The following is a 72,089-nucleotide window of genomic DNA, read 5'->3' as shown; positions in this document are numbered from 1 at the left end:
TAGGACTGGACGAGGCCTTAGTGACTTAATAACAATGATAGACTATGTTTAACTTGTTTGTTAGATTTCAAGACGATGTAAACGTTTAATGTTTAATAAAACAAAACTTCAATATTCCGTGTGTTTTGAAACAATGATTCTGTTACAACACTCCCCGACGTTTCCGCCACGGTTTGTTGTTTTAACGTGGTCGGGGTGTGACATAAAAACTACCTAAGAATAGAAAACTTTATGAACAAATTTACTTAAACACAAACAACCATGCTCAATCGGTATACCGGATCATTTTCAGAAAATCAACAAGCACTTTGAATTTTGAGCTGCTGACAGGTTTGGTAAACAAATCGGCAGCATTTGCATCTGTGTCGATTTGCTCGAGTTTAATAAGACCTCTGTTAAAGCAGTCTCTAATGAAATGAACTTTGATGTCTATGTGCTTGGTTTTGGAGTGAAAAACAAGATTTTTAACAATTTGTATTGCAGCATCATTATCGCAGTAAATAGTAGTATTGAGATAAGTCAAACCATAGTCCTGCAATTGATGTTGCATCCACACCACTTGAGAGCAAGATGCAGAGGCGGCAACGTACTCAGTTTCAGCTATAGAAATCGCCGCCGTTTGTTGTTTCTTGCATTGCCAAGAAATGAGCCTGTCACCCAGAAATTGGCATCCAGCTGATGTAGATTTCCTGTCACTATCAGTACCTCCAAAGTTGCTATCAGAAAACGCAAACAAGTCAAAATTGGAATCCCTCGGATACCACAGACCAAACCGAGGTCGGCCTTTAAGGTACCGAAAGATTCGTTTAACAGCAGTAAGATGAGAAGTTTTAGGATTAGCCTGATATCCGGACGGCTAGCTATCAGATACACCAACGAACCGATCATAGACCTATACTGACGTTGTTCAACAGAAGATCCTTCTTCATCTCCAGTCAATAACGGTCTCTCTGCCATTGGTGTTTCAGCTGATTTTGCGTCTGAAAGCTTGAATTTTGCTAGCACAGCATCCACATACTTCCCTTGATGAATAAGAATGCCTTGAGAATTCTGTTTGACTTGTAGACCCAAAAAACAGTGTCATTTCTCCGAGAGCACTCATCTCAAACTTCTTTTTCATAACTCTCTCAAACTCCTTGCAAAGCTCCTCACTTGTAGATCCGAAGATAATATCATCGACATAAATTTGAACCAAGATCTGATCCTTGCCCACTTTCTTGATAAACAGAGTCTGGTCTATCGTGCCACGTGTGTACCCATGATCCAAAAGATGTTCAGTTAGTGTAGCATACCAAGCTCGTGGTGCTTGGTGTAATCCATACAATGCCTTTTCTAGCTTGTAGGCATATTCTGGATGATCTGGATGCACAAAACCTGGTGGCTGCTCAATAAAGATTTCTTCCTTCACATTTCCATATAGAAACGTAGTCTTGACATCCATCTGATACACAATGAACCCCATATATGACGCGTAGGCTAAGAAATTCCGGATGGCTTCAAGTCGGGCAACCGGAGCATATACTTCATCATAATCCAGACCCTCTATTTGTCGAAAACCCTGAACCACCAGCCTTGCTTTATTTCGAACAATAACCCCTGCAGAGTCTTGCTTGTTTCTGAACACCCATCTAGTTCCAAGTTTACGCTTTCCCTTTGGTAACTCGACAAGTTTCCATACTCCAAGCTTCTCAAACTGGTTCAGCTCTTCATGCATAGCATCTACCCAGCCTGGTTCCTGCAAAGCTATATCAATAGTTTTAGGTTCTATTTGTGAGATGTAGCAAGAATATAAACATGTATTGATGGTTCCTGATTAGCTCCTGGTTAAAACTCCCGCATTTACAGGACCAATCACATTCTCGATAGGGTGATTTCGTTGGACACTTGTAGGTATTGCCATGTCAGGTACGGTCTCGTCTTCAGTAGAAGCATTTTGATTATCAGCAGTAGTGTTGCTAGACTCCCCCTCATTAGATGCTGCAGTACGATGAACTGGTGGAGTTTTAACGATGCAATCTTCAGGAATGGATTCAGGAAATAGTGCAGATCCTGAACCACTAGGTACAGCACCACTTGATGAAGCACCTTTAGGGGATTGATGGGACGTTTGCTGAGGCGTAGGATGCCGAGTGAAAACCATTCCCGGTGGGTCAATGGTATGATTTCTTGATCTTCCTTCAGCTTGTTCTTCTTCTTCAGTGTCACCAAATGACAGCGGTTGTTTTGGAGTAGACACACCTGCAATTGTAGGGACACTTGACAACATGTTAAATGATTTAAATAATGTAGCATAATCATATAACCAATCTGGTCCAACTCTAGCGTCCGTAGCATTTTCCTCTAGCCATTCAATGTTGCACGACTCAACGACCTTTTTAGTTACCTTGTTGTATACTCTATAGGCTGAGCCTTTAGCGTATCCAACAAAGTAACACTCGTCCCCTTTGACTTCAAACTTTCCATTGGCGTCCATAAGTAGTAACACACATGGGAACCAAAGATATGAAAGTGTGAAACCGAAGGTTTACGTCCTTCCAGAATCTCATAAGGAGTTTTCATATGACGTTTGTTTACTAAAGCATGATTCTGGACGTAACGGGCCGTGCTAACAGCTTCGGCCCAGAAGAAACTAGGAAGCTTTGAATCGGCCAGCATAGTACGTGCAGCCTCTATAAGAGTACGATTCTGTCTTTCAGCCACTTCATTTTGTTGTGGAGTTCATGGTGCACTGTACTGCTGATCAATTCCTTTTTCTGCACAGAATGTATCCATGGTAACATTTTTGAATTCCTTCCCATTGTCTGATCGAATAGCCTTCACTTTCGTACTGGCTTGATTTTCCACCAAAGTAATAAATTGTTTGATCAAACCCGCAGCCTCACTCTTGTGACTTAGAAAGTACACCCAGGTGTAGCCTGAATAGTCATCGACTATCACGAGACAATAAGCCTTTTTGCCAATACTTAACACATTCACTGGACCGAACAGATCCATATGAAGTAATTCAAGCACAGCCTTGGTTGAGGGTGTAGGCTTGGAATTATGAGGCTTCCGATGAGCTTTTCCCTTAGCACAAGCAACACACTTTTCTACCAACATAAAATCTTTGATTGGTAGATCACGGACCAGTTGACCTTTGGCAAGACGATTCAAGTTCTTCATATTCATATGTCCAAGCTGACGATGCCACAACAGACCATCATGTTCTGAAATCTTTGAAAATAGACAAGTAATTTCTTCACACGGCTTTTTGTTCATATCAATGACATAAGCATTTCCCCGTCTCTCAACAGTCATAAAAAACCAATCTTCAGGAATGACAATCCCTGGTTTCAATACGTAGCATCCTTTCTTTGTAAAATGAACTGAATTTCCTCGGTCACACATTTGTGAAATGCTCAGCAGATTGTGTTTCAGTTCTGGGACATAATTCACATTTTCGAAGCTTAAAACGCCATTTTCACTGTTCCCTTCAACGTGATTCTTCCAGATTCTCATCCCGCAAAAGAGACATATCCACCGTCAAATTCTTTTACATTGACCAGTAGAGACAAGTCTCCTGTCATATGCCTGGAACAACCACTATCCATGTACCAGAGGCGCACGGTAGTCCGCCAGAGCTGTTCCTGCACGATTAGCGAAATCAGTTAGATTTAGGAACCCAACCCATAGTTGATCTGGGTTTCCCTGCATCAAAGTAAGTCACTCTCTGCCACATCAAATTATCTTTATTTAAAAATTTCGAAGGATTTTTAATGGCAGAATTTTGATGAGATGTATGAGACGAATTGGATTGCGTGGCTTTAGCTTTAGGTTTCCAATGCTTATTTGACCATTTAGAATTATAGTTACCAAACGCTTTATATTGATTTTTCGAAAAATCCTTTTGTTGATTTTGATTTCTACGTTTGGCTGCATTCCAATCTTGATCAGAAGGCTTAACCTTACGATAGTTATTCCTCATTGTCTTAGACTTTTCAGTCGTCACTGACTCTGAATAACGATATCGGTTTGGCTTGGCTTTCTGATTTTGTGCATGTTTATTTTTAGACTGCACACTTGGGAGATGAACACAGTTTCTAGCGACGTGTCTAGTAATTCCACAATTGAAACAAGTTTGTCGTTTCAGTGTGTGGAAGTTTTGATGCTTCACAGCAGATGCGGGTCTCTTGGGTCTCGAGGATTGAGCTTGCTTGTTTTGTTTTGTTTGACTAGCTTGTGCCTTTTCTGAGCATTTAGATACCTGTTGGTCAGAACTAGCACTGGCACAAGTATGAGATTTAGATGGATTAGATTTATCTTTGTTTATAATTTCATCAGAACCATTTTGAAAGGATGTTTCAGATTCAGTTTTAATTTTCTCTTCAGAAAACTTTTCTTCCAATTTATCATCTAAAACAACCTCTTTTTCTTTTTGAAAATGAATTTCAGTTTTAACCTCAGAAGATGTTGAAACTTCATCAACACATGCATCATCTGAGTTTGATTATGGTTCTTTTTCAACCTCGGTTTCTAATGGGGTCCCACTAGGTTCAACATTAGGGACATCCACTAAGATCGATTCAGAAGAAGAATCAGAACACTGTTGATTTTCTTGAGAAGGAGTTTCAGTGGTTTCACTGAATGCGTCCTGAGGGACCTCACCTGTCACAGTGTCATCAGCTGAAGAGTTAGAAACATTAGAATCACAATTTTTAGCTACTGAAAAACATCCATCATCACACACATTATTCAAAGTTTCATCACAAGCATTCCCAGTTTTGCCCAAAACATCAGGCCCAAAAGAAGACGAAACATAACTATGAAACGAGTTCAAAAACGATTGTCCAAACACACAACCAGAATCAGTTTTATCAAAAGTAGATTTAGAGAAATCAGAATCTAAAGTTTGTTCATTCCCAAACATATCTCCCCACCTCACTTCAGGTACTTCATCTGCACATGATGAAGAAACGTTAGGATCAAAAGTACCCTTGGATACAAAACAAGCTGGTTGAACCACCTGTTTTTCAACAGGTCTGACATTAACTGATGACTTATTGTTTTTGGGACCATAAGTCATTTTGCTTTCATTCATTATCTCCTCCTCAGTCATAGGTAAGTAAGTATAATTGTCATTATAAGGAGGAGGAGCCTGATTATAACCCAATCCCAACCCTTTCCTTTTATGGTATGCTAGCTGTTGATCACACAGGTTTTTGACTAATTTGCTAGAGGAATCAAATTTTTTAATATTTAGCTCATTTATTTGATATCTATCTTTGATATCCTCTAGTTCTTTAGTCACATCGCGTAGTTTTTCTTGAACCATGAAAAGTTGGGCTGTTTTTACACTAACATCATCCTTGAGTTGGATGATGTCTTTTCACTGAGCTTCGATTTTCTCCTTAAAAAGTTTTTCATTATTAGTCAAAGTGAAATTTTTCCTTTTAATGTCATTATAATCTTCGATTAGCTCAGCGTTGTGTATTCTATAGGCTTCAACTCGTTCTCTACATTCAGGGGTACAGAAAACAGAAATTACCTCTTCTTTGGTGAGACCCTTGACTGGAGCTGAAAGAATCTGAGTCATGAAAGCAAGATTTTCAGCTGAAATCTCCTCCTCAGGTGCTGACGTCTCATCCTCAGGCGCTGAAACTTGATCATCTGTGGCCATGAAAGCAATGTTGCTTGAATCAACTTGATTTTCTGGAGCTGAGATGTTCAGTCGCTCAATTTCCGAATTCCAATCAAAGGGCGAATCAGGCTGAACCACCAAGGCTTGAGCTAATCCCAGAGGTTGAGGACTTCCACTGGCAGCAGCATCAGCAGACATACTCGATGCGGTCACAAGAGCTCTCTCTCGATTAGGTGTAGCAGGCGCAGCAGGTTGGGCTGGAGTTTGTTCACTATTGACCCTAGGTTTGGTACATTTTCTTGCCAAATGACCTGGTTCATGACAATTGTAGCAACGAAACTCAAATGGCATTTTTGTGGGTCCAGTAAAGCTAAGACCTTGCCATTTGTTTCTCCTGGTTTTCTTCACAAAGTTTTTAGCTCTAAATGCTGCCATAGCCATCTGCCAAGTTATATCCATTTCTTCTACATCTTCAGGATGAATTTGAGCTAAGTCATCAATAGAAAACTTAGGAGGATTAAGTTTACCAGTAGCAAAAGCATTCAAGCAATTTATGACAGAAGCAGCTATATCAAGGTTTTCCTTTGACTGTTGTGAGAAGAAAGCAATCATCTCGTTTTTAGCAGTGGGAGTTGACGATGCAGCAGCAGTAGCATTAGCAGAAGGTGGTGCAGTAGCAGCAGCAGGTGCTGGAGTTCCAGAGTAGTACAGATTTGGTAAGGTGGGAGCAGCTTTAGTAGAAGCAGAATTGCTGAACATTTGAAAACCAGCGTGAGACACAAAGGCAGTATTATTGCTTGATGTTGAGGGTATTGCAGTGAATCCAACAACCAACATGCTATTCTTGTAATTTGTTTCTCTTTGTTTATCATCTAGCTCACAAGCCTTAATGTGAGAAATCATTTCAGATAGGCTACATCTTTCTAGATCCTTGGTTTTCTTGATCATTGCGACGTGATGATCCCAACTTTTTGGTAAAGCATTTAGAAGCTGCCTATTAGATGAGGCATTTGACGTGTGCATTTCCTCCATCTGCATTTGAGTAACTAACTTAATGAATCTCTGAATTTGATTATCAACAGTCTCTCCATATATATGATTAAAATTGTTGAAACTTTGACTCAGCAGATTTCTACGACTCTCTTTCATATCTTCATTGCCTTCATAGACATCTATTAATGATTCCCACAATTCCTTAGCAGATTTGCAAGTGCGAAAACCAATAGCAATGTCTGGTCCCAATGCCATGGTCAGGTAAGAAAATGCCATATCATCTTCCTCAATAATTTTAAAATCGTCTTCAGTATACTGATCAACAGGCTTTTTGTCACACCCCCAAAATCCACCTGCGGAGTATCACCGCTTGGGAGCGTGACTGACCAGGATCAAGCCACCAATCATATAGAACCGTATATATAGTATAAGTAATTGCCATTAAACCAAACCAAATCCATATGAAAGGTGTTCCAAAACATAAGTAAGTTATCACTGTTTAGCGGAAGCGTATAAATAAAACCCATCATAATAAAGTATCAAATGTCATAAGTGTTTAACAAGACAATCACGATCCAAGCCCACAACGACCAGCTCCTCCCTATTCAACCTTATTCTTTCATTCCCATTCCCAAGCCCTGGGAATCCCATGCCTTAGTAAGAGTGTGAACTCACCTTGGTTTGCTCGGTATGCTAAGTATGTGTTCGCAAGTAATCAATCAAGTCCTATAGTATGCACGTATACTCAATCAGTTCATGTTCGTAAAGTTTAATGTACAATCAATACCACAGAGTGTTTGGCCGTTAACATCATGCATCAAACAACAGTCAATCAAGTTCACATAATTCATGCTTCACATAGTTGATTAATCAGTCTATTACATCCCATAGTATACTTAACAAAAGTAACACACTTAATAGAGTTAAGATGCTTGACAGAGTCCTACTTAACAGTAATTAACATTCTTAGCAGAGTTAACATATTTAACTGGATTAACAATTTGATGTAGTTAAGAACTAACAGAGTTACATACTAACAAGTTTAATAACTAACAGAGTTGCATACTAAACTGAGTTAACAATATAACAAAGTTTATCAACTAACAGCGTTACAAGCTAACAGAGTTGCTATTCAGAATACATACATGACTAACACACATGTGACGAAAACTCACTTTGGGCGTAGACCCTTGGTGGCCGAAATCAATTGTTGGCGAAAACACTTGGGCCGAAATCCCAAAGTGTTTTCGTCAAGGTAGTGTTTTCGTGGGGGTTTGGGTTTTCGTCGGTACATCATCATCATCAGAAACAGTTACACAAACTACAACAACCCTAATCATTGCGAGACCATGATCACCAATGAATCGGTAGATCATCATTAACAGTTACACACAGCCGATCATATCAAACAACCAATTCATACACTCGTGTAACACTAACTCATTATCTTCATCCTAAGTTTAGCATGTTACTAATAATTATTACTGACAACATTAATTAGCTCCACATGGCCGCCATTTTTGATATACAAGATTATAACTCTACCAGCCATTTAACTTCCCTCCCATTGGACCAAATTCATGCACATACCATCACCATATCAGATCTAGTTCCTACATGGCATACAATACATGCAAATCCTATTATTTAATAAGCATGGCCAACATTCCCTAACCACCTCAAGAGATCATTGGACCAAATTGAAGTTAGTGGGTTCTAGTTCCCACATGGCATACAATATATGCAAATCCTATTATTTAATAAGCATGGCCAACATTCCCTAACCACCTCAAGAGATCATTGGACCAAAATGAAGTTAGTGGGTTGTGATGATTTAAATTCTTGATATTCAATCAACAAATGTTACATGTACTGGACGCCAAAATTGTTAAACCACACATGATTGGGCCGCCACATATTCCTACGATTTGTCATTAGGTCACAAGCATATCATCAATATTTACAAAGGAACAGTTATTCATGATCACAATTTCATAACTACACATATAACTTTTCATGACTAAAACTAACCGAAGTTAAGAGGATACAATAGAAAGGCTTCGAGTGTGAAGGGGCTCCTGTTGCCGTCGCACAACTATAGAGAGAGACAACCTAGGGTTTGCCGATTGCCAAAAAAACTGATCGCATAGTTGGGGAGCAAACATTTAAAACTAAGTGCTATTGGGCCAAAGCCCAACTTGCTTTCCTCGACCTCCTGTTGACGAAACGCCCAAGTGTTTGGTGCTTCCGTGGGTGGGGGTTGGGGTATTCGGCTATGGTTCCAAATAAATCAGTGAGTAATAACATTAAATATGTTATTAACTCTATTTAAATATGATGCACACCCTATTATACAACACACTTGATAACGCCCTAAATACACATCAGATATAAAGTATCATCCACAAAACGCTTTAAGATATAACCAACGTTTACAGTCGTGAAACAACAAGTCGTGTCAACAAACAAACAATTAACGTGCAACTAATACGAATATGGAAATCTTGGAAACTCGAGTTGTCACATTATCCCCAACTTGAAAGAAATTTCATCCCGAAATTTAGCATGCGTTTACTGAGGAAGCTAGGTAAGTTGTATCGTTTACTAGTTTTCCTGGGGTGTCACATCATCCCCCCCCCCCGTTGATTTAGAATTTCGTCCCGAAATTCTGTAGTAGCTTCAGCCTCAGTAGTGGTTGCATTGGTTTCGAATAACTGGGGATACTTTTCTGTCATCTGGTCTTCGCGTTCCCAGGTGTACTCTGGGCCACGACGGGAGTTCCAACGAACTCGAACAAGAGGGATTCTCTTGCTTTTGAGGACCTTAACATCCCGGTCCGTGATTTCAACTGGCTCCTCGACGAACTGCAACCGCTCGTCGATAGTGAGTTCCTTAAAAGGAACTATGAGGGTCTCATCTGACAGACACTTCTTGAGATTCGACACGTGGAATACGTTGTGAACTGCACCGAGTTCAGCTGGTAGGTTTAGTCTGTAGGCTACCTTGCCTATTCTTTCAGTGATTTCGAACGGTCCAACATACCGTGGATTGAGCTTACCTCGTTTACCAAAACGAACCACACCCTTCCAGGGTGAGACCTTGAGTAGCACTCGATCCCCAACTTGGAACTCGAGCGGTTTTCTGCGTTTATCAGCATAACTTTTCTGGCGATCGCGAGCTGCCGCCATGCGTTGTCGTATCTATGCTATTCGTTCAGTAGCGTCAACTACCATTTCTGGACCTGTGATTTGACCATCCCCCACCTCTGCCCAACAAAGAGGTGACCGGCATTTACGTCCGTACAATGCCTCGAATGGAGCGGCTTGTATGCTGGTGTGGTAACTGTTATTGTAAGAGAACTCCACCAAAGGGAGATGCTTTTCCCAGCTGTTGCCAAAATCGATGACACATGCCCGAAGCATGTCTTCTAGGGTTTGAATCGTGCGCTCAGACTGCCCATCTGTTTGAGGGTGATAAGCTGTGCTCATGTCTAACCGAGAGCCAAAAGCTTTGTGCATCGCTTGCCATAGTTCTGAAGTGAATCGTGCATCCCGATCCGAAATAATAGAGGTTGGCACTCCGTGCCTTGAAACAACTTCTTTCAAGTAGATGTCTGCTAGAGTGGAGAACTTATCCGTTTCTTTGATAGCCAAGAAATGAGCAGACTTGGTGAGTCGATCCACGATCACCCAAATAGTATCATTCCCACGCTGGGATCTAGGCAGGCCAGTAACAAAATCCATGGAAATTTCTTCCCATTTCCACTGCGGTATCTTAGGTTGCTGAAGTAGGCCTGAGGGTTTCTGGTACTCTGTCTTGACTCTCGCACAAGTCAAACATTTGCCGACGTATGTTGCTATGTGGGCCTTCATGCTAGGCCACCAGTATGTAGTTCTAAGATCGTGGTACATTTTATCCGAACCTGGATGTACCGAGTAGCGAGACTTATGAGCTTCATCCATCACAAGTTCTCGTAGACCGCCGTATAGTGGTACCCAAATACGCCCTGTTACATAGTAGGTGCCGTCTTCCTTCTGTTCTAATCGTTGCCTTGAGCCGCGTAAGGCTTCAGCCCTGACGTTTTCTGGTTTCAATGCTTCAACCTGAGCATTTCGTATCTGTGTAGGAAGATCAGACTGAATAGTGAGCTGCAGAGCTCGTACACGCCTAGGTGGAGTGTCTTTCCGACTGAGAGCGTCAGCCACAACATTGGCTTTGCCTGGATGGTACTTGATGGCGCATTCATAATCATTAAGTAACTCGACCCATCGTCGTTGACGCATGTTTAATCCTTCAGCTTGAAGACATGCTCGAGACTCCTGTGATCGGTGTAAATAGTGCACTTGGTACCGTACAGGTAGTGTCGCCATATCTTAAGCGCGAAAACAACAGCTCCCAGCTCTAAATCGTGCGTCGTGTAGTTCCGTTCATGAACCTTGAGTTGCTGCGAAGCGTAAGCAATAACTTTATCACGCTGCATCAATACACAACCAAGCCCCTGTATCGATGCGTCACAATAGACCACAAAATCGTCTTTGCCTTCTGGCAATGAGAGAATAGGCGCGCTGCAAAGCCTATCCTTTAAGTACTGAAAAGCGGTATCCTGAGAGTCTCCCCAACGGTAGGTGACACCCTTTTGTGTCAGCATTGTAAGCGGCTATGCGATCTTGGAGAAGTCTTTAATGAATCGTCTGTAGTACCCCGCCAAGCCCAAGAATTGGCGTATTTCCGTTGGTGTACGCGGTGCAGGCCAGTTCCTGATCGAATCTACCTTGGATGGATCGACATGAATCCCATCCCTGTTCACCACATGGCCTAAGAAGTGGACTTCACGAAGCCAGAAGTCGCATTTTGAAAACTTGGCGTACAATTGTTCTTTCCGAAGAAGTTCCAAGATAAGGCGTAAGTGCTGCTCGTGTTCCTCCTGACTCTTGGAGTAGATCAGAATGTCGTCGATGAAGATAATGACGAACTTGTCAAGATAGGGTTTGCACACCCTGTTCATAAGATCCATGAAGACTGCAGGCGCGTTCGTAAGCCCGAATGGCATGACTAGAAACTGGTAGTGACCGTAGCGAGTTCTGAATGCGGTTTTGGAGACGTTCTCATCCCGGACTCTCAGCTGATGGTATCCTGACCTCAAGTCTATCTTGGAGTAGTAGCTCGACCCTTGCAACTGGTCGAATAGGTCGTCAATACGTGGAAGAGGATAACGGTTCTTCACTGTGACCTTGTTCAGTTCGCGGTAATCAATGCACATCCTGAAAGTGCCATCCTTCTTTTTCACGAATAAAACTGGGGCTCCCCAAGGCGAAAAGATAGGTCGGATAAATCCCTTATCCAAGAGTTCTTGTAGTTGCTCTGAAAGTTCTTCCAGTTCAGTTGGGGCTAAACGATACGGTGCGTGAGCTATAGGTGCTGCTCCTGGAGCGAGCTCGATCTGAAATTCGACTTGACGATGAGGCGGTAAACCGGGTAAATCTTCAGGAAACACCTGAGGAAAGTCGCGTACAACTGGAATATCCTCCAATTTCTTTTCCTTTGCTGATGCATCCGTAACTAATGCCAGAATAGCAGTGTACCCCTTTCGTAAACATTTCTGTGCCTTCAAGAAAGAAATGATGCCAACCACAGCACCACTCTTGTCGCCCTTGAACTTCGAGAGGTTGCTTACCCGAACGGGGAATACGAACAATCTTTTCTTTGTATAGGATCTCTGCGTGATGTTGGGATAACCAATCCATCCCAATAACGACATCGAAACTACCCAAGACTAGGGAATGAGGTTGATGGAGAATGTCTGACCAACTAAGACGAGGTTACAACCCTTGACTACCAGAAGATTGCTGACCAGTGCTCTGATAGTCATCAATTTTTCGCTGCCGTGCCTGAGACTGAACTGAAGTTGAACCCTTGCTGAAGGTTCCATCCCAACTTCTCTTGTTGTCACTGGGAATAGCAGAAGTAGTAGCAGTAGCACCAATGCGTCTAGGCAGCTTGTTCTGTTCCACTGCCTGATCTGTGAGGCGATGAGCAAGATGAGTAACATCCTGGATAGTAGCAAGGTTGACCGATGTCATATAACTTTGAATCTCTGAGGCGAGACCCTTGAGGTACAATTCGATACGCTTGATCGGAGGGTCCACCATGGTTGGACACAGGATGGCCAGTTCGTTCGACCGTTTCGTATAAGCTTCAATTTCTGACCCCGTCATTTTCAAATGGTAAAGCTCCACTTCCAACTTATGGATGTCATCACGCGTGCAGTATTCCCTTTTTAATGAGTTCCTTAAAATCGTTCCAAGGGCTGGCGTTAGCAGCTGCCAGCCCTAATATCTGAACTTGCGCGTTCCACCAGGTTAGTGCGACTCCTTCCAACGTGCCAGTGGCGTACTTGACCCTGCGTGCCTCAGGGCATTCACACATCTCGAATACTGACTCGAGCTTCCCAACTCAATGGAGTAGTCCCACTGCTCCTTCTGTGCCACTGAATGTGCTTAGACGACAGTCCATGAAGTTCTTGAATGTGCAGACAGGTTGCTGTCCGTTCTGACCCGTTGCGCGAGAAAGATAGGTCAAGGTTAAGCGCGAGAGTTGGGTCACGAGAGTAGGATCTAACATCCTAGGATAGGTCTGAAATAGCAGGTTATACCTCCTGCTTGTGCGGCTGCAAACTCCGCAGCAACTTGTTCGTTAATGAGAGCCGTCAACTGGGCTTGAGTCATGTTAACACGTCCAGACATGATCGAGCAGTAAAGGTAGCATAAGTATGTATGGTTCGCGAGTAGTGCGATGACAGAAGAGTGTAAGCACACAGGTGTTCTCAAGCAATAAAAAATAGTGAGCAATGTAATCTAAGCATACCATGAGCAAAGTTCTATGTAATTCTAGCAAGTAGGCAATAAACATAAACCTTATTACCTAGGATCTTGAGTCTTGCACGTGGAGCGAAGCGTCGTTGTGGATCGTTGAGAGCACTGTTCTGGTTATAGTCTGGTTTTAATAAAAACGTTTTCCCGTATTAAAACCAAGTTCTCTATAACCAATGGCTCTGATACCAATCTGTCACACCCCCAAAATCCACCTGCGGAGTATCACCGCTTGGGAGCGTGACTGACCAGGATCAAGCCACCAATCATATAGAACCGTATATATAGTATAAGTAATTGCCATTAAACCAAACCAAATCCATATGAAAGGTGTTCCAAAACATAAGTAAGTTATCACTGTTTAGCGGAAGCGTATAAATAAAACCCATCATAATAAAGTATCAAATGTCATAAGTGTTTAACAAGACAATCACGATCCAAGCCCACAACGACCAGCTCCTCCCTGTGCAAGCTCCATGTATCTAACGACCTGCAAGGCATGTAACAGAGGATCAACAACTAGTTGAGCGAGTTCACAGAAAGTAAATGCGTAATAGTATATTCGTTTGTAACGTGTGGCTCTACTGGGCCGGTAGTACGTTCTATTGGTGGGGGCTTCCCATGTTGTATAACCACTAGACTATTCGTAACCATAAGTATCCTTCACAACCGAGGATAGTAGTAGGTATAAATACACGTAGGTTTTACGTGAGTATCCTTCACAACCGAGGATAGTAGTAAGTATAAGCCTACGTAGATTTTACGTAGGGGTCCTGCACAACCGAGGACAGTAAGTAGCATATGCATATGTGAGCTTTACGCATGTGTCCTGCACAACCGAGGACAGTAAGTAGTATAAGCATACGTAGGTTTACGTATGTGTCCTGCACAACCGAGGACAGTGAGTAGCTTAAGTATGTGTCCTGCACAACCGAGGACAATGGTATGGTAGTCTAGTATTAGTGTTAGTACGAACCTATTCAACCTTATTCTTTCATTCCCATTCCCAAGCCCTGGGAATCCCATGCCTTAGTAAGAGTGTGAACTCACCTTGGTTTGCTCGGTATGCTAAGTATGTGTTCGCAAGTAATCAATCAAGTCCTATAGTATGCACGTATACTCAATCAGTTCATGTTCGTAAAGTTTAATGTACAATCAATACCACAGAGTGTTTGGCCGTTAACATCATGCATCAAACAACAGTCAATCAAGTTCACATAATTCATGCTTCACATAGTTGATTAATCAGTCTATTACATCCCATAGTATACTTATCAAAAGTAACACACTTAACAGAGTTAAGATGCTTGACAGAGTCCTACTTAACAGTAATTAACATTCTTAGCAGAGTTAACATATTTAACTGGATTAACAATTTGATGTAGTTAAGAACTAACAGAGTTACATACTAAACTGAGTTAACAATATAACAAAGTTTATCAACTAACAGCGTTACAAGCTAACAGAGTTGCTATTCAGAATACATGACTAACACACATGTGACGAAAACTCACTTTGGGCGTAGACCCTTGGTGGCCGAAATCAATTGTTGGCGAAAACACTTGGGCCGAAATCCCAAAGTGTTTTCGTCAAGGTAGTGTTTTCGTGGGGGTTTGGGTTTTCGTCGGTACATCATCATCATCAGAAACAGTTACACAAACTACAACAACCCTAATCATAACGCCCTAAATACACATCAGATATAAAGTATCATCCACAAAACGCTTTAAGATATAACCAACGTTTACAGTCGTTAAACAACAAGTCGTGTCAACAAACAAACAAACAATTAACGTGCAACTAATACGAATATGGAAATCTTGGAAACTCGAGTTGTCACACTTTTTCACTTTCACACCAGCATCAGTAGGACTATCCATCATAATTTCTCTTGGGCCTCTTAGAATACTTCGCCAGATTTTTTCATCTTTGACCTTAACATGCTTTTCGAAACGCCACTTCCACTCAGGGAATTCATTTCCATCTAACAACCGGGGAACACAAGTGGTGGTTCCAATGATGGAATCCAGTTCTTGATGCTTAGACATAGCTGCCAAGTCCATATTTTGATTACTTGAAGTCATGGTTACTTAATTAATTAATTAATTTACTAGTTAATTAATTTTTAAAGTCCAACAGTCCAGAATTCAAAGTTCAACAGACGTTGAAAAATCGTTGCGAGTCGAGACGATGAGTCGAGACTGACGTTGCGAGTCGAGACAAGATGAACAATCCACTCGAGACAAGAGGTTTCTATACTCGAGACCACAACAGTTGCGAGTCGAGACCAAGCAAGCTTTCCACTCGAGACACAAAGTTTCAATACTCGAGAACACAGCCGTTGCGAGTCGAGACCAAACAAGCTTTCAATCGAGACCCTGCAAAACAAACTTGTGAGATAAACGTAACTGTGATTCCTGATTTTCAGCAGCTTCCAAAAAATTCAAAGATATGTAATCTTTGAATCTCTTATCCTTAACAAACTTCCGTTAATTCAGCAAACACCTTAGACAACGAATCACAATCCAAAATCAGTAACTTTAATCAATATTTGCGAAGAACAGTTGAATCCGAACACAATAATAATACTGAAATTCTGTAAAACACTAGCAAACAAGATCAGTACCAATTAATGCCTTCTTGAATCCAATAATATCAAAACCGAACCAAGACTTGGTTTCTTGGCTCTGATACCAATTGTAAAACCCGAGAGGATCATTCAATTATATCAATGTTAACTTGCGTAAGTGCGGAATCCAAACACAAGCGGATTCAAGAAAACAATAAAGTAAAATAAACACAATGATCAAATCAAAATACTATCTTGCATTCACCTTAGAACCGATGACTGATACAAGACACACAAGGATCTCTAGTGGGTGCTCACTTTCTACCAAGCGATCCACCCTCTAAACACAACAAGGGTTTGTTTATATAATACCTAAGATGGACCGAAACCATCCTAAAGCCCACTCAAGATCTCACCAAAACCCATTACTAACATTCGACCCAAAACATATTAGTTAAAACATTACAAGATCAACCCTATACTTTAATATTTCTCTATGAATAAACCTCAAGGTTCGAACGGATTCAATGTCAGAAAAGAACTTATTTTGATCAATTGAGGGATATTCTGAATTGATAAATCTCTATTTTGTGAATGGAAGTATGAAAAATGATTTGTCAATGATTAACCCAAAAATCAATATCACTTACTTAAATGGTAAGGATACACTGAACAATACAATAGAATTTAGTGTATCATGGTCTGAATACATAATTGTATCAAGACTATTAAAATGACGAATCAAACGAATGACGTATGAATAGGGTTTATTATTAGCACAGGCTACAAATTTATACGGATAACGCAAGGTGTTGTAATGATTAAAAGAATTCAATAATTATGGTGACCGAATAAATTCACCATTTTTCGAAACTAACTAAGAGTTTCAAGGAAGCGAGTCTGGATATTTCAAAAGATGAGATATTCAAATGAATGAGATGAAATGATATAGTTTCCAAGGTGATTAGGTTCAAGCCAAAAGAGATATATGATCAATAAATGTGAATGTTTTACAAGTTGTGAATGATTTTTAGAAACAATAGAATTCATTGTTAATAGAAAATTTACTTTGATTGTCAACTGAGGAAGAATCAGAATCAACAAGCTTGAATGAAATAAAAGTACGAAAATGATTTGTCAACTTGGAAAAATCAATGGGTTGACATTTATTGAATTACAAGGATACACCGGAATATAATAGAGTTTAGTGTATCTTAGTCTTAATACATAGTTGTATTAAGACCACTTTCAAGGATGAGTCAAGCGAAAGGTATATATAGATTAGCTCAAGCTACAAGTCTATACCGACGCCACAATGTGTCGTAATGATTGAAATGATTCAATAATTGCGGTGACCGAACAATTTCACCGTTTTTGTAATCAACTGAAAGCTTTAATGAAGTAAAATTTTAGATATTTATTTCAAATAGGATTTTCAATTGAGGAAGATAAGACCAAATGAATATCATGGAATTTTCTATAAATGATGAAAGAAACTTTAGAGATACACCGGAATATGATATGAATTTGTGTACTCTTATCTTAACACATAATTGTATTAAGACTGTTTAAGATAATGAATCAACAGGAAATAAATAAATAAATCCCTACATCCGGTAAGAAAAGGAGATTAGCTCAAGTTTCAATATTAAAGAAAACGCCACCCCAAGGTGTCGTAGTGATTGAAATAATAATAGCGGTGACTAAATGAGTTCATGAAATCAATTGAAAGTTCAACGAAGTAAATCCGAATGTTTGATTCAAAGAATCTAGTAGGATTTTTGATTGAAAATGAAACAATTGAATAATGTTTTTCAATCAAAGATGATAAAGCAATAAAGATTACGAAAGGCTTGATTGATGCTGTAAGAACCATTAAGAGATACACTGAAATATGACCAGAATTTGTGTATCATTATCTTAGCACACGATTTGTGTTAAGATTGCTTTTTATAGGATAAACCAACAAAGCGGATTCAGTACAAATAAATAATTAAATTCGTATATAATGTGTGCAAACGAAAAACATAAATAGTTCTGCATGAAACAACTGATAGTAATTTAGCACAAGTTGCAAGTTCATACCAACACCACAAGGTGTCGTAGTGATTGAAACAAAGCGATAATAGAAGTGATCAAACAAGTATCACCGTGTTTTGAATTTAAGCGAAGGGTTCACAAAGTAAATCTGAATATTTGTTTCAAATAATTTTCATAGGATTTATAACTGAAAATAGAACGAATAAACAGTATTTTTGAGCGAAGAGGAAAGGCAATGAATATCACGAAATGTTCGCTCGATGGTGAAAGAACTGTTAAGAGGTACACTGGAATATTTAACATGAACTGGGGTACCATTATCTTAACACACAATTGCATTAAGACTGATAATACATAGATCGAACAAGCGGATTTAATATCAATACACAATAATTAATTAAATAATTAAATCCGAACAAGGTATGAGCAACGAGATTAGGGCAAGTTTCAATTTTGTGGAAACGTCACCATAAGGTGATCGTGATCAAAGAAATGATGAAGTCGAAGACCAAACAAGCATATTATGGTTCAAAACAAATGAAGTGCTTGTTGGGACTATTTTGAATATGATAGCTGCAATCCATCATATGGAACCTTGAATTGAATGCGAGCAAGTTCAAACAGTTGAACTTTGTTTAAACATAACGAGTCCAAGAAGTTCTGACATGGTTACAACAAAAACCATGTATACCATTCGAAAGAAATCGAGTTTTTCAAGAAATTCATTGACTCGATATCAAAGAGTCATTGTTTTGCAATAATGAGGTTCATAGTGCAAAAGTCAAGTATAGCGGAATGATATTTGAGTTTTGATAAAACAACAAATGGGAATGAAGCCCTCCAGTGGTCTTCATAAATCAAGTGAACCACATGCGGAACAAACAGGGCATGTGTAACGTGTGGATTTACCAAGAAATGAAATAGATCAATAATTGCTACTTTATGAAAGAAATCCTCATGGTATGATGACCATTGGGAGGAGTAGCAATGCAAAAGTCTATTCACAGAGGTCAAAATTTTAACAAAAGAAATTTAAGAATTTTATCTGGAATTTCGTGTCATAACCGTTGTTAAATGACATTACCAGAGAATGTCGAATAAAATGAAATAGGGGAATTGCAAAGGTATGTGACTTCTTTTGTAGTGTCAATACTTATGACTCTGAATAGACTGTGCACCGATGGTTGTGAAGTCTTGTTCCAACGTACTTCAGCAAGCTTCATGTTGTTTGTAGGATCACGTGGCCAAGTGCTGCTTGATTAGTAGTTCTTCCACTGACAGGATTCACATTGGAGTCGTCATGCCAATTATATTTTCCAAAGGTCTTGCCTTGAAAGTCGTGTGTGATATAATTCTACGTCTGTGGACGTATAATTTAAGTTTCATGTGTTTTTCTTGTGCACTAGCACAACTTTACATGCTTCGCATTGGAAAATCTTATACTTTTGATGGTGTCCCAACTTAATGGGTTTCCATTGTTATTATTGTCGCTCAAGTTACGAGGTAGATGATCAAACGAAATAATGTTTGATATCGGAATTTATATGCAAGAGATTTTTGATAAAGAAATCTAAAATTATTATGGACACATATGCTTGTGCTTTATTCTTAATTGGCTTTTGAAATTCCTTATAGATATACATATCTATATAATCATATATTTCACATGCTGTAATATACATGCCTTTAGTATGGTCAATGTATGTAACAGATTCATATTTCCAAAAACAAGTCAGATATCAGGTCATGATACTATTTAGGAAAATCTTGTCACTTGCTTGACATGTTATATACCCCGTCTTATCCGGTTCTCGCCGGAGAGGTAACCTTATTATATCCGGACAAACTAAAGAGTCTGCTACACCATACCCAGTCTTGTCGGAGAAAATTTTTGTATTTCCCATAAATAATATTTTTCTTAAATCATGATTTGGAACGTGCATTATGACTTTCAATAGAGACTAAGCAAACTAGTCTTCTTATGACAGATCATATTTTAGAACAAAGTAGTACTAATAAATAAGAAATAACAGTGGTCAAGTGTTATTGTTTATTTATTATACTTGCAACGTTTTAGTTATCATCCTTACGGCATACCAAAACCCATCACACTTTATTTACACAAGTATTTAGCTTAGCTTATACTAAGGCATCTTTTCTTAAGTTCAAGTCTAAATACTATCATGTGTGCTACCAGTTAATAGCAATTTCCTAACTCTTTTATTTAAGCTTAGGTATCATTATTACAACACCTATTGGCTTAAATCAGTGGCTCTGATACCACCCTCTATCACGTCCCCCGACCCCACCCTGGATGGAACCGGGTGCCGCGAGCAGCCAAGTGGTACCGGTGGTTATTTTAAAAACATTGCAGCGGAAATTTCATCAGGAGCGTGAGTTAGGAAAAATATCAGAGTTTAGAAACACCGAATTTTATTTATTAAATAGATGGGGATAAACCCATGTTTTATAAAGGTAGCTTGTAATATGGAATAAATCCAAATACATAAAATGATAATTCTTAATTTAATTTAATTAATAAAATGAGCCACTTTTGTAAGTCTTGTTGGTGCCGTATCCAACTCTTACTTCAATCTACTGTAATTACCTGAAACGCGTTTTAAAAAGGTTTTGTCAGCAGGAAATACTGAGTGAGTTCATTCAGGTTTTATAAAATGACACATTGTTATAATATACAGTATTAAGAGCGATTACAATGTTTATATGTCAACCAATTACCCAACAGTATTTGTCACTCGACTCGTTTCTGTGACTATGGTCATATCACCCATTGGCTAACTCGTTGTCCAATGGTGACGATTATCAAGTAATGTATACAAAACCCCACATACTGGTTGTAATTGAAGACTACAAAGACTTAATCCCTATAATTATAACTTTGGAAACAAACATGATTTTGAAAGTAAATTTTGTAAAAAGAGAATGACTCACAGTATAAGCATGCAGTATTGATTTAACAAGCTTCTTGATTCTACTCCTTCTGATAATTAAGCATATACTTTATTTTTTGGATCTTCTGATGATTAAGCATCCATTTTGATTGTAAGCATATAGTTGGGAGTATTCTGATGGTTAAACATATAGTTAAACAGAATGGAATACGTATTTGTGTAAAACCCAAGTCAAACCTAACGGTAGTCACGAGATTCGAACCTTAACAAAATTCACAAAGTATAGCACTTTGGATTCCGTTTACCGAAATTCACAAAGTACAGCACTTTGGATTCCGTTTACCGAAATTCACAAAGTACAACACTTTGGCATTCATTAGTTGGTTCCTAAATCGATCGGACAGAATATCGCTTCGGTGATTTATTGGTTAGAACACTAACGCATAGAGAAAAGAATAGAAGAAATGAACAAAGGAAAATGAACCCTAAGCTTCCTATTTATAGGTAAGGTAGATTCATTCCTTAGCTAGGAAGTTTTCTTAACCATTAAGTTTCCTTAACCATTAAGTTTATTTATCCATTTAACTAAATAACTTACTTAGCTGTTTAATTAATCTTATTTAGCTTAATTAATCTTGCTTAGCTTAATTAATCTTGCTTAGCTTAATTAATTTCGCTTAGCTTTAATTAATCTCGCTTAGCTTAATTAATCTTAATTAACCTTTCTTAACTTAATTAATTAATTAACTATTTAACTAATTAATTTATCTTAACTCTTATAATTTGCTTAGTTGATTACTTAACTTATTTAGCAGATTAATTAATCTACTCAATTAGCTTAACTGCTAAGTTTCCTTAACAACTAAGTTTACTTAGCTATTAAGTATTCTAGCAATTCTCTGCTTACGAGTTCTAATTTCTAGATACGAGGGAACTCGTATTAGTGTATTAACTCAATTCAACTTTAACGATAATCACGAGATAAAAACCCTCACAACGAATGACAAAGTGCGATATTTAAACATCCATCGAATTCACGACGAATGACAAAGCATAACCCGGGTTTGAGTAGCACTTAAACATCCATCGGATAGTTTCAATCGATCGGATAAAGTATCGTACCAAGGATTAGAGTTATTACCCTAATAACGGGCAGAGTTTCAGGATTTTAGAAGTTCTGACATTAGAATGACAGAACAGGAAAACAAGAAAAAGAATTGAGCAGTGATCGAGTTAATACCCTGTATCGTAGCAGCGTCTCACTACCCGGAAAATTCGAGTTTAGCAGAATTGGGGCGTTTTAAGAATGAGATTTCGAGCACAGAGGACAGCCCCAGGTCCAGGCAATTTATAGCATGAAATTGGGTTTTACGCGGCCCGCGTAAACCCTTTGATGTATCTTACGCGACCCGCGAGGGCACCAGGTTTTCGCTCATCGTTGAGCTGTCGCGGCCCGCGTGAACTTGGAGAATTACCTACGCGGCCCGTGTGAAGCTTTTATACTTATCCGGAATGATTTTAAGTTGACGCGGCCCGCGTAAACTCCTCTTATGGTTTACGCGGCCCGCCTGAAACCCAAATTTCTTGTTTTCTTGGTTTTTCATGTACATTAGGGTTTCAGGGGTCCGGGTTTTCTCTTACGGTGCGTTTTAGGACATTTTTGGGCGAGTCGTTATAGTTATCTTTCGAGTTACGAACACGTCATGACAATTGATCTCAACTGCAAAGTTATCTTTAGTGACTTGTCAAAGACAAAGATAATGTTATGGATCCAACAACCTAAGGGTTAATTAGAGATCAAGTTGTGGAATGAGGCTAAGCATATTATGAGGTAAATGATTTTGCGTAATCATGATAACCACGATGCTTTTAATGATTTAAGGAGAATGACCTATGTTAGAGAGAAGTGGGGTCGCTTTGAATGGAATTGGGGGCACAATTCCTAGAGCTCTCGTAGAACCAGGAAAGTGTTCCTAGACCATTATTGGACACGAGTATGAGGGGATGACCCGACTAAGGAGAGTATTGTGTGAAGTGTATTGTCGTCTACACAAATGGGGGTTTGTTCAAGGACGTCGTGTCTACAAACCGCTAGGAGACTAAGTATGCTTCACAACGGAAAGTTCAAAGGGACACCTACTTATCCGGCAATACTCAACTGTCGAGGTTCCATTGGAAACTTTGTGTGTTTGATCAATCTCCATTTATGTGGGTGATTGTTGGAAATTTAGATATTATGAATGGATATTAATTTAGTTAGATTATAATTTAATGAAATTATAATTATTTACTAGACTATTCATATGGAACATAAACTCTTAAGTAGAGTTTTTATGTCAATGTATTAGTGTTTATTAGAGTTTATGTCTCTAATAAATCTCTAATTAAGTACTAGACTCTTCATATGTAACATAAACTCTTAAGTAGAGTTTTTATGTCAACTTATTAGTTTTTATTAGAGTTTATGTCTCTAATAAATCTCTAATTAAGCGAGACTTGTCTCTACCCATGTCTTTTGTATTAAAAGTAGGCTATGTGTCTAGCTTGATGAGTATATATATATATATATATATATATATATATGTCACACCCCAACCGATGGCGGAATCAACGGGGTGCGGCACTGAGCGAAACAGATTGTCCAGAAGTTTCCACAACAACTATTATTACAAATTCAGTTATATGATACGTCCCATACCGTATCCCAAATAAATAAACCAGTTATCATAGATAACAACCAAACAAATAATGCTGTTTCGACAACTCAGATTTAATTATTACATACCAAATGAAAAAAAGTATTGCTTGAAGTCTTTAAGACCTATCCGGACAAGATCTACAGACAGCTAATGCCATAGACCCTTGATCGGACAACTCCAACGGCTCCATGGCAATTGTTTATTTGCTTCTAGAGACCCCTAGGTAGACTACGACCTACAACTGCTAGATGGGCTCTAGAGCTTTATTAATGCCTCGCTTTCCTAGCAAGCTAACACCTTAAACACCTGTCACATACGTTAAAATAAAGTCAATACATATAATGTAAAGGTGAGCACACAAGTTTAATAATAGCATATAGAGTTCGAATAGTTTACGCATAACCAGGCACGTACATAGAGGAAAACGAAGCATGTTAATTATCGACATGGGACCATCAATACCAACGACTGCGGGTTGACCGTCTAAGACGGTTCGCAATACATGATTACCATCGTAATCCATGCAAGTACTTGTCCTTAACAACCCCCGTGTGAACGGGTGCTGAGTCCAAACTATAGTACTATGTTGCTAAGGCAGGTAGATAGCACTCCACGTGTAAACATAATAAACAACATTCATTTAGTCAAGTAGCACATGCAATCGGTTAGCGTTCAAATAGTTTGTGTTTGTTTGTGATTTGATAGGTAACGTATGTAACACCCAAAAGTGCTGAAAGCAAAAAGGGATCGAGTATCTCACAGTGATTGATTGTAGATTGAAGGGAGCGCTGAGAGTAAGATTAGCCTGAATAGTTCGATAGCATAACGATAAGTAACGCAGAAAAGTAAACAAGTATGGATGGATCGAATGGGCTGGTCGATCGAACGGCAGGTTCGATCGAACGGGCTGTTCGGTCGGCTGGTATGTTCGGTTGGACAGTCCTGCTCGATTGGCCGGCAGGCTCGATCGGCTGGGCCATTCGAGTGGATTGTTTCTTCCTCTGGTGTGTTTGTGTTAGAGGATTTGAACTTTTGAAGTTTTTGTTGCAGTATTTGAGAACACTGAAGTGTTCCTACCTTGCAAGTCGGTCGATCGAACGGTTCGTTCGATCGGCTAGCTCACTCGATCGGCTAGAACTTCAGAATTTGTCCCCAACTGAATGTCACTCGATCGAACAGTCTGTTCGATCGGCTAGCATTCCCTACTACGAACGAGTTGTGAAAATGGTTAAATGTTGAAGCATAGTATCTCATGATCCGAACAATAATGTTTACCAATCGAGTGACCTATTCGATCGAACATTACTTCGTCAATACTATACTTCAAAAGTTTGGAAAAATGAGACGCCATGTGCTAGCCGATCGGCTGGCCCGGTCGATCGGCTGGTGTGTCCGATCGGCTGGGCTGTTCGATCAGCCTAGCCGTTCGGCCAGCAAGTCTGACCTGGTCGGCCTTTCGTCTAACACTTGGTCGTCTGGTTACTTGTCATTATATCGAGGTAGTTTGATAACGAGTTGAACTATGATACCTTCGTTCTTACCCGTCTCTCCGGCTCGGACAGGAATCACCCAAATCCGTCCGTTAAGTGGTTCGGAGCGTCGGCTTAGGGTTTAACTCACTGTCGGTGAACCTCGTAGATAGAACCCGAATCTTGAACCTTTTAACTTGTTAGAATGGTTAGTTAGCCGGTTCAAGCTCCGTTTCTATTGATTTGAAGCCATTGAGTGTAAAAGAGTTGAAAGAAAGTTGGGATTCCTTCTTTCAATCCTTCACATCTTGTGGATGTTTAGATCTTTGATGGATCTTAACTTGTTTATGTGGAAATCAGTTAGATCTAAGCTAATCATAGTGGAATGAGGCCAAAACATGATGTTCTTTAAGAACACCATGATGACATCACCGAAGAACACTTAGATCTTGGTGATTTCACGGTTAGAATCCAAGTTTTGAAAGATAGAAAGGTGTAGAATCTAGTAATGATCAAAAACGTACAAGAATTAGAGTGAAAACTTACCGGGTTAAGAGAAATCTGAGAAAAGGTGAAGAAGATAGCTGGTTCGGTCAGAGCTTTCCAAAAATGGAAAGTATGACAATGACAGCCCTATTTATAGGCTCCAAAAGAGGAAAGTGGCAGCCGATCGGCCACGAGCTCCGATCGAGTGGGCTGCTCGATCGGCTGGCAAGATGCTAGCCGATCAGCTGTCCTGTTCGATCAGGTTGCCTCTTGTTCAATCCGCGACACACTTTGGGTATTTTGCGACGATTTTCGATGTTTCGATTTCGATGGACGCTGATACGAATACGATAGGGTTCCTAGTCAAATTACTTTTAATCCCAACCACTATATCTAACATACAATCTTCTGTAAGTCACGTTTCGATTCGATCTTCGATTGATTTGCTTGAATACCACACCAAACATAAAGTAAACACGCACAAATAACACATAAGGCACACACACACGTATAACAATACCACAATTCGTATAATTCGAGTCTCGAGTTCGATGATTGTTAGATCGGTTCGATTGCTGATTAGTTAACTTTATCGCATTGTTACTTCCTATCATTCACAGTCGTAGATCGGTTCGCGTTAAAACACATTCGATTACTTCGATTCTTGCTGATTACAACACTTACTCCACATAATACAACTAAAACACAAAATCGACTATTTACAGTCAAAGAAGGTCAAAGTTGACTTGGACTTTGACTTTGACTTTGACATTCGAAAACACGGGGTGTTACAGCCTCCCCTTGTTTAGGGAATTTCGTCCCGAAATTAGGCTCGAAGGCTACACAACGCCATGATTTACCAATTTGATGCTTCAGATCTATTTATTTAAACAACTGCGGGTACTTGGCCTTCATGTCGCTTTCGAGTTCCCAAGTGAACTCCGCGCCTCGTTTGCCTTCCCATCAGACCTTTACGATCGGGATGCGAGAGCGTCTGAGCTGCTTGGTTTGGCGATCCATGATTTTGACAGGCTTTTCCACGAAGTGTAACGTTTTGTTGACCTGAAGATCGTCGAGCGGTACGATTAGATCATGATCAGCAAGGCATTTTCGGAGGTTCGAGACGTGGAAAGTCGGGTGGACGTTACTGAGTTCCTCCGGTAGTTCGAGTCTGTAGGCGACTTTTCCGATCCTTTCCAGAATCTTAAAAGGTCCAACATATTGAGGCGCTAGTTTCCCTTTCTTGCCGAATCGGACTACACCCTTCCAAGGTGATAGTTTTAGGAGTACGTAGTCACCAACTTCAAATTCTAGGGGCTTGCGTCTTCTATCGGCGTAACTTTTCTGTCTGTTCCGAGCTTTTACCAAGTTATCTCGAATCTGGTGGATTTTGTCAGTTGTTTCTTGTAGAATCTCGGGACCGGTTAGTTGCGAGTGACCGATCTCGTGCCACACAATAGGCGATCGACATCTTCTACCATACAAAGCCTCGAAAGGTGCCATTTGAATGCTGGCATGATAGCTTTTGTTGTACGAAAATTCCACCAAGGGCAGGTGTTTGTTCCAACTTCCACCAAAATCTATGACATACGCTCGGAGCATGTCTTCAAGAGTACAGATCGTTCTTTCAGTTTGTCCGTCGGTCTGGGGATGGAATGCAGTACTCAGATTAAGCGACGTACCAAGGGCCGCTTGAAACGTTTCCCACAATTGCGAAGTGAACCGAGCGTCACGATCTGAAATGATATCACGAGGCGTACCATGATTACGAATGATCTCGTCGGTGTAGATTTGGGCTAGTCGTTCCACCTTGTAGTCTTCTCGTATCGGCAAAAAGTGGGCTGACTTCGTGAGACGATCAACTATGACCCAAATACTGTCGTGACCTGATGGCGTGGGCGGGAGTTTCGTTATGAAATCCATAGCTATACTCTCCCACTTCCATATAGGTATCGGCGGTTGTTCGAGTAAGCCAGAAGGTCTTTGATGTTCAGCCTTGACTCTTGCACAAGTTAAATAGCTTCCAACGTACAGAGCGATATCCCGTTTCATACCCGGCCACCAGTACTTGTAACGCAGGTCCTGGTACATCTTGTCTGCACCGGGATGAATAGAATATCGGGACTTGTGGGCTTCCTTCATGATAATCTTTCGCAAATCGGTCCGCTTAGGGATCCAAATTCGGTCCAGATAATAGAATATCCCATCTGACTTGCTTACTAGCTGAGTTCCATCGTGATAGATCCTCTCTTTCTTCAATGTACGCTCGTTGAAGCAAGCATGTTAAGCTTCACGAATAAGGGCTTCGAGGTTGTGCTGGGCTTGGGTGTTTCGGATACTGAGCACGTAACTCTTTCTGCTGAGTGCGTCAGCAACCACATTCGCCTTGCCTGGGTGATAACGAATCTCACAGTCGTAATCGTTGAGAAGTTCTACCCATCGGCGTTGATGCATATTAAGCTCTCTCTGATTAAAGATGTGTTGTAAACTCCTGTGATCAGTGTAGATTGTACACCTAGTGCCATACAAGTAGTGTCGCCAAATCTTTAATGCAAAGACAACCGCGCCTAGCTCGAGGTCATGGGTTGTATAGTTCTTCTCGTGGATCTTGAGCTGACGAGATGCGTTGGCTATAACCTTGTCTCGCTGCATGAGAACACAGCCGAGACCAAGGTTAGAAGCATCACAGTAGACAATGAAGTTGTCGCTTACGTCGGGCAGCGTAAGAATTGGAGCGTTGCACAGCATATGCTTGAGGGTTTGAAAGGCAGTCTCTTGTGCGTTTCCCCACACAAAAGGCTTGTCCTTGTGAGTAAGAGCAGTAAGCGGCACAACGATCTTAGAGAATCCCTCAATGAACCGTCGATAATAGCCCGCTAGTTCGAGAAAAGAACAAACTTCTGACGGGTTCTTAGGCGTAATCCAGCTTTTGACAGCTTCAATCTTCGCAGGATCGACATGGATACCTCGACTATTCACTATGTGACCCAGAAATTGAACCTCCTCCAACCAGAATTCGCACTTGGAGAACTTGGCATAGAGTTGGTTTCCCTGAAGTAACTCGAGAACCAAACGTAGATGTTGCGCGTGTTCGGCTTTCGATTTGGAATAAATCAAGACATCGTCGATGAACACGATGACGAAACAGTCAAGATAAGGCTTACACACGCGATTCATGAGGTCCATAAAAACCGCGGGTGCGTTGGTTAGACCAAAGGGCATGACAACAAATTCTTAATGGCCATAACGGGTTCGAAAAGCAGTTTTGGGAATGTCTTCCTCTTGAATCCGTAGTTGATGATATCCTGAACGTAGATCGATCTTAGAGAAGCATGCTGCACCTTGTAGCTGATCAAACAAATCGTCAATTCGGGGCAAGGGGTATCGGTTCTTGATGGTTAGCTTATTCAATTCCCGGTAGTCGATGCACATCCGGAACGATCCATCCTTCTTTTTGACAAAAAGGACTGGCGCGCCCCAAGGAGAGGTGCTTGGGAGAATAAAGCCTTTTTCGAGTAATTCCTGGAGTTGGTTCGAGAGTTCCCTCATTTCGGATGGAGCGAGTCGATAAGGGGCTTTGGCAACGGGGTTAGCTCCAGGAATGAGGTCGATACGAAAGTCGATATCACGACTAGGTGGTAGTCCGGGAAGATCATCAGGGAACACCTGAGGAAATTCACGAACCACTGGAACGTCTTTAACTTCAACTTTCTTTTTCTTTCCCTTCTCCGCTACTACAATGTTGGCCAAGAAGGCTCGGTATTCCTTGCGGAGATACTTGCTGGCTTGAATACACGACATAAGCTTGAGACCTTTCGGCGTTGTTTCAACGTATACACATAGGAGATCACCATTTGCGAGCTAGAATCGAATCATCTTTTCAAAGCACACCACTTCAGCATGGTTTTCACGAAGAAAGTCCATGCCTATTATGACATCAAAGCTTCCGGGTTGCATCGGAATAAGGTCAATTGGGAAGATGTGATGGTTGAGTTCGAGGGTACAATCACGGAGTACTGAATTAACGGCAACAGTTCTTCCTGTAGCGATTTCGACTTCGAATGATGAGGACAGATAAGAGCGCTTACGACTAAGGAGCTTCTCGAATTCAAATGACACAAAGCAGTTATCGACTCCAGTATCAAACAAACATGATGCATAAATACCATTCACAAGGAACGTACCATTAACCACGTTGTTATCCGCCTGAGCCTGACGGACATTGATGTTGAAGGTTCGGGCATGGGCTGCTTGCTGCTGTTGCTGAGGCTGCTGTTGTGGTTGTTGCTGCTGGGGCTCTTGCTTAACCACCCTGTTCGGGCACCTGTTTGCAAAGTGGTTAGGGTCACCACATGCAAAGCAGACTCGAGCATTGACTGCTGGTGCTGGAGCTGTTGGTTGGCCTTGAGGGGCGGGGAGTAGAGCTTGGTTGGCAGTAGCTTGAACTGGGGCTTGACGAGGACTATAGCGACAGTTCGCAGTGAAATGACCGTAAAGGTTTCAGTGAGCGCAAAAACGACAAGCTAGACCCACTGGATGATGATACGAACATGTTGGGCAGAGTGGGTGAGGGCCTGTGTATGCACGTTTTGCTGGCGGTGCATTGATCACTGGAGCTGAGCGCTGGTGCTGCTGCTGTTGAGCTGGTACAGCTTGTAGGGGAGTGGCGGTTGTTGCGGCAGCACAGCTCTTGTTGCTGGAGCTGTTGTTCTTCTTCTTTCTTCTTGAAGACTTGGGGGATTGAGCAGTGGTGTTGTCGGTGGGTGCTGTAGTAGCTTGATGCAAAGACTTGGTTGACTTATCCCAGAAACCAGCCTTTACTCGCTTATCATTGATCTCAGCGGCGAGTAGGTAGGTTTCTTCGATCGTTGCTGGCTTGGCTGCGTGAACAAAGTTGGCTACACAATCGTGCAGAACTCGGATATACTTCTTGATGGCTTGATCGGAGGTCTTGACTTGATCAGGACAGATGATGCTAAGCTGCTTGAAGCGAGCAGTGAGAGCAGCGTTGTCTCCATCCTTCTGCTTGATTCCCCAGAACTCGTCCTCCAGCTTTTGGCGTTCATGAGGAGGGCAGAATTCCTCGATCATAATTGCCTTTAACTCCTTCCATAATAGCCCGTAAGCTGCATCATTTCCGCGCTTGTTTCGTTCGGCTGTCCACCAGTCTAGAGCACAGGACTGGAAGACGCCTGTGGCATTGAGGGTGCGGAGATGCTTGGGACATCCGCTCTGGCGCAGAGTGAGTTCGACCGAGTCGAACCAGTGAAACATGGCTGTAGGACCATCTTCGCCAGTGAACTCTTTTGGTCCGCATGCTTTGAACTGCTTGAAGTTGAAAGCAGCCTTTCTTGAATCATTAGAGATTTCAGTTCGGGATTCTTCTGATGACTTGCTAGCGTTTTCATACACCTCACTCACAGCTTTCGCCACAGTTTTGGAGATGATCGCAGGGAGGCGTCGGTCTCTCTTCTCTTGGCGAGTCAAACGGTGTCGGGATCCAGACGACGACATGATCTGCATTAGACATCGTCACGAGACTCAACACAACAGAATCGAATCTCACCTCACACGTCTAGACTACTAAAGCTTAGAATCACGTCGTATCACGCAGTCACATAATCACAGATACACATAAGCACGGAAGCACATAAAACACGTAGGTTACATAAGCACAGTACCTAGCGCACAAAACACAGAACACGCAATTACCTACGCACTTAATCACTGAAGCAGTCAGAAAACAGAAACCTATCCTTCAAAGTTCTCGTGTCGTACGAGTAGTATGTTGAATAGCATCGTATAGTGAAGTTTAACTTAGTCGTATAGCATAGCATAGTATGATACTGTCTAGAGTTGCGATAACTGGGGATCGATTTAAGATAGATCAGCAAATGCAAATGCGAGTCATGTGTGTAGATCAAAATGATAGCAGAATCGAATATCATCCCAAAACAGAGAACGCAAATATAAATACAAAACGGAAAAGTACACATAAACACATAAAATCAACAAGTCATCAGAGTACGCGACTGCGGTTCTCAAAATCGAAACACATAGAAATCGAGAGGTAGATTGTCTGCGGCTACTAGACATCGACTACCCAAGGCAACTCGACTATTCACAGTAAACTTGTCATCACTTTCGACTCTAGAGGTCGTGTTTCTGCCTCGATTCTTGGGCATTCCACACGCGTTCCCTAGGTCATACTTGTGAGTTCAGGTCGTTGGAGTCCATCGAAGCCTTGGTGAGATGAATAAAATACAGAACAAACTGCTAAGGTGAGGGCTTCACCCCTTGGCTTAGCAATTTCTTCCTTGTTTTTTTTTTTTTTTTTTTGGTAAAATCGAGAAGAATTTTCATCAAAATGGGTGTTTCACACCTGATTTGGTATAATTCTCCTCGTTTATTGGCGAAAATATTGAGATGAAGGAGTAAAATCCCCATAAGTCAGGAAATTTAGTCGGGAGTTTGCGGTTTTCACACCTATTCCTGACTGAATCGCCTGACGTTAGTTAAAAATTCGTGTGCAGTGATAGTGAAGGATTACAGAATAAAGCACATAAACTGGGTCTGATGGTTCCTAACTATAGTCTAGGTCTCTAAGACAGCGACCCGGACTAGGTCGTGTCTAACCTAATTCCCTATAGTTATGGCTCTGATACCAATCTGTCACACCCCAACCGATGGCGGAATCATCGGGGCGCGGCACTGAGCGAAACAGATTGTCCAGAAGTTTCCACAACAACTATTATTACAAATTCAGTTATATGATACGTCCCATACCGTATCCCAAATAAATAAACCAGTTATCATAGATAACAACCAAACAAATAATACTGTTTCGATAACTCAGATTTAATTATTACAAACCAAATGAATAAAAGTATTGCTTGAAGTCTTTAAGACCTATCCGGACAAGATCTACAGACAGCTAATGCCATAGACCCTTGATCGGACAACTCCAACGGCTCCATGGCAATTGTTTATTTGCTTCTAGAGACCCCTAGGTAGACTACGACCTACAACTGCTAGATGGGCTCTAGAGCTTTATTAATACCTCGCTTTCCTAGCAAGCTAACACCTTAAACACCTGTCACATACGTTAAAATAAAGTCAATACATATAATGTAAAGGTGAGCACACAAGTTTAATAATATCATATAGAGTTCGAATAGTTTACGCATAACCAGGCACGTACATAGAGGAAAACGAAGCATGTTAATTATCGACATGGGACCATCAATACCAACGACTGCGGGTTGACCGTCCGAGACGGTTCGCAATACATGATTACCACCGTAATCCATGCAAGTAATTGTCCTTAACAACCCCCGTGTGAACGGGTGCTGAGTCCAAACTATAGTACTATGTTGCTAAGGCAGGTAGATAGCCCTCCACGTGTAAACATAATAAACAGCATTCATTTAGTCAAGTAGCACATGCAATCGGTTAGCGTTCAAATAGTTTGTGTTTGTTTGTGATTTGATAGGTAACGTATGTAACACCCAAAAGTGCTGAAAGCAAAAAGGGATCGAGTATACTCACAGTGATTGATTGTAGATTGAAGGGAGCGCTGAGAGTAAGATTAGCCTGAATAGTTCGATAGCATAACGATAAGTAACGCAGAAAAGTATGGATGGATCGAATGGGCTGGTCGATCGAACGGCAGGTTCGATCGAACGGGCTGTTCGGTCGGCTGGTATGTTCGGTTGGACAGTCCTGCTCGATCGGCCGGCAGGCTCGATCGGCTGGGCCATTTGAGTGGATTGTTTCTTCCTCTGGTGTGTTTGTGTTAGTGGATTTGAACTTTTGAAGTTTTTTTTTTTGCAGTATTTGAGAACACTGAAGTGTTCCTACCTTGCAAGTTGGGCGATCGAACGGTTCGTTCGATCGGCTAGCTCACTCGATCGGCTAGCTCACTCGATCGGCTAGAACTTCAGAATGTGTCCCCAACTGAATGTCACTCGATCGAACAGTCTGTTCGATCGGCTGGCATTCCTTACTACGAACGAGTTGTGAAAATGGTTAAGTGTTGAAGCATAGTATCTCATGATCCGAACAGTAATGTTTACCAATCGAGTGACCTATTCGATCGAACATTACTTCGTCAATACTATACTTCAAAAGTTTGGAAAAATGAGACACCATGTGCTAGCCGATCGGCTGGCCCGGTCGATCGGCTGGTGTGTCCGATCGGCTGGGCTGTTCGATCAGCCTAGCCGTTCGGCCAGCAAGTCTGACCTGGTCGGCCTTTCGTCTAACACTTGGTCGTCTGGTTACTTGTCATTATATCGAGGTAGTTTGATAACGAGTTGAACTATGATACCTTCGTTCTTACCCGTCTCTCCGGCTCGGACAGGAATCACCCAAATCCGTCCGTTGAGTGGTTCGGAGCGTCGGCTTAGGGTTTAACTCACTGTCGGTGAACCTCGTAGATAGAACCCGAACCTTGAACCTTTTAACTTGTTAGAATGGTTAGTTAGCCGGTTCAAGCTCCGTTTCTATTGATTTGAAGGCATTGAGTGTAAAAGAGTTGAAAGAAAGTTAGGATTCCTTCTTTCAATCCTTCACATCTTGTGGATGTTTAGATCTTTGATGGATCTTAACTTGTTTATGTGGAAATCTGTAACACCCCAAAAACATAAACCCGTATATTATAAAGTTCAAAGAATTAATAAACAAGAAATTACCAATTAAGAACTTAACCTAGTTAAATTTTAGTCTTGAAATAACTCGTACTATGGTTAAACCACTTGAAGTTAGAGAAAATGGTAGTCAAGGGACTAAACTTGTCAAAAATCAAAAGTTTACTACTAATTGTGACAAAACCAAACCAAACACACCAAAATTGGTGTGTCTGGTCGATCAAGGAGAAGAGGGGCGAACAGGAGCTCTCCCAAACCCTAATTTCACAACTAAAATCTGCAAATTGAAGCCTCAATCTTGTTCCAAATCAAATTCTAAACACGAATTAGCAAACCCCTTGTTGTAAGGATCAAAGAGGTATGTAAAATCTTGGCATTTTCTCGAACCAGTGTTCGGACCTGATTCGAATACGTAAATTTCCAAGAGTGATAGTACTAATGCTTGTTTAAAATGTTAGTTCTCAGGTACCCAATAAAGGATGAAGATCAAGCAATCGATTCGAACCGAACACCTAACGTTACGCTTCCGCACTTGATCCATGTTTTGTTATATTGTAAACACTAGTAGTTTAATTTGGAACATTGTTAGTAGGTTAAACAAGTAAATGTTTTATTATATGACTTTCGAATATTGAAAGTTTTAGTAAAGACTACTTTTGGTATATTATGTAAAGCTTAATTGCTGTTAAGAACGGGTATTTTAAACTGGGTCTTACAAGTTGGTAATCAGAGCTTAAGGTTGCCAATAAGTGTTCGGTTCGAGCTTGGTCAACATCCGGTAAGAGTAATTGCTTAAGTAAAATTTAAGGAGTATAGAAATAATTCACGAACAAATATGCATGGAAAAGAGTGTGTAAGCACACTCAAACACAAGAAAAGCATGAAACAAGAATAATAGAATCAAGAGTGTGTAAGCACACTCAAACACAAGAAAGACATGAAACAAGAATGATTGAGTCAAGTTACGAACTTGATCAAATCAAAACAAGTAAAACATGTATTACAAATGAAATGTTTAACAATGTATGTAAACATTTTAGTATCAAAGATGGCAAGCGGAGGTGATGGTGATGCGGTGCCAAGAGTCACCGAACAAATGAGAATAGTGATTGCCGAAGAAGTTGGAAAGGCGATCGAAAACAGTTTGTCGAACTTCATTGATAAAATCCAAAATACGGTTTTATCAGTGGTAGAAGAGAGAATCAAGAAGCTAGAAGATAATTCAAATCTAGCAAAGGAAAAATCTGGGGAACGAAAACCTTGTTCATACAAGGAATTCATAGCTTGCAAACCACCTATATATAATGGGGAGGTTGATCCAATCATGTGTCAGCGATGGATAGGCGATATCGAGGGAGTATTCGAGAGAACCCACTGTGATGAGAATGACTATGTAGCTTATGGCACGGGTCAGTTAAGAGGTCAAGCGAAAGACTGGTGGGATAATAAAAAGAAGGAAATTGGAAGCGAAGCGGCCAAGGCCATGACGTGGGAGGAGTTTAAGACACCGTTTCTTAAACACCATAGCCCCAAAGCAGTTATAAACAAGATCAAGGAAGAGTTCATGCAACTCAGACATAAGGGTGAATCCATAGACAAGATCACGGGGATGTTTATGGACAAAATGAAGTTCTGTGACGATCTGATAACGAACGAAGAGCAAAAAGTTTATTACTATCATAACATGCTAAGCGCAGAATATAGGGAGTTCATAACCCCTTCAAAGTATGAGACCCTTACCGAGATTGTCAATGCCGCTCGGGAAAGGGAGATTGAGTTGAAAAAGAGTATAGAGCGGGGTGAACGAAGGGCACAGGATATAAATCCAATCCCTACCAAGAAGGCAAGAACGAATGAAACGACGAAGAAATCAGATGCAAAGGGCGGTACATCAAGTTGCAAAATCTGCGGCAAGTATCATAAGGGTGAATGTCGCTTCAAAGATAAGCCTTGTCCTATATGTCGAAAAACGGGACATATGGCTATATCATGCCCGGAAAAAGTGACCGTTTGTTACAACTGTTACCGAACGGGTCATAAAAGATCGGAGTGCCCAGAATTGGCGGGAAAGAAAGAAGGGCAAGACTCAAAAGGTGAAGCCGCAAAAGCCAAAGCAAGATCCTTTCAATTGACCGCTGCTGAAGCAAAGGTCGAACCTGACGTGGTCTCAGGTATATTCACTATAAATTCAATTCCCGCACGTGTGTTATTTGATACTGGTGCGAATAAATCCTTTGTTTCATATGGGTTTATTCGACACCCTTCATTTGTTCTAACCTATGCCTTTAGAGGTAGAGATAGGTAATAATAAAAGCTTTATTGTCTGGAATGTATGTTAAAACTGCACGATGAATATTGATGACGAAGAATATACAATAGACTTGATCCCGATGTCGATGGGAGAATTTCAAGTGGTAGTGGGAATGGATTGGCTATCCCGTTACCACGCAAAGGTGGTTTGTTTCCGAAAGGAAATAAAACTAACGTCTCCTAGCGGAAAGCAAGTTACGATATATGGAGAAAAGGGAGGTAACCCGGTGATATTCACAATGCTAGAGGCTCGCAAACTCATGAAACATGGATGCAAGGCCTTTATGGTTTATGCAAGCGAAACGAAAAAGGAACTCCTCAAAATTGGGGATGTGCCGGTCGTGCGAGATTATGAAGACGTGTTTCCGGAAGAACTACCGGGGATACCGCCCGAACGGGAGGTAGAGTTCGGAATCGAGTTGATTCCGGGCGCGAAACCCGTGGCGAAGGCGCCATACCGACTTGCACCGTCGGAATTACAAGAATTGATGTCTCAAATTCAGGAATTTCTTGACAAGGGATTTATCCGACCGAGTGTGTCTCCGTGGGGCGCACCAGTCTTATTCGTGAAAAAGAAAGATGGTAGTATGCGCATGTGTATCGATTACCGGGAGTTAAACAAACTCACGGTGAAGAATCGATACCCACTTCCAAGAATTGATGATTTATTCGACCAACTGCAAGGAGCAAGTTGGTTTTCCAAAATTGATCTCCGATCCGGTTATCACCAATTGAAAGTCAAGGAGGAGGACGTACCCAAAACGGCTTTCCGTACGAGGTACGGGCATTATGAATTCCTCGTAATGCCTTTCGGATTGACCAATGCGCCCGCGGCTTTCATGGATCTCATGAACCGGGTTTGCAAACCCATGCTAGATAAGTCGGTAATTGTATTTATCGACGACATTCTGGTATATTCAAAGAGTGAAGCCGAGCACGTGTGTCATTTGCGGGAAATATTAGACACACTCAGACGAGAGAAGTTGTATGCAAAATTCACGAAGTGTGCTTTCTGGTTACGGGAAGTACAGTTTCTTGGGCATCTTATTAGTGCTGATGGAGTACTAGTAGATCCGTCAAAGATAGAAGCTGTGTCAAAATGGAGCCCTCCAAGAAATCCCTCGGAAATCCGAAGCTTTTTAGGGCTTGCGGGATATTATCGGAGATTCATACAGGATTTCTCCAAAATTGCCTTACCCTTGACCAAATTAACTCGTAAGGAGGAAAAGTTCGTGTGGGGCATTAAGCAAGAGGAAGCTTTCCAAACACTCAAGGAAAAGTTGACCCACGCTCCGGTACTGACCTTACCGGAAGGGACTGAAGACATGGTGGTTTACTCGGACGCTTCTCAATTGGGGCTCGGATGCGTGTTAATGCAACGAGGCAAGGTCATCGCCTACGCCTCGAGGCAATTGAAGATTCATGAATAAATATCCGGTTCACGACTTAGAATTGGCAGCGGTGGTGTTTGCCCTAAAGATATGGAGACATTACTTGTACGGAGTAAAGTTTACAATCTTTACCGACCATAAAAGCTTGAAATATTTCTTCGACCAGAAGGAATTAAACATGCGGCAAAGACGGTGGTTGGAAACCGTCAAGGACTTCGATTGCGAAATACATTACCACCCCGGTAAGGCCAATGTAGTGGCCGATGCGCTGAGCCGCAAAACAGATTATACCCCGATACGGGTACGATCAATGCAACTGGTTGTGACTTCAAGTTTACTAGAACGAATTCGAGAAGCACAGAACGAAGCTGTAAAGGCGGAAAACTGGAAAAAGGAAAGGATTATTGGCCAAGTTAAGGACCTTGAGGTGGGCAGTCACGGCCTAAAAACTCGTTTTAATAGAATCTGGGTTCCTAACACATGTGGGGTTAAGAAGCTTTTACTTGATGAAGCTCATAAATCCCGTTATTCTATTCACCCGGGAGCGACCAAAATGTATCATGACTTAAAGCAAAACTATTGGTGGCCCGGAATGAAGCGGGACACTGTGAAATACGTGGAAAAATGCTTGACATGCCTACAAGTCAAGGCGGAACATCAAAAGCCGTATGGTAAACTCCAACCGTTAGAAATTCCTGTTTGGAAATGGGAGCAAATTACGATGGACCTATTGACCAAACTGCCTAAAACAAGTCGTGGTTTTGATGCTATTTGGGTAGTCGTGGATAGGTTAACTAAAAGTGCTCACTTTATTCCCATTCTTGAGACTTATACTTCTGAGAAAATGTCGGAGGTTTACACCAATGAAATCATAGCAAGGCATGGGGTACCGATATCCATCGTGTCAGACAGAGATACTTGGTTTACTTCGAAATTCTGGCGTGAATTCCAAGAACAGATGGGAACTAAATTGTTCCTTAGGACTGCTTACCATCCACAAACGGATGGGCAGAGCGAAAGGACAATACAAACGTTGGGAGATATGCTCCGGGCTTGCATTATTGACTTTGGAGGTAGTTGGGATGTCCATTTACCCTTGGTCGAATTTGCATATAACAATAGCTATCACGCGAGTATTAAAATGGCTCCGTATGAGCTATTATATGGCAGAAAGTGTCGGACTCCGGTATGTTGGGGAGAAGTGGGTCCGCGAGGGCTAGCACCAACTGATATAATCCGAGCTACAAATGCGAAAATCGACATAGTTCGGATGCACTTGAAAGCGGCTCAAGACCGGCAAAAGGCATACGCAGATAAAAGAAATAGGCCAATTGAGTTTCAGGTTGGCGATATGGTCATGCTAAAGGTTTCCCCATGGAAGGGTATTATCAGATTCAGAAAAAGGGGGAAGTTAAGCCCGAGATTCATTGGGCCATCTAGAATCATTGAATGAGTTGGTAAGGTAGCTTATCGACTTGAATTACCCGAAGAGTTGAGTGGGATTCATAACACATTTCACGTATCACATCTCCGGAAATGTTTGGCCGACGAGACCGCTCATATCCACTACGATGATATCGAGGTGGATAACAGCCTCAACTATGCAGTGAAACCGATTGCGATTTTAGATCGTAAAGAGAAAAGCTTGAGGAACAAGGTGATAAATCAAGTCAAGGTTAAGTGGGACCACAGAAAGGGGTCAGACACCACTTGGGAACCTGAAGAGGAGATGCGGCGTCTCTACCCTACATTATTTGGTACGTAATTCGGTTTCGGGGACGAAACCCTTTTTAAGGGGGGTGGACTTGTAACACCCCAAAAACATAAACCCGTATATTATAAAGTTTAAAGAACTAATAAACAAGTAATTACCAATTAAGAACTTAACCTAGTTAAATTTTAGTCTTGAAATAACTCGTACTATGGTTAAACCACTTGAAGTTAGAGAAAATGGTAGTCAAGGGACTAAACTTGTCAAAAATCAAAAGTTTACTACTAATTGTGACAAAACCAAACCAAACACACCAAAATTGGTGTGTCTGGTCGATCAAGGAGAAGAGGGGCGAACAGGAGCTCTCCCAAACCCTAATTTCACAACTAAAATCTGCAAATTGAAGCCTCAATCTTGTTCCAAATCAAGTTCTAAACACGAATTAGCAAACCCCTTGTTGTAAGGATCAAAGAGGTATGTAAAATCTTGGCATTTTGATCCATCACAATTCTAGGTTAACTTTGAAAAACTGAAATTTAGCCTAGATATGTAATGCATGGATGAATCTTGAAGTAATTTGATGTCTAGGATTAAACCCTATGTGATTTCTTGTCAAAACTTTGCATCATGTTTGTAAGGTTTGGGGATTTACACGTGGGGAACAAATAGACTTGAGGGAAACTTGGTGAATACTAGAGATTGACTCTTGTTCTAACAAAATCTGAATTTGTGAAATGATTCAGAAATATAGATGTCAAGATGTATGTAAAAACTTGTTAAATAAAGTGAAATTAGATGTTAAATTTCATGCCACGAACTTGGTAACGATTGTAGGAAAATCTGACCCGCAAGGTGTTTGTTGAAACGCCTAAGTGAGGACTTAAATGTTAAAATTTGGATAAAAACGCAGATTTGATAATGGTCCATAATGATGTGATTATGGTCATGAAAAGAGTTCTAAACATGTTGTGAAAACTGAATTTTTCTAGGCAAAGAGTCCGGTTCATCTAGCGGACAAGCCGAGGGGAATTCACGAGGAAAAGGCGCGCTCTAAAGATACGAAATTTATTGTTTCGTTACATTATACCTTATTGTTAGTTTTATGTAGTCAATTTTGAAACACGACAACCAAGATTTACCAATACGTCACGAATATGACTAGTGTCTTAAACAAGTAAATGGGTCAAAACAAGTGAAAATGCATGAAATCTTACATATCCGTAATGGTGTGTAAGTTTAACACCCAAACGGGTCAAACAAGTTTTGGTAATAAGCACGAAGCATGACACTATTATATAATGCGTGAATTACATGATGAGTATGCCGTGTAACGAACACCATACCCAAATTAAGAAACCTTGTTCTTAATATAGGAGCTAAGGTGCAGATCCGATGCATGAAAATAGTATAAACAATTAATTAATAAGTCTTGTAATCTAGTGTGTAAGTCGATTTTGTAAGCATGCCCGCTTAAGAATAGTTGAGTAGTGTTATAAACAAAACACAAGTATGAAGTACTAGCCCAACCGCTCAACAATTTATACGAAATTGTGCTGTTTCGACTCATAATGAATCAGCAAGAAAACTGCATTTTAAACAAGGGAGTGATGTGCAGAGTCTACCGTAAATTACGGTAGTACCGTAATTTACGGTGGCCTGCAATTCTTTACGGTGAATTCCTACTGAGTTACGGTAGGCCCCAAATGTCCAGAAGCCACCGTAATTTACGTGACACCGTAAATTACGGTGGAGCCCTGTTTGACAAAATTTGTTTTGATCATTTTCTCGAACCAGTGTTCGGACCTGATTCGAATACGTAAATTTCCAAGAGTGATAGTACTAATGCTTGTTTAAAATGTTAGTTCTCAGGTACCCAAGTAAAGGATGAAGATCAAGCAATCGATTCGAACCGAACACCTAACGTTACGCTTCCGCACTTGATCCATGTTTTGTTATATTGTAAACACTAGTAGTTTAATTTGGAACATTGTTAGTAGGTTAAACAAGTAAATGTTTTATTATATGACTTTCGAATATTGAAAGTTTTTGTAAAGACTACTTTTGGTATATTATGTAAAGCTTAATTGCTGTTAAGAACGGGTATTTTAAATTGGGTCTTACAAAATCGGTTAGATCTAAGCTAATCATAGTGGAATGAGGCCAAAACATGATGTTCTTTAAGAACACCATGATGACATCACCCAAGAACACTTAGATCTTGGTGATTTCACGGTTAGAATCCAAGTTTTGAAAGATAGAAAGGTGTAGAATCAAGTAATGATCAAAAACGTACAAGAATTAGAGTGAAAACTTACCGGGATTGAGAGAAATCTGAGAAAAGGTGAAGAAGATAGCTGGTTCGGTCAGAGCTTTCCAAAAATGGAAAGTATGACAATGAAAGCCCTATTTATAGGCTCCAAAAGAGTAAAGTGGCAACCGATCGGCCAGGAGCTCCGATCGAGTGGGCTGCTCGATCGGCTGGCAAGATGCTAGCCGATCGGCTGGCCTGTTCGATCAGGTTGCCTCTTGTTCAATCCGCGACACACTTTGGGTATTTTGCGACGATTTTCGATGTTTCGATTTCGATGGACGCTGATACGAATACGATAGGGTTCCTAGTCAAATTACTTTTAATCCCAACCACTATATCTAACATACAATCTTCTGTAAGTCACGTTTCGATTCGATCTTCGATTGATTTGCTTGAATACCACACCAAACATAAAGTAAACACGCACAAATAACACATAAGGCACACACACACGTATAACAATACCACAATTCGTATAATTCGAGTCTCGAGTTCGATGATTGTTAGATCGGTTCGATTGCTGATTCGTTAACTTTATCGCATTTTTACTTCCTATCATTCACAGTCGTAGATCGGTTCGCGTTAAAACACATTCGATTACTTCGATTCTTGCTGATTACAACACTTACTCCACATAATACAACTAAAACACAAAATCGACTATTTACAGTCAAAGAAGGTCAAAGTTGACTTGGATATTGACTTTGACTTTGACATTCGAAAACACGGGGTGTTACAATATATATATAACTACAAGAGTAAGAATACAAGAAGCAGACATAAAGATTTGCATGAAGAGTCCTTGAAGAAGAAGTACTTGATGACCCATATGTTGGGAACATATAGAGATAAGTTTCTCTACATGATTCAACTACATTTCTATTCTTAATTTCCAAAAGGTCTAACACTATGTTTTTATCCAGTGAAACCTCGGGCGCGTGGCCTTCTCCGGCAGTACAAACTGCTTCGGTTGTTGTATCCTGGGAGACAGACGTGTCTTCTTTAGTAGAGGCGCGAAATCTGTTTTAAGGGAAGTGTGTTGAACACGTGCCTCAGCCACAACCGTCAACATTTGTTTGTTCTTTTTGTAGGAAATTAGTGTATAAGAAGACGTGGTTCAAGACCTCATTGAAGCCTACACAACGGACTGAAAACACAACGAACCATACAAATAGATGCGGTTAAAGATCAAGTTGAAGACTTTATCTTTTGAAGATATTGGTTTGATTCAATTGTTTTATTAAATATGTCGTAGTTCATATTTATTTGCGTTTGAATTTGTACACGGTTCATGTACTACAATTTCCTAAATGTTTAAACAGAATATCTTTATTATTTTTTTGTTTAATAAAATTGTGACCCATTTCCTACAGCATGTTCCGGATGAATCCTTAATTATGCATTCCTGATTATTGAACCTTACATCATAACCCTTTTGTATTAATTGACCTATGCTTAATAGATTGTGTTTTAGCCCTTCCACATAAAACACATTAGGAACTCGTCTCTCTGTCCCTCTAACCTTTATCATTACATCTCCATAATCGAGCACATCTAATCGCTTATCATCTCCAGTTCTCACTTCCCGCCGTTCAGATTCGTTTAACGTAATAAACAAGTTCTTATCCCCCGTCATATGGTTACTACATCCACTATCTAGGTACCAACAATCATTTTTATGACTTCTTTTACATTAAATATCATGAACATGGTATCAACATTCTCATCTTCTACTTCGTCGGTGTGCATGAGTGCATTGCTAGATTTATCATTCTCATTTCTCTTGTTGCAGAATCGTGCCATGTGTCCTAATCTTTAGCAATTAAAACATCGGATTGAACCATTAAACCTTCCTCTTCCTTTGCTTCGTCCTCTGCCTTTATTCTCTAACCTTGATTGTTTCGATCTATCATAATAATTGCTTTGTACTTGAAAAGCCTGTTCTGATGGAGCATCATCATATTGCTTTAGCCGCAATTCATGCGATTGCAAAATTCCGAGTAATTCTTTAGTGGAGATTGCATTCAAATCCTTAGATTCTTCTATGGTAACCACCAGTGATTCATATTTTCTTGTTAAACTTCTGAGAATTGTCACCCTTTGGTCCAATAAGTGACAATGTCACAAATTATGACAAAGTCATAATTGAGGATTGCGATGATAAAACTGATGATGAAAATGAGAAAAAGAAAATATTTTTGAAATTAAAAGAAAAGTTTCAAGAAACTGTTTTACAGTCGACTAAAAAAGGTGAATGCTCAACGCAAAAACCTTTGAAGAAGAATGTAGAACAAAAACAAAAGTTTAAAATTTTGAAAAATCTTCAAAACAACAATAAAAGTTCATCAGTTCAATCATCCAATCATGATAAAAAATCACAAAAATTGGAAATCAAAACTTACAAAAAGTTGGTAATAAGTGGTGCAGGTTTGACCACAGTGCTCAAGAGTCAAATCAAGCTTACAAGAGAAGTAATGATTACCACAAAGCCAAACAATGTTATGATCTAAGTGTGTGGTTTGAAAGTGGAGAATGGTACGATAACAGAATATGTTGCCAATGTGGTTTTCAAGGACACATTGTTGTTAACTGCCAGAGTCAGAGATTTGAGACAAGAAGACGCTATGAATGTCAAATCAAAGGTCATATTGCCAGAGATTGCCCAATGAGATCAAAGGGAAGATCGAGGGATGAATCTCATGGACAAATGAAGAAATCAGTCAAAGTCGAAGAAAAGCCCAAAGTAAAGAAAGAGAAGGAACAGAAAGTAAAACTTTCACAAGGGCAGAAAGATATACTGAGAAACAAAAGAAAGAAAGCGAGAGAGTATCTGGAAAAGATTTTATCCTCGGGTACAATTGGTAATTCAGATAAAAGTTCTGATGAATCAATTTGCTCAACAAAAAATGGTCAGTCAAGCAAAACGAATTCATCAGATTTAAGATTTAAATCTGAGGACAACGGAGAAAATAAAGAAAGAAAAATTGGTTAATCAAACAAAGAAAGTTAAAACTGAACCACCAACGGACAAATTCAAAGTGTTTAAAAATTCTACATTTGATTTTCGTGAGAGTTTAAGATGTTTTCATAAAAGAAATGTGAATCTTAACAATCAAAATTGGGTTGTTAAGAAATCAGATGTTAAATCCGGCGATGAATTTGTTTCTTCGGAAGCAAAGGAGCCACTTTCTGGTAATGAATCTGACTCGTCAAAGTCAGAGGAGCCACCAGTTGAGCAAAAAGGAGAAAATTCAGTTCCGCAAATGGATAATGTCAACTTTCCACCATTACGGACTGAAAATTTTAAACAAAAAGTTGGGAAAGAAGAAATTTCAGATCAATTCTATTCTGAAAAGAAAGAATTTGATGTCGAAAAGGCGTTCAATGGAAAAATGAAAAATATTTTTGGAAAAATGGCCGAGGGTAAGGTAAAAGGGGCTAAAGAATTTTATGAATCAAAAAGGAATATTCAAAGACCAAGTGAAATTGAACCGATTACACCCAAGGCTGGTCAGGCTTGGGTGCCTGCATTCTTTGCTTAAAATCCTGACTTGCCGGAGCTCCCAAGTTGGTAATCGTGGAGCATGAATCAGCATCTTTCTTGAGAAATTCACTAGTTGGAAACGCTGATATTTCGACTTACAAGTGGTTAATCAAGAACATTAAGTTGTACTTGTTTTAACTTTCTTACAAAGTGGGATAATTCTTGAAAAATGTCAAAATGATAATTTTTACAAGTGGTTAAGAAAAAAATGTGATGAAATAAACCACATGTTTGTGAAAACGACAAACAAACTAATTTTTCGAAAAAAGCCATTCTGATTAAAACAAACTTAAGTGTTTTGAAATCATTATGGGAAAATAGTTTGTTGTCAGGGGGAGTTCTAATTGAATATGCCGAAACCCTCACGGCGGAACAAACACGATTAATTTCACAAGATTGAAAAATGGTTTTCAAACCGTAAAAGATCAATGTGTTGTAAATCATGGGGGTACGTTATATTTTCTGCAAACCAGAGCATGGAAAGCAGAAAATGGATGGCGAGACGAAGCTATCTACATCAGTTTGTCAAATTATCTTTAAATGGTTTTGCATTTTAGGGGGAGTAAGAAATTTTGAAAATACAAAAACATTATAAAATTTGAAAAAGCCAAAAACATGATAAAATTCAAAAATGAGTTTTTTGTGTAAAAAGAGGAAATGGTAGTACATCAGTAGACAATCACAGTACGCTAAGGAAATGGAAAGTCTAATGTGATAAACGGTCTCACTGATGATATGTCAGTAGGTTTTTACACGCTTAGTAGATTGTTTTCGAGATATAAACCTGAATATCAAATACTTACTTATCTCGTGGGGAACATCTCTCGGATATATAGGTAACCCCTGAAATCTTGTTTGAAGGGCTTTCTATTTCTGACATACTAGGTCTTTGTACGTGATGATATCTGGGGTATTATACCTGGACTTCTGATTTTGTGAAAGCAATAGCCTAGTCCTCGTATAATACTCTGCACTGCTTTAAACATAAAGCCCATCCTCAGCATAAAAAATGATGAAACATTGAAAAGTGCTAATCATGTGCTGTTGAAGAAAAGATCCCCAAACGGGACACACCGAAAGTCGAGCCATCATAACTTTGTCTGAACGAAAGTTCTAACCTGAGCTCTCATGGCCTCGCATTACCCGTTTACAGATATCATTAGTGTACATTCACATGTAAGACTGAATATAGGAGTCTGGATACGGGAGTATATTCTGAGGTGGGACACGCGAATAAGTTTAAGTCTTTAAAACACTAAATCCGTATCTCGAATCAATTGAACTTTGTGTGAAAATTTAAGTGGATCAGTATACTGACAATCTAAGTGAATCGTTTAGAACTTAAAGTGTTTATAAAGCTCAATGGTGCTAGTGATTTGTCATAAATTGATATGATCCTCTGACACAAACTCAAACAAAAATATTGTCTGTAAATATTTCTTTACTCTATATATTTTAGAGAAATACAAAAAGATTTTGATTTCACTTTATTTTCGACAACCGATGTCTGAATGCTGAGTTTCAAAATCTAAGTATGCTGATCGTGTTTCTGATAATAAAACAAGTTCATTAATTTGAAACTTGAATTTTTAATCAAAAATCAAAAACAGTTTGTGAAGTCTCCAAGGTCATTAATTTGGACTTGGATGATTAACTTTGAGGGATTTGGATGCTCATATTGTTAAAATCTGTAAAAGAGCCAGTTTCGAATCTTGTTTGCTAAAAATGTCAAATCTATAAAGATTGTTGATAGGGGGAGTGAATCAAGTATTTCTGGATATATTCATATTATTGTATCTTGAAGCTGGGATCTTGATTTAGAAAGTTTAAAAGAGCCAGGTTACGATTCCTGGAAAACCGAAATTGCTTTCACTGTCGAAATGTTTTAGCTTATGCTGGGAAAGCCAGGTAATCAATCCTGGATGTTCAAAAAATTTTCACTTATAAATTTTTGAGAATTGCAGATTCGAGACTATGATCCCGATAGCCGAGTCTAAGGGGGAGTCTGAACACGAGCTCAACGCAAGAGGAAACGTGCATTCAAGGTGTCAGGAAACTATCCTCAAGGAGCTTGTAATAGGAAAGCCAGGTGTCGATCCCAAAAGCACGGAAGCTTGACGAAAGGGGGAGCCTGAAGAAAGAGTCTATTGAAAGGAGGAGCAGCTGAAGCTGAAGACAGATCCACGGGGATTCTGTTCAAGAAAAAGGGAGTCTATGTTGCTGAAAACGTGTTAAACCTTCAAGAAGACTCAGAGAGAAAAAGAAAGACAAGTCGCTACGAGCTTGATTACGAATCGACTGCGGCAATATCCAAGGGGGGAGTCTGTTAGTGCATTTATGTCTATCGGCTCCGTCAATCCAGTCTGTAGCGGAAACTGAAGAAAACTTGCTTTATATAGTTATATTTTAGTAAAAGGCAAGGTGTCATTTGTGTAAATAATGAGGAATCTCATTAACGTCCCTTGGCCTATAAATAGGAACCTAAGGTGTTAGGTTTAGAACTTTTGCCACTTTTGCCGCATTTGAGACTTGGAGCTGTGAAGGTTAGAGAGAGAGAGAGAGTCTAGAGAGAGAAAGTGGCAAGGTGATTCACGGTTCTTTGTACGGTTTCATATCATTGAATAGAATCACAGATTTAGTACGTTCTCGTGTGTTCGGTCACGCAAGTTCACGGATTCCGCATGTCGAACGTGTCATACGCAATCGCTTCGGAGTCAAAACTGGTCCTAACAGTTAAGACTGTTATCCACCTCATTATCATCGTAATGGATATATGATGTTTCGTCGGCTAGACATTTCCGGAGGTGTGATACATGGAATGTGCTATGAATTCCACTCAGTTCCTCTGGTAATTCGAGACGGTATGCTACCTTACCTACCCGTTCAATGATTTTAAATGGCCCAATAAACCTTGGGCTTAACTTTCCTCTTTTTCTAAACCGAATGACCCCCTTCCATGGAGATACCTTTAACATAACCTTGTCACCGACTTGAAATTCGATTGGTCTTCTCCTTTTGTCTGCATATGATTTTTGTCGATCCTGAGCCGCTTTCAAATGGGCTTGGACTCATTCGTGATCTGGACTACATCCTTATGTGCAAGCTCGCGTGGACCAACCTCACCCCAAGATACCGGGGTTCAGCATTTTCTACCGTAAAGCATCTCATACCGAGCCATACCGATGCTTGTGTGGTAACTGTTATTATATGAAAATTCGACCAATGGTAGATAGACATCCCAACTACCCCCGAAGTCGATAATGCATGCCCGTAACATATCCTCCAACGTCTGTATTGTTCTTTCACTTTGTCCATCCGTTTGTGGATGGTACGCGGTGCTAATGAATAATTTAGTTCCCATTTGTTCTTGGAATTTGCGCCAAAAGTTCGAAGTAAACCGGGTATCTGTGTCAGACACAATAGATATCGGTACCCCGTGGCATGCCACTATTTCTTTGGTATATACCTCTGACATCTTTTCGGATGTATAAGTCTCACGAATCGGAATGAAGTGAACACTTTTTGTCAACCTATCCACAACTACCCATATAGCATCGAAACCGCGGTTGGTTTTGGGTAGTTTGGTCAACAAGTCCATTGTGATTTGTTCCTATTTCCAAACTGGGATATCCAATGGCTGCAGTTTACCATACGGCTTTTGGTGTTCTGCTTTGACTTGCAAACACGTCATGCACTTCTCCACGTATTTTATGTGACAACCCTCAAAATCCTATGTATTCCGTACAATTTATTATTGATAATTAAAGTGTTTGACGAATGTGTGGAATTACTTAACTGCTCTCTGATTACTGTGATATACTTACATGTGTTTGTTAACGTACTTGGCTTGTGTAGAAAACTTAACTAAATGGTCCTGAATATTTTCCTATGTGTTAGGAATTAATTGTGTTACAAAAATATATGTATAAGACGCCTTACGGAATAATTAAACACTTTAACGAAACAGTATCCGACCGAACAACCGGACATTACCCGGGATGCCAAATATTTGTCAAACACATTATTTAATTATTTTTGGCTAGTCATGGTCCCCGTATGCCATAACACCCACCACAAATAAACTGACTAACAAGTGTCAGTTTAATACTTGGAATTTAACTACCTTGTTACATTTTACTCACAATTTTTACACTAGACCCCCCCACCCCCAAATCGTAAATCAGCCCCCATGGACCCCACCCAAGATCTTAGCCATACTTCCAATCTCCTAACTAGATTATGATCTATTATTTTAATTGATTTAGCTTGTGAAAGTTGCCAAGATATATGAAACAATCTTTATAACTAGATTATGGTCTATTATTTTAATTGATTTAGCTTGTGAAAGTTGCCAGGATATATGAAACAATCTTTATGACTAGATTATGATCTATTATTTTAATTGATTTAGCTTGTGAAAGTTGCCAAGATATATGAAACAATCTTTATAAGTATGGAACTCATGGATCCTCATCATCACAACAAATATCACACTCAACCTCACTACTCTCTCTCTCTCTCTCTCTATTCGGTTCCCCCAAACCGAACCCACCCCCTCTCTCTTCACATCTTCATCTTCCATTTTTACAAGTCCCTTTTTAAGCTTAGAAGGATTCAAGAAGGTAGCTACTTGTGGAACTTCAAGAAGGGCTTTGTCTTACTTGTTCTTCATCTTTTCTCATCATCCTCCTCAATAGATTCTACCCTAGCTATAAGCTAGTAGTAAGCTCTTGTTTAACCTTTGTTCATCTTATTTTATGGCCAGCATTGTAGTATGATGCTTATGTTACAACTAAAATGCAAGAACACTAAAAATATAAACATAAAGGTTACATGAAGTTTACTTGTATATGAAATGCTATTAGTTGATGTTGTCATGGGTATGTTGTTGGTTTAGGGTTGGTTAATACATATATGATGATTGATCGTCGAACTCTTGATAAAATCCGTTGTTCGGACATGTGTTGATACAATATAGTAACATATTAAACTATAAAGAACATGCTGAATCACATTTCTAGCCGACTTCATCAGGCTATAAACAAGTCATACACTCAACGAAAAACTAATATTTCGAGTCTAAAATGTGATAGTAGGAAATACGGTTCTAATGGCACCGGAATTATAATTTTTGGACTCCGTTTACTATTTTAAAAGCGTCTTTTCATAACAGCAGCTAGAGCTGCAATTTTTCTGTTGAAAAAGTGCGTCTTGTTTTCTATTATAACTTGTAATCTGTGTGGAGTCTGATCACGAAATTTATACCATAGTTGACCACCGATGTATTTGTAATTACCCCGCTGGAATTTCGTAAATCGGACACTCGATGAATTTTTAATAAATTGTTCCATTGACTGTGGTCAGAAATACATAAATCTGAGTTCAGTCCGGAATATGAATTTTTCTAAAATATTGGTAGTGAACCGGACCCCGATATTTTTACACAATTAAATTTGGAATGTTTAAGACATTCTGTAAAAATTTGGTAATTTTTGGAATAATTTAACTATTTTATTTAAATGTCCGAATACAGCCGGTTTTGAATATTAATGCTGAATTGATATAAGTTGTGACTTGTGTGTCTAAATGTCTAGTATGCTATCTGTGAATGATCCAACGTGTTATATGTGTTACGTGCACTATCGTATGTTTGCTTATGAGTAGGGAATGGATGGGAAGTATATATACGGGCATAAACGGTTAAAGTAATGCTTGCTATGTGATAGATACGTGTAGGAACTTTGTGCGCTATTTGTAAGACACTAAATGACTAACTGTAAATCATACTAGGACGTGATTGACCGACCTTGACTGTTAGCGATATTTGAGAATCTAACCGAACAAACCGAGGTGAGTTCACACTTTTCTACAAAGCATGGTAAATTCCCGGTGGGAATGGGAATGGGTACAGGAATAGGGATTCCTCGTCCTTTGAGACGTGTTCAGGAATGTAAATTCCTCGTCCTGTTGAGACGTGTTAGACTTACTGGACTAGAACTCTATCTGCGAAGTCCCTCCCTTTTTGTATCGACTTAATCGCCGAGGCTATGGCGAGCGGGTCATTAGTTAATAGCGCTATTAGGTTTAACAAACCTCACACCGTGCCAGTCGGACGAGCGTGTACTAATGGACTATGGCACGTCGGTGGTGATAGAACACCGACGCTAGGGCACAATTGATTTTGTTAGTAGTTGATATGATAAACGAGTCTGGTAGTTTAAAATACTGGGGTAGCTCCCCACGGCCAAAGTGTCGGGCTGGATAGCCAGGGAAGGTGGACATGGGATGGTTAACTAATAAACGTTTTCGAACTATGGGGTAACCCCCATGGCTGGATAGCGGAATGAGATTAAACTATGTTTTTTTTGGAAATAACCCTAAAATGGACAACCAACTGTGAACTCACTCAACTTTGTTGTTGACTCGTTATTACATGCTTTGCAGGTCATTAAATGCTATGGAGCTTGCATATGGAGGTGGTCGTTGTGGGATGCGAACTGATATGTCCCGTATTTAATAAATAAACAATATGAACTTATTAAACCTACGTTTTGGGCTTTAAACTTATAAACTATGGACTTATGTTTTGAACTTATGTTTTATGCTTCCGCTGTTAACCTAAAATCGGTTTACTTCCTTTTGGTCACCAATCGTATTGTGTTTGGTTTTATTTACTTAATTATGTTGTTCAATATGATTGGTGGCTCGATCCTGGTCACGTCAGCGGTGATACTCCGCAGGGTGGATTTTGGGGGTGTGACAGATTGGTATCAGAGCCATTGGTTATAGTGAACTTGGTTTTAAAAAGGGAAAAGATTTTTGATAAAACCAGACTATAACCTGTACAGTGCTCAACGATCCACAACGACGCTTCGCTCCACGTGCAAGACTCGACACAATAGGTGGTATGATATATGTTATACTGTCGGTTAGATAGCTCACACTGTGCATTGGATAATGTGATAATTGCTATTTGAACCTTTTGTGCTTACTCTCTACTGTCGTCCCACACTTATGCACTTTCGCGACACTTCCTCACTTACGTTGCTTCATTATGAAGATCATGAGCGGACGCGGAGGACGTATCAACCTCACTCAAGCCCAGTTGACGGCTTTGATCAACGAACGAGTTGCAGAGGCACTCGCAGCTGTTCCTGCAGGAGGTCAACATGCTCAGCCTCCTGTGTGCACATTCAAAACCTTCATGGATTGCCGACCAAGCACTTTCAGCGGCACAGAAGGAGCTGTAGGCCTTCTTCACTGGTTTGAGAAGCTCGAGTCTGCTTTCGAGATGTGTGAATGCCCTGAAGATCGCAGGGTGAAGTATGCTACTGGAACACTCGAGGGTGTTGCGTTAACCTGGTGGAAAGCACATGTTCAACTGCTTGGGTTGGCGGTTGCTAATGCCATCCCGTGGAACAGTTTCAAAGAACTGATTAGAGAAGAGTACTGCAGTCGTGACGACATCCTCAAGCTGGAGGTGGAGTTTTTCAATTTGAAAATGACGGGGTCTGAGATCGAGGCATACACGAAGAGGTCGAACGAGCTAGCCATCCTGTGCCCCACTATGGTGGACCCTCCCTACAAACGCATTGAGCTGTACCTTAAGGGCCTGGTACCAGAGATACAAAGCCATGTAACCTCGGCTAATCATGGTACCATTCAGCAAGTCGTCAAGTTGGCTCATCGCCTCACTGATCAAGCAGTTGAGCAGAACAGGCTACCAAAGCGTATTAGCGCCACTACTTTTGATGCTCCCAACGACAATAAGCGCAAGTGGGATGGAAATCTGGACAAGGGTTCTGTTTCACTTCAATCTCAGCAGCGAAAGACAGATGAGTACAGGAGCCCCAGTCAGCAGTCTTCTGGGAATCAAAGTCAGGGTGGATACAAGGGAAATCACCCCAAATGTAATCGCTGTAACTTGCACCATAGTGGGCCATGTGGTAAGGGCAACTGTCATCGATGCAACAAGCCTGGTCACATGGCAAGGGACTGTAGGAGTCAGCATCCAGCGAATCAGAACCGGCAGCAACAGCAAGCCCCACCCAATCAACGCCAGCAGCGGCAACAACAGGGTAACAACAAAGGATGCTTTCAATGTGGCACTGAAGGCCACTTTAAGAGGAACTGCCCCCAGCTGAACCAAAACTAGAACAATAACCAAAGAAACGGGAACCACAATAGAAACAACAATGGAGGCAACACTGGAGGTAATAATAATGGAAATGGCGCCCAAGGTCGTGTGTTCGTGATTGGTCAGGGAGAAGCAAGGAACGATCCCAACGTCGTGATGGGTAAGTTTCTTCTGGACGACTTCTTTGTTACTGTTTTGTTCGATTCGGGTGCCGATACTAGTTATGTGTCCGTAAAAGTTAGCCAAATGCTTAAGCGCACTCCAACACTTCTGAACACCAAACACACGGTAGAACTAGCTAACGGTAAAAGTCTTGAAGCCACACACGTAGTTAAAGGTTGTAACCTCGTCTTAGATGGTCAGACTTTCTCTATCGATCTTATTCCTATCACACTGGGTAGTTTCGACGTTGTTATTGGGATGGATTGGCTATCTCATCATCGAGCGGAGATTGTTTGTAAGGAGAAAATCGTCCGCATTCCTCGTTCTGGTAAAGAACCTCTCATGATTCGTGGCGATAAGAGTGGTGCTGTCGAAGGCATCATCTCTTTCCTTAAGGCCCAGAAGTGTTTGCGAAAGGGCCACACTGCCGTTTTAGCACTCGTTACTGACACATCGACGGAAGAGAAGAGAATTGAAGACATCCCTATTGTGCGCGATTTTCCCGAGGTATTTCCTGAGGAATTACCTGGTCTTCTGCCTCATCGTCAAGTTGAGTTTCAAATCGAGCTAGCTCCTGGAGCCGCGCCAGTAGCTCGAGCACCATATCGTCTAGCTCCATCAGAACTTGAAGAACTGTCCACACAACTACAAGAACTCTTGGAAAAGGGTTTTATACGTCCTAGCTCTTCGCCCTGGGGAGCTCCAGTACTATTCGTGAAGAAGAAAGATGGTATTTTCAGAATGTGTATTGACTATCGCGAGCTTAACAAGGTGACTGTGAAGAATCGTTATCCTCTTCCACGTATTGACGACTTGTTCGACCAGTTGCAAGGGTCGAGCTATTACTCCAAGATTGACTTGAGATCGGGATACCATCAGCTGAGGGTCCGATATGAGGACGTCTCCAAAACAGCATTCAGAACTCGTTACGGCTATTACGAGTTTCTGGTTATGCCATTCGGGCTGACGAATGCACCAGCGGTCTTCATGGATCTCATGAACCGAGTGTGCAAGCCTTACCTGGATAAGTTCGTTATTGTGTTCATCGACGATATCCTGATCTATTCTAAGAGCCAGGAGGAACACGAGCAGCATCTATGACTTATGCTGGAACTTCTTCGAAAAGAGCAGTTGTATGCCAAGTTTTCGAAATGTGACTTCTGGCTTCGCGAAGTCCACTTTCTAGGCCATGTGGTAAACAAGGATGGAATTCATGTGGATCCATCTAAGGTTGAATCGATCAAGAATTGGCCTGCACCCCACACACCAACAGAGATCCGCCAATTCTTAGGTTTGGCAGGATATTACAGAAGGTTTATCAAAGATTTCTCCAAGATTGCGCAACCTCTCACTTCACTGACTCAGAAGGGTGTCACCTATCGTTGGGGTGATGCACAGGAGTCCGCATTTCAGCACTTGAAGGATAGACTTTGTAGCGCGCCTATCCTCTCATTGCCTGAAGGCACAGACGATTTTGTGGTTTACTGCGATGCTTCCATCCAAGGACTTGGTGGCGTGTTGATGGAACGTGACAAGGTCATTGCCTACCCATCACGCCAACTCAAGGTTCACGAAAGAAATTACACTACTCATGATCTGGAGCTGGGAGCAGTTGTTTTCGTGCTTAAGATATTGAGACATTACCTGTATGGTACCAAGTGCACCATTTACACCGATCACAGGAGTCTCGAGCATATCTTCAAGCAAATGGAGTTAAACATGCGTCAACGCCGATGGGTCGAGCTCTTGAACGATTATGAATGCGCTATCAAATATCATCCAGGCAAAGCCAATGTGGTGGCCGACGCCCTCAGCCGAAAGGATGTTATACCTAGGCGTGTACGTGCGTTGCAGCTTACCATCCAATCTAACCTTCCCGCTCAGATCCGCGATGCTCAGGTTGAAGCATTGAAAGCAGAAAACATCAGGGCTGAGTCCTTACGAGGATCGAGGCAACGACTGGAACAAAAAGAAAATGGCGCCTACTATGTTAATGGACGCATATGGGTTCCATTGTATGGAGACCTACGCGAGCTTGTGATGGATGAAGCGCATAAGACTCGTTACTCAGTACATCCTGGTTCGGTCAAGATGTACCATGATCTCAAGACTACATACTGGTGGCCTGGTATGAAAGCCAGCATAGCAACCTACGTCGGTAAATACTTGACTTGTGCCAGGGTCAAGGTCGAATACCAGAAACCATCAGGCCCACTCCAACAACCAGAGATACCTAAATGGAAATGGGAGAAAATTTCCATGGATTTCGTTACTGGTCTGCCCAGATCTCAACGCGGAAACGATACCATTTGGGTGATTGTGGATCGACTGACCAAGTCTACACATTTTCTGCCCATCAAAGAAACGGATAAGTTTTCTACTCTAGCAGACATCTACTTAAAAGAAGTGGTATCAAGGCACGGAGTGCCAACCTCCATCATTTCTGATCGTGACGCTCGTTTTACCTCTGAACTGTGGCAAGCTATGCATAAGTCTTTTGGCTCACGTTTAGATATGAGCACCACTTATCATCCACAGACAGATGGGCAATCTGAACGCACCATCCAGACTCTTCAAAACATGCTTAGAGCATGTGTAATCGATTTTGGTAACAGCTGCGAAAAGCATCTCCCATTAGTGGAGTTTTCATATAACAACAGCTACCACACCAGCATCCAGGCCGCTCCGTTCGAGGCATTATATGGACGCAAGTGCCGATCACCTCTCTGTTGGGCAGAAGTTGGTGACAGTCAAATCACTGGCCCAGAACTCGTAGTAGATACAACAGAAAAGATTGCTCAGATACGACAGTGAATGGCGGCAGCTCGTGACCGTCAGAAAAGCTATGCCGATAAGCGAAGAAAACCACTCGAGTTCCAGGTTGGGGATCGAGTGCTACTCAAAGTCTCACCTCAGAAAGGCGTAGTTCGTTTTGGCAAACGAGGCAAACTCAATCCGCGTTACGTCGGGCCATTCGATATCATTGAGAAAATTGGCAAAGTCGCTTACAGGCTGAACCTACCTGAAGAACTCAGTGGAGTTCACAACGTATTCCATGTGTCGAATCTTAAGAAGTGTTTGTCAGATGAGACCCTCATAGTTCCTCTCAAAGAGCTCACAATCGACGACAAGCTGCAATTCGTTGAGGAACCAGTAGAGATTACGGATCAAGACGTTAAGATTCTCAAGCACACCAGAATACCTCTCGTCCGAGTTCGTTGGAATTCCCGTCGTGGCCCAGAGTATACATGGGAACGAGAAGACCAAATGAAACTCAAGTATCCCCAGCTGTTTAAGAAAAATGCAACCACTACTGAGGCTGAAGCTACTGCAGAATTTCGGGACGAAATTCCAAATCAACGGGGGGATGATGTGACACCCCAGGAAAATCAGGAAAACAACGCAACTAAACTAGCTTCCTCAGTAACCACGTGCTAAATTTCGGGACGAAATTCTCTTAACAGGGGGATAATGTGACAACCCTCAAAATCCTATGTATTCCGTACAATTTATTATTGATAATTAAAGTGTTTGACGACTGTGTGGAATTACTTAACTGCTCTCTGATTACTGTAATATACTTACATGTGTTTGTTAACGTACTTGGCTTGTGCAGAAAACTTGACTAAATGGTCCTGAATATTTTCCTATGTGTTAGGAATTAATTGTGTTACAAAAATATATGTATAAGACACCTTACGGAATAATTAAACACTTTAACGAAACAGTATCCGACCGAACAACCGGACATTACCCGGGACGCCAAATATTTGTCAAACACATTATTTAATTATTTTTGGCTAGTCATGGTCCCCGTATGCCATAACACCCACCACAAATAAACTGACTAACAAGTGTAAGTTTATTACTTGGAATTTAACTACCTTGTTACATTTTAGTCACAATTTTTACACTAGACCCCCCCAACCGTAAAGCAGCCCCCATGGACCCCACCCAAGATCTTAGCCATACTTCCAATCTCCTAACTAGATTATGATCTATTATTTTAATTGATTTAGCTTGTGAAAGTTGCCAAGATATATGAAACAATCTTTATAAGTATGGAACTCATGGATCCTCATCATCACAACAAATATCACACTCAACCTCACTACTCTCTCTCTCTCTATTCGGTTCTCCCAAACCGAACCCACCCCCTCTCTCTTCACATCTTCATCTTCCATTTTTACAAGTCCCTTTTTAAGCTTAGAAGGATTCAAGAAGGTAGCTACTTGTGGAACTTCAAGAAGGGCTTTGTCTTACTTGTTCTTCATCTTTTCTCATCATCCTCCTCAATAGATTCTACCCTAGCTATAAGCTAGTAGTAAGCTCTTGTTTAACCTTTGTTCATCTTATTTTATGGCCAGCATTGTAGTATGATGCTTATGTTACAACTAAAATGCAAGAACACTAAAAATATAAACATAAAGGTTACATGAAGTTTACTTGTATATGAAATGCTATTAGTTGATGTTGTCATGGGTATGTTGGTTTAGGGTTGGTTAATACATATATGATGATTGATCGTTGAACTCTTGATAAAATCCGTTGTTCGGACATGTGTTGATACAATATAGTAACATATTAAACTATAAAGAACATGCTGAATCACATTTCCAGCCGACTTCATCAGGCTGTAAACAAGTCATAAACTCAACAAAAAACTAATATTTCGAGTCTAAAATGTGATATTAGGAAATACGGTTCTAATGGCACCGGAATCATAATTTTTGGACTCCGTTTACTATTTTAAAAGCGTCTTTTCGTAACAGCAGCTAGAGCTGCAATTTTTTTATTGAAAAAGTGTGTCTTGTTTTCTGTTATAACTTGTAATCTGTGTGGAGTCTGTCACGAAATTTATACCATAGTTGACCACCGATGTACTTGTAATTACCCCACTGGAATTTCGTAAATCGGACACTCGATGAATTTTTAATAAATTGTTCTGTGGACTGTGGTCAGAAATACATAAATCTGAGTTCAGTCCGGAATATGAATTTTTATAAAATATTGGTAGTGAACCGGACCCCGATATTTTTACACAATTAAATTTGGAACGTTTAAGACATTCTGTAAAAATTTGGGAATTTTTAGAATAATTTAACTATTTTATTTAAATGTCTGAAAATAGCCGGTTTTGAATATTAATGCTGAATTGATATAAGTTGTGACTTGTGTGTCTAAATGTCTAGTATGCTATCTGTGAATGATCCAACATGTTATATGTGTTACGTGCACTATCGTATGTTTGCTTATGAGTAGGGAATGGATGGGAAGTATATATACGGGCATAAACGGTTAAAGTAATGCTTGCTATGTGATAGATACGTGTAGGAACTTTGTGCGCTATTTGTAAGACACTAAATGACTAACTGTAAATCATACTAGGACGTGATTAACCGACCTTGACTGTTAGCGATATTTGAGAATCTAACCGAGCAAACCGAGGTGAGTTCACACTTTTCTACAAAGCATGGTAAATTCCCGGTGGGAATGGGAAGGGTACAGGAATAGGGATTCCTCGTCCTTTGAGACGTGTTCAGGAATGTAAATTCCTCGTCCTGTTGGGACGTGTTAGACTTACTGGACTAGAACTCTATCTGCGAAGTCCCTCCCTTTTTGTATCGACTTAATCGCCGAGGCTATGGCGAGCGGGTTATTAGTTAATAGCGCTATTAGGTTTAACAAACCTCACACCGTGCCAGTCGGACGGGCGTGTACTAATGGACTATGGCACGTCGGTGGTGATAGAACACCGACGCTAGGGCACAATTGATTTTGTTAGTAGTCGATATGATAAACGAGTCTGGTAGTTTAAAATACTGGGGTAGCTCCCCACGGCCAAAGTGTCGGGCTGGATAGCCAGGGAAGGTGGACATGGGATGGTTAACTAATAAACGTTTTCGAACTATGGGGTAACCCCCACGGCTGGATAGCCGAATGAGATTAAACTATGTTTTTTTTGGAAATAACTCTAAAATGGACAACCAACCGTGAACTCACTCAACTTTGTTGTTGACTCGTTATTACATGCTTTGCAGGTCATTAAATGCTATGGAGCTTGCATATGGAGGTGGTCGTTGTGGGATGCGAACTGATATGTACTGTATTTAATAAATAAACTTTATGAACTTATTAAACCTACGTTTTGGACTTTAAACTTATGAACTATGGACTTATGTTTTGAACTTATGTTTTATGCTTCCGCTGTTAACCTAAAATCGGTTTACTTCCTTTTGGTCACCAATCGTATTGTGTTTGGTTTTATTTACTTAATTATGTTGTTCAATATGATTGGTGGCTCGATCCTGGTCACGTCACGCCTCCAAGCGGTGATACTCCGCAGGGTGGATTTTGGGGGTGTGACAGATTGGTATCAGAGCCATTGGTTATAGTGAACTTGGTTTTAAAAAGGGAAAAGATTTTTGATAAAACCAGACTATAACCTGTACAGTGCTCAACGATCCACAAGCTCCACATGCAAAACTCGACACAATAGGTGGTATGATATATGTTATACTGTCGGTTAGATAGCTCACACTGTGCATTGGATAATGTGATAATTGCTATTTGAACCTTTTGTGCTTACTCTCTACTGTCGTCCCACACTTATGCACTTTCGCGACACTTCCTCACTTACGTTGCTTCATTATGAAGATCATGAGCGGACGCGGAGGACGTATCAACCTCACTCAAGCCCAGTTGACGGCTTTGATCAACGAACGAGTTGCAGAGGCACTCGCAGCTGTTCCTGCAGGAGGTCAACATGCTCAGCCTCCTATGTGCACATTCAAAACCTTCATGGATTGCCGACCTAGCACTTTCAGCGGCACAGAAGGAGATGTAGGCCTTCTTCACTGGTTTGAGAAACTCGAGTCTGTTTTCGAGATGTGTGAATGCCCTGAAGATCGCAGGGTGAAGTATGCTACTGGAACACTCGAGGGTGCTGCGTTAACCTGGTGGAAAGCACAGGTTCAACTGCTTGGGTTGGCGGTTGCTAATGCCATCCCGTGGAACGGTTTCAAAGAACTGATTAGAGAAGAGTACTGTAGTCGTGACGACATCCACAAGCTGGAGGTGGAGTTTTTCAATTTGAAAATGACGGGGTCTGAGATCGAGGCATACACGAAGAAGTCGAACGAGCTAGCCATCCTGTGCCCCACTATGGTGGACCCTCCCTACAAACGCATTGAGCTGTACCTTAAGGGCCTGGTACCAGAGATTCAAAGCCATGTAACCTCGGCTAATCTTGGCACCATTCAGCAAGTCGTCAAGTTGGCTCATCACCTCACTGATCAAGCAGTTGAGCAGAACAGGCTGCCAAAGCGTATTAGCGCCACTACTTTTGATGCTCCCAACGACAATAAGCGCAAGTGGGATGGAAATCTGGACAAGGGTTCTGTTTCACTTCAATCTCAGCAGCGAAAGACAGATGAGTACAGGAGCCCCAGTCAGCAGTCTTCTGGGATTCAAAGTCAGGGTGGATACAAGGAAAATCACCCCAAATGTAATCGCTGTAACTTGCACCACAGTGGGCCATGTGGTAAGGGCAACTGTCATCGATGCAACAAGCCTGGTCACATGGCAAGGGACTGCAGGAGTCAGCATCCAGCGAATCAGAACCGGCAGCAACAGCAAGCCCCACCCAATCAACGCCAGCAGCGGCAACAACAGGGTAACAACAAAGGATGCTTTCAATGTGGCGCTGAAGGACACTTTAAGAGGAACTGCCCCCAGCTGAACCAAAACCAGAACAATAACCAAAGAAACGGGAACCACAATGGAAACAACAACAGAGGCAACAATGGAGGTAACAATAATGGAAATGGCGCCCAAGGTCGTGTGTTCGTGATTGGTCAGGGAGAAGCAAGGAACGATCCCAACGTCGTGATGGGTAAGTTTCTTCTGGATGACTTCTTTGTTACTGTTTTGTTCGATTCGGGTGCCGATACTAGTTATGTGTCCGTAAAAGTTAGCCAAATGCTTAAGCGCACTCCAACACTTCTGAACACCAAACACACGGTAGAACTAGCTAACGGTAAAAGTCTTGAAGCCACACACTTAGTTAAAGGTTGTAACCTCGTCTTAGCTGGTCAGACTTTCTCTATCGATCTTATTCCTATCACACTGGGTAGTTTCGACGTTGTTATTGGGATGGATTGTCTATCTCATCATCGAGCGGAGATTCTTTGTAAGGAGAAAATCGTCCGCATTCCTCGTTCTGGTAAAGAACCTCTCATGATTCGTGGCGACAAGAGTGGTGCTGTCGAAGGCATCATCTCTTTCCCTAAGGCCCAGAAGTGTTTGCGAAAGGGCCACACTGCCGTTTTAGCACTCGTTACTTACACATCGACGGAAGAGAAGAGAATTGAAGACATCCCTATTGTGCGTGATTTTCCCGAGGTATTTCCTGAGGAATTACCTGGTCTTCCGCCTCATCGTCAAGTTGAGTTTCAAATCGAGCTAGCTCCTGGAGCCGCGCCAGTAGCTCGAGCACCATATCGTCTAGCTCCATCAGAACTTGAAGAACTGTCCACACAACTACAAGAACTCTTGGAAAAGGGTTTTATACGTCCTAGCTCTTCGCCCTGGGGAGCTCCAGTACTATTCGTGAAGAAGAAAGATGGTACTTTCAGAATGTGTATTGACTATCGCGAGCTTAACAAGGTGACTGTGAAGAATCGTTATCCTCTTCCACGTATTGACGACTTGTTTGACCAGTTGCAAGGGTCGAGCTATTACTCCAAGATTGACTTGAGATCGGGATACCATCAGCTGAGGGTCCGAGACGAGGACGTCTCCAAAACAGCATTCAGAACTCGTTACGGCCATTACGAGTTTCTGGTTATGCCATTCGGGCTGACGAATGCACCAGCGGTCTTCATGGATCTCATGAACCGAGTGTGCAAGCCTTACCTGGATAAGTTCGTTATTGTGTTCATCGACGATATCCTGATCTATTCTAAGAGTCAGGAGGAACACGAGCAGCATCTACGACTTATGCTGGAACTTCTTCGAAAAGAGCAGTTGTATGCCAAGTTTTCGAAATGTGACTTCTGGCTTCGCGAAGTCCACTTTCTAGGCCATGTGGTAAACAAGGATGGAATTCATGTGGATCCATCTAAGGTTGAATCGATCAAGAATTGGCCTGCACCCCGCACACCAACAGAGATCCGCCAATTCTTAGGTTTGGCAGGATATTACAGAAGGTTTATCAAAGATTTCTCCAAGATTGCGCAACCTCTCACTTCACTGACTCAGAAGGGTGTCACCTATCGTTGGGGTGATGCACAGGAGTCCGCTTTCAGCACTTGAAGGATAGACTTTGTAGCGCGCCTATCCTCTCATTGCCTGAAGGCACAGGCGATTTTGTGGTTTATTGCGATGCTTCCATCAAAGGACTTGGTTGCGTGTTGATGCAACGTGACAAGGTCATTGCCAACACATCACGCCAACTCAAGGTTCACGAAAGAAATTACTCTACTCATGATCTGGAGCTGGGAGCAGTTGTTTTCGCGCTTAAGATATGGAGACATTACCTGTACGGTACCAAGTGCACCATTTACACCGATCACAGGAGTCTCGAGCGTATCTTCAAGCAAAAGGAGTTAAACATGCGTCAACGCCGATGGGTCGAGCTCTTGAACGATTATGAATGCGCTATCAAATATCATCCAGGCAAAGCCAATGTGGTGGCCGACACCCTCAGCCGAATGGATGCTATACCTAGGCGTGTACGTGCGTTGCAACTTACCATCCAATCTAACCTTCCCGCTCAGATCCGCGATGCTCAGGTTGAAGCATTGAAAGCAGAAAACATCAGGGCTGAGTCCTTACGAGGATCGAGGCAACGACTGGAACAAAAAGAAAACGGCGCCTACTATGTTAACGGACGCATATGGGTTCCATTGTATGGAGACCTACGTGAGCTTGTGATGGATGAAGCGCATAAGTCTCGTTACTCAGTACATCCTGGTTCGGACAAGATGTACCAAGATCTCAAGACTACATACTGGTGGCCTGGTATGAAAGCCAGCATAGCAACCTACGTCGGTAAATGCTTGACTTGTGCCAGGGTCAAGGTCGAATACCAGAAAACATCAGGCCCACTCCAACAACCAGAGATACCTAAATGGAAATGGGAGCAAATTTCCATGGATTTCGTTACTGGTCTGCCCAGATCTCAACGCGGAAACGATACCATTTGGGTGATTGTGGATCGACTGACCAAGTCTGCACATTTATAGCCCATCAAAGAAACGGATAAGTTTTCTACTCTAGCAGACATCTACTTAAAAGAAGTGGTATCAAGGCACGGAGTGCCAACCTCCATCATTTCTGATCGTGACGCTCGTTTTACCTCTGAACTGTGGCAAGCTATGCATAAGTCTTTTGGCTCACGTTTAGATATGAGCACCGCTTATCATCCACAGACAGATGGGCAATCTGAACGCACCATCCAGACTCTTGAAGACATGCTTAGGGCATGTGTAATCGATTTTGGTAACGGCTGGGAAAAGCATCTCCCATTAGTGGAGTTTTCATATAACAACAGCTACCAAACCAGCATCCAGGCCGCTCCATTCGAGGCATTATATGGACGCAAGTGCCGATCACCTCTCTGTTGGGCAGAAGTTGGTGACAGTCAAATCACTGGCCCAGAACTCGTAGTAGATACAACAGAAAAGATTGCTCAGATACGACAGCGAATGGCGGCAGCTCGTGACCGTCAGAAAAGCTATGCCGATAAGCGAAGAAAACCACTCGAGTTCCAGGTTGGGGATCGAGTGCTACTCAAAGTCTCACCTCGAAAAGGCGTAGTTCGTTTTGGCAAATGAGGCAAACTCAATCCGCGTTACGTCGGGCCATTCGAGGTCATTGAGAAAATTGGCAAAGTCGCTTACAGGCTGAACCTACCTGAAGAACTCAGTGGAGTTCACAACGTATTCCATGTGTCGAATCTTAAGAAGTGTTTGTCAGATGAGACCCTCATAGTTCCTCTCAAAGAGCTCACAATCGACGACAAGCGGCAATTCATTGAGGAACCAGTATAGATTACGGATCAAGACGTTAAGATTCTCAAGCACACCAGAATACCTCTCGTCCGAGTTCGTTGGAATTCCCGTCGTGGCCCAGAGTATACCTGGGAACGAGAAGACCAAATGAAACTCAAGTATCCCCAGCTGTTTAAGAAAAATGCAACCACTACTGAGGCTGAAGCTACTGCAGAATTTCGGGACGAAATTCCAAATCAACGGGGGGATGATGTGACACCCCAGGAAAATCAGGAAAACAACGCAACTTAACTAGCTTCCTCAGTAACCACGCGCTAAATTTCGGGACGAAATTCTCTTAACAGGGGGATAATGTGACAACCCTCAAAATCCTATGTATTCCGTACAATTTATTATTGATAATTAAAGTGTTTGACGACTGTGTGGAATTACTTAACTGCTCTCTGATTACTGTGATATACTTACATGTGTTTGTTAACGTACTTGGCTTGTGCAGAAAACTTGACTAAATGGTCCTGAATATTTTCCTATATGTTAGGAATTAATTGTGTTACAAAAATATATGTATAAGACGCCTTACGGAATAATTAAACACTTTAACGAAACAGTATCCGACCGAACAACCGGACATTACCCGGGACGCCAAATATTTGTCAAACACATTATTTAATTATTTTTGGCTAGTCATGGTCCCCGTATGCCATAACACCCACCACAAATAAACTGACTAACAAGTGTAAGTTTATTACTTGGAATTTAACTACCTTGTTACATTTTAGTCACAATTTTTACACTAGACCCCCCCCCCCCCCAACCGTAAATCAGCCCCATGGACCCCACCCAAGATCTTAGCCATACTTCCAATCTCCTAACTAGATTATGATTTATTATTTTATTTGATTTAGCTTGTGAAAGTTGCCAAGATATATGAAACAATCTTTATAACTAGATTATGATCTATTATTTTAATTGATTTAGCTTGTGAAAGTTGCCAAGATATATGAAACAATCTTTATGACTAGATTATGATCTATTATTTTAATTGATTTAGCTTGTGAAAGTTGCCAAGATATATGAAACAATCTTTATGACTAGATTATGATCTATTATTTTAATTGATTTAGCTTGTGAAAGTTGCCAAGATATATGAAACAATCTTTATAAGTATGGAACTCATGGATCCTCATCATCACAACAAATATCACACTCAACCTCACTACTCTCTCTCTCTCTCTATTCGGTTCCCCCAAACCGAACCCACCTCCCTCTCTCTTCACATCTTCATCTTCCATTTTTACAAGTCCCTTTTTAAGCTTAGAAGGATTCAAGAAGGTAGCTACTTGTGGAACTTCAAGAAGGGCTTTGTCTTACTTGTTCTTCATCTTTTCTCATCATCCTCCTCAATAGATTCTACCCTAGCTATAAGCTAGTAGTAAGCTCTTGTTTAACCTTTGTTCATCTTATTTTATAGCCAACATTGTAGTATGATGCTTATGTTACAACTAAAATGCAAGAACACTAAAAATATAAACATAAAGGTTACATGAAGTTTACTTGTATATGAAATGCTATTAGTTGATGTTGTCATGGGTATGTTGTTGGTTTAGGGTTGGTTAATACATATATGATGATTGATCGTCGAACTCTTGATAAAATCCGTTGTTCGGACATGTGTTGATACAATATAGTAACATATTAAACTATAAAGAACATGCTGAATCACATTTCCAGCCGACTTCATCAGGCTGTAAACAAGTCATAAACTCAACGAAAAACTAATATTTCGAGCCTAAAATGTGATATTAGGAAATACGGTTCTAATGGCACCGGAATCATAATTTTTGGACTCCGTTTACTATTTTAAAAGCGTCTTTTCGTAACAGCAGCTAGAGCTGCAATTTTTCTGTTGAAAAAGTGTGTCTTGTTTTCTGTTATAACTTGTAATTTGTGCGGAGTCTGATCACGAAATTTATACCATAGTTGACCACCGATGTATTTGTAATTACCCCGCTGGAATTTCGTAAATCGGACACTCGATGAACTTTTAATAAATTGTTCCGTGGACTGTGGTCAGAAACACATAAATCTGAGTTCAGTCCGGAATATGAATTTTTATAAAAAAATTGGTAGTGAACCGGACCCCGATATTTTTACACAATTAAATTTGGAATGTTTAAGACATTCTGTAAAAATTTGGGAATTTTTGGAATAATTTAACTATTTTATTTAAATGTCCGAAAACAGCCGGTTTTGAATATTATTGCTGAATTGATATAAGTTGTGACTTGTGTGTCTAAATGTCTAGTATGCTATCTGTGAATGATCCAACATGTTATATGTGTTACGTGCACTATCGTATGTTTGCTTATGAGTAGGGAATGGATGAGAAGTATATATACGGGCATAAACGGTTAAAGTAATGCTTGCTATGTGATAGATACGTGTAGGAACTTTGTGCGCTATTTGTAAGACACTAAATGACTAACTGTAAATCATACTAGGACGTGATTAACCGACCTTGACTGTTAGCGATATTTGAGAATCTAACCGAGCAAACCGAGGTGAGTTCACACTTTTCTACAAAGCATGGTAAATTCCCGGTGGGAATGGGAATGGGTACAGGAATAGGGATTCCTCGTCCTTTGAGACGTGTTCAGGAATGTAAATTCCTTGTCCTGTTGGGACGTGTTAGACTTACTGGACTAGAACTCTATCTGCGAAGTCCCTCCCTTTTTGTATCGACTTAATCGCCGAGGCTATGGCGAGCGGGTCATTAGTTAATAGCGCTATTAGGTTCAACAAACCTCACACCGTGCCAGTCGGACGGGCGTGTACTAATGGACTATGGCACGTCGGTGGTGATTGAACACCGACGCTAGGGCACAATTGATTTTGTTAGTAGTCGATATGATAAACGAGTCTGGTAGTTTAAAATACTGGGGTAGCTCCCCACGGCCAAAGTGTCGGGTTGGATAGCCAGGGAAGGTTGACATGGGATGGTTAACTAATAAACGTTTTCGAACTATGGGGTAACCCCCACGGCTGGATAGCCGAATGAGATTAAACTATGTTTTTTTTTTGGAAATAACCCTAAAATGGACAACCAACCGTGAACTCACTCAACTTTGTTGTTGACTCGTTATTACATGCTTTGCAGGTCATTAAATGCTATGGAGCTTGCATATGGAGGTGGTCGTTGTGGGATGCGAACTGATATGTCCCGTATTTAATAAATAAACTTTATGAACTTATTAAACCTACGTTTTGGACTTTAAACTTATGAACTATGGACTTATGTTTTGAACTTATGTTTTATGCTTCCGCTGTTAACCTAAAATCGGTTTACTTCCTTTTGGTCACCAATCGTATTGTGTTTGGTTTTATTTACTTAATTATGTTGTTCAATATGATTGGTGGCTCGATCCTGGTCACGTTACGCCTCCAAGCGGTGATACTCCGCAGGGTGGATTTTGGGGGTGTGACATTTTACAACATCTCTTTTTATCCTGGGCCACCAATAGTTTTGCTTTAAATCGTTATACATCTTGGTTGCCCCCGGATGAATTGAATAACGGGATTTATGGGCTTCGTCAAGTAGGAGCGCCTTGACTCCACACGAGTTTAGAACCCATATCCTCCCAAAATGCGTCTTTAAGCCTTGGTTACCATCCGCCAATTCTTTCAATTAGCCAACTATTCTTTCCATCTTCACATTTTCCTCCTTCAATGCTTCGATTTGAGATCTCCGGATTTGTTCTAGTAAACCCAATGTTACAAATAGTTGCATTGATCGCACTCGAATGGGCGTATAATCTACCTTTCGGCTCAACACATCAACCACCACATTAGCTTTCCCCGGGTGGTAATGTATATCACAATCGAAATCTTTGACAGTTTCCAACCACCGCCTTTGCCTCATGTTTAATTCCTTCTGGTCAAAGAAATATTTCAAACTTTTATGATCGGTAAACATAGTACATTTTACCCCATACAAATAATGCCTCCATATCTTTAAGGCAAATACCACCGCTGCCAACTCGAGGTCGTGTGTAGGATAATTCTTTTCATGAGTCTTTAGCTGTCTCGAGGCATAGGCTATAACTTTGCCTCGTTGCATCAAAACGCACCCAAGACCCGAATGTGACGCATCCGAGTAAACTATCATATCATCAACTCCATCCGGCAATGTCAATACCGGAGCGTGTGTTAATTTTTCTTTAAGTGTTTGGAACGCTTTTTCTTGATCTTCGCCCCAAATAAACTTTTCGTCTTTACGGGTTAGTTTGGTCAACGGCGTAGCAATCTTCGAGAAATCCTGTATGAATCTCCTATAATATCCTGCAAGCCCCAAAAAGCTTCTGATTCCGAAGGATTCTTCGGAGGATTCCATCTTGCCACTACTTCTATTTTTGACGGGTCTACCAACACCCCGTTCGCACTGATAACGTGCCCGAGAAATTGCACTTCTCGTAACCAGAAAGCACATTTCGAGAATTTTGCATATAATTTCTCTCTTCTGAGCGTCTGCAGCACTTCACGTAAATGGCTTGCGTGTTTTGCTTCGTTCTTTGAATACACTAAGATGTCGTCGATGAACACTATCACCGACTTATCCAACATTGGTTTGCAAACCCGGTTCATGAGGTCCATGAAAGCCGCGGGTGCATTGGTTAACCCAAAAGACATCACGAGGAACTCGTAATGTCCGTACCATGTACAGAAGGCCGTCTTTGGCACATCCTCCTCCCTGACTTTCAACTGATGATACCCCGATCTAAGGTCGATCTTGGAGAACCAACTTGCACCTTGCAATTGGTCAAATAGGTCATCAATTCTTGGGAGCGGATATCGATTTTTCACCGTGAGTTTATTTAACTCCCGGAAATCGATACACATGCGCATGCTCCCATCCTTCTTCTTCACAAATAGCACCGGTGCACCCCACGGAGACACACTTGGCCTAATAAACCCCTTGTCAAGCAGATCTTGGATTTGAGACATCAATCCTTGTAGCTCCGATGGCGCAAGTAGATACGGCGCCTTGGCCACAGGTTTCGCGCCCGGAATCAATTCAATTCCGAACTCTACCTCCCGTTCTGGCGGTATTCCCGATAAATCTTTCGGAAATACGTCGGCATATTCACGCACCACCGGTACGTCTTCAATCTTTGGGAATCGTTTGTCCGGTTCGTTTTCGTATATCATGAACGCTCTACATCCACGCCTCATGAGTTTATGAGCTTTTAAAATTGAGCACATAACGGGATTACCCCTTTTTTCGCCATAAATGGTAACGTGTTTTCCACTTGGAGATGTTAACTTAATCTCCTTGCGGAAACACACGACCTTCGCGTGATGTTGGGATAGCCATACCATCCCGACCACTACTTGGAATTCTCCCATCGACATTGGAATCAAATCTATTGAGTATTCTTCACCGACGATACCCATCTTACAATTTTGACACACGTCACATAAGACAAAACTTTTGTTGTAACCTATTTCAACTTCTAAAGGCACAGGTAATTTTGTTAGTTCGAATGAAGGATGTCGAATAAATCCATGTGAAATAAAGGACTTATTCGCACCCGTATCAAATAACACATGTGTAGGAATTGAATTTATGGCGAATATACCTGAGACCACATCGGGTTCCACCTTCGCCTCGGCTGCGGTTAACTGGAAGCATCTGGCTTTTACTTTTGGAGTCTCTGTCTGTGAATCCTTGCCATCCTTTTTCCCGACTAGCTCTGGGCATTCAGATTTCTTGTGACCGGGTTGGTAGCATTTATAACACACCGACACCTTCCCGGGGCATAATGCAGCGGTGTGCCCTGTCTTCCCACATATTGGACATGGCTTATCTTTGAATCGGCACTCACCCTTGTGCCCTTTCCCGCAAACCTTGCGGCTCGGCGACCCGCCTTTCCCATCCAGTTTCTTAGATGACCCAGTTGTACGCGCTTTTTTCGTAGGGCTTGGATTGACAACTTGTACCCTTCTTTCACCCCTCTCTATTTGCTTCTTCAGCTCTATATCCCTTTCTCGAGCAGTATTAATGATTTCGGTGAGAGTCTCATACTTCGAGGGAGTCATAAACTCCCGATATTCTGCACTTAGCATAGTATAGTAATAATACACTTTCTGTTCTTCGGACGTCACTAACTCGTCATAAAACCTTAGTTTGTCGAGAAAGATCCTCGTGATCTTATCGATAGATTCACCTTTCTGCCAAAGCTGAATGAATTCCTCTTTGATTCGATTGATAACCGCCTTGGGACTATGGTGTTTAAGGAATGGCACCTTAAACTCGTCCCAAGTCATTGCCCTAGCCGCTTCGCTTCCGATTTCCTTTTTCTTCTTATCCCACTGTAACACCCGTTCTTATAAATTAAGGTTTTATGTATCATTTACGAAAACAATCATGTAATTAAGATTATATATGCATTGGAAATTACGGGTTTGTTAAAAACTTTTTACAATTTCAAAGTATACAACATATCACGTGTACGTTCGTCATTTAACATAATAACGATACATAGTGCGGAAGCTTATTTCGTAATCGTGTTCGGTTCTTGCTCGACGCTTGATCTTCATCCGTGCACTCTTGGCATTCACCTATGATCAAAACCAACGTAAAAGTTAGTTTTGATAGTCAAATATTTAGTTCAAACAAGTACAGGGGTTAAAAATGACAAACATTAAAAGTTTTCGGAGTTAGGGGGCGTCGCGTGACGCCTAGCCCCTGTTTTAACAGAATGTGCTTCAGCTGTTGCTGTACGTTCCCAGCTCAACCCGATTTCACGGAAACGGCCATAACTTCTTCGTTATTGATCCGTTTTACCCGATTCTTTTTCCTACGCGTCCGTAATTTAATCCTCCATCTATTGGAGTTAAAATCCAACATCCAACATAATAAAATTTCAGACTTTCAATCCTCGGCTTACTACCCTTTTTACCGAATTTTAACCCGTTTGTACATTTATCAAACCAACGTGTTTATTGATCCCAAATTCTCATAATCTTTATGTTTTCGTTATATCGTATTATATAAGGTTCAAGTCATGGGTTCCCTATGCAATCCTAACCTATTTTGCATATATACTTATTTTGACCCGTTAAGGCTATTCAACATTTGCAAGCTTAAATCACGCTTCTATTAGTTTATGTCCTATCCCCATTTTTATGCGTATCCCAAGGACTCCA

The sequence above is a fragment of the Helianthus annuus genome, chromosome 9, assembly GCF_002127325.2.
Source record: "Helianthus annuus cultivar XRQ/B chromosome 9, HanXRQr2.0-SUNRISE, whole genome shotgun sequence".
In the NCBI taxonomy this organism is placed as follows: Eukaryota; Viridiplantae; Streptophyta; class Magnoliopsida; order Asterales; family Asteraceae; genus Helianthus; species Helianthus annuus.
The sequence above is the reverse complement of the archived record's forward strand: the minus strand, read 5'-3'. Positions refer to the sequence as shown.